The sequence below is a fragment of the Pecten maximus genome, chromosome 12 (genome assembly GCF_902652985.1).
Source record: "Pecten maximus chromosome 12, xPecMax1.1, whole genome shotgun sequence".
NCBI lineage: Eukaryota > Metazoa > Mollusca > Bivalvia > Pectinida > Pectinidae > Pecten > Pecten maximus.
Window position 1 is genome coordinate 19,860,712 of NC_047026.1, and position 72,089 is coordinate 19,932,800.

The window sequence follows — 72,089 nt, forward strand, 5'->3', positions numbered from 1 at the left end:
CCATCTATCTGTTTACCATACAGAGCCATCTGTAAATATGATCCATCATCATTGGTATGTTTTATCTCAAAAACATATTGGGGGCCTCCCTTATGCTCCTCTATGTTATCATCATCTCTTTTCTCTTCTCTCTGCTCTTGGGTTAACACATGGCCCTCTGTCTTAACCCTTACTGGTTTAAATCAACCATATTCTGGTTTTCAGACCTCATATCTGTGTTGGGTTGTCTCCCCTGTCTAGGTTGTTGTCTTTGCCTTTTTGGTTCCTTACAGTCTCTCGTTATATGGCCTGTCTTATGACAGTTAAAACAGGTACGAGTCTCCACATTAATGCTTCTCTCTTCTATCTTTGCTATCTGGTAGTCCTGTCCTACTTGGTCTCCATAATCATCAAAATTGGTAACATATTGTTGGCGAATGCTATGACGAGCTGTACCATTCTTCCTCTGATGACTCACCATAAAGGCTTCATATTTCAGAGCTGCATTCAAAGCTGCATCAATAGTTTCTGAACTTCCCTGACATACTGACCACTCCATTTCTCTATCTGTTAGAGCTTCCCTGAAACATCTGTAAGCTAAACTCTCTCTGACCTCTACTGGTGCTGTAGGGTAACCCAATCTTACAAGGCGTTTAATATCCTGGGCCAAATCTGTCAGACTTTCATTTGGTTTCCTTGTCCTGGAGGTAATTTGAGCTCTGTACATCTCACATTTGTTTTTCGGTTCAAATCGAGCTATTAAAATGCTAACTAAGCCATCAAATGACTGCATATCCTCTGCTCTAAGATCAGAGATGACGCCTCTTGCTGTTACTGTCATGGATGCTGCCAATTTTAGAGTTTTTAGCTCACCTGGACCGAAGGTCCGGTGAGCTTATGCCATGGTGCGGCGTCCGTCGTCTGTCGTCCGTCGTCCGTCGTCCGTCAACATTTGCTTCAAATCGCTACTAGTCAAAAAGTTCTTATTGGATTTTTACCAAATTTGGTCAGAAACATCCTTGGCAGAAGGGGATCAGATTTTGCATAAATGGTGACTCTGACCCCCAAGGGGCCTGAGGGGCGGGGCCCAATAGGGGAAATTTAGGCAATTCCTTTAAATCACTACTAGTCATAAAATTATGAATGGATTTGAACCCAATTTGGTCAAAAACATTCTTGGGGGAAGGGGAACGGATTTTGCACAAATGGTGACTCTGACCCCCAAGGGGCCTGAGGGGCGGGGCCTAATGGGGAAATAGAGGTAATTCCTTCAAATCGCTACTAGTCATAAAGTTATGAATGGATTTTAACCCAATTTGGTCAGAAACATCCTTTGGGGAAGGGGAACAGATTTTGCATAAATGGCTACTCTGACCCCCAAGGGGCGAAAGGGGCGGGGCCTAATGGGGAAATAGAGGTAATTCCTTCAAATCGCTACTAGTCATAAAGTTATTAATGGATTTGAACCCAATTTGGTCAGAAGTATTCTTGGGGGAAGGGGAACAGATTTGCATAAATTGTGACTCTGACCCCCAAGGGGCCTGAGGGGCGGGGCCGAATAGGGGAAATTGAGGCAATTCCTTTAAATCGCTACTAGTCATAAAGTTATGAATGGATTTGAACCCAATTTGGTCAGAAACATCCTTCAGGGAAGGGGAACAGATTTTGCATAAATGGTTACTCTGACCCCCAAGGGGCCAAAGGGGCAGGGCCTAATGGGGAAATAGAGGTAATTCATTCAAATCGCTACTAGTCATAAAGTTATGAATGGATTTCAACCCTATTTGGTCAGAAACATTCTTGGGGGAAGGGGAACAGATTTTGCATAAATTGTGACTCTGACCCCCAAGGGGCCTGAGGGGCGGGGCCGAATAGGGGAAATTGAGGCAATTCCTTTAAATCGCTACTTGTCATAAAGTTATGAATGGATTTAAACCCAATTTAGTCAGAAGCATTCTTGGGGGAAGGGGAACAGATTTTGCTTAAATGGTGACTTTGACCCCCAAGGGGCCAAAGGGGCGGAGCCTAATGGGGAAATAAGAGGTAATTCCTTCAAATCGCTACTAGTCATAAAGTTATGAATGGATTTAAACCCAAATTGGTCAGAAACATTCTTATGTGAAGGGGAACAGATTTTGCATAAATTGTGACTCTGACCCCCGAGGGGCCAAAGAGGCGGGGCCCCATATGTGAAATAGAGGTAATTCCTTTAAATCTCTACTTGTCATAAAGTTATGAATGGATTTGAACCCAATTTGATAAGAAACGTCCTTTGGGGAAGGGGAACAGATTTGCATAAATGGTGACTCTGACCCCCGAGGGGCGAAAGGGGCGGGGCCCCACATGGAAAATAGAGGTAATTTCTTTAAATCGCTACTAGTCATAAAGTTATGAATGGATTTGAACCAAATTTAATAAGAATCATCCTTTGGGGAAGGGGAATAGATTTTGCATAAATGGTGACTCTGACCCCCAAGGGGCCAAAGGGGCGGGGCCCCATATGGGAAATAGAGGTAATTCATTTAAATCGCTACTAGTCATACATTTATGAATGGATTTGAACCCAATTTAGTAAGAAACATTCTTTGGGGAAGGGGAATAGATTTTGCATAAATGGTGACTCTGCCCCCCGAGGGGCAAAAGGGGTGGGGCCCCATATGGGAAATAGAGGTAATTCCTTTAAATCACTACTAGTCATAAAGTTATAAATGCATGTTGTAAACTCAGAGAGTCTGGACTTCATTATTTCTTTAAAGCAGTTGGGATCCCCACGCTATAACCATATATAGCATTGTTTGAGGTTAACAAACAAAAGGAATTGAACATGAACATTATTTTGACATTTGGTCAAATCCAACCAGGTGAGCGATACAGGCCCCATGGGCCTCTTGTTATTTCATCGGTCCACTGGTTCAAACGTGATATCAGTTCATAGTGAACTATATAATCAGTCCAGCTTTATTCCCCATCATAAGTATTCGGTTTCGTGAATCCGACCTTTGGTCTCCTCTCCTCATCTGGCCTCAAGTTCAAGGATATGGTGTTGTTACCTGGTAACGGTATAACAGAACTTTCCTCATCATCTATTTCCAAGATTGGTGCATTGGAACTGGTATCGTGTCCAATTGATGCTCTGCTTGCCTGTGTGGTCCTGTCCTGGGTGGGACGGTCATTGGAACCTTGGGCAACTACTTTGTCAAGACGCTCTAACACTTCTGATAGGGTTTTCCCCACAGATTTCTCTAAATTCTCACGAGATTTCACTAATTCCTCATGATATTTCTCAAATCTTTCCTGAGATTGAATCACAGTATTCTCTAAAGGCTCTAATTTACCCTCTATAACTTCCACCCTTTCTATGGTCTTTGCTAATTCTGACAACTCATCCTGTGTATCAGCCACGCCAGTATTAGCTAAACTAGCATAATCTACCCTAGCCTGTCTCCTACTCTTTGATCTAGGCGTATTTTCAACAAATTTTTATTCAACTTTAAACTAAAAAAAATGTGGTACACAATTCACTATCTTATCCTGAGACAGAAGTAACAAAAATAATTCTACACTGTTTTTTTTTTCATCCCACCGCTGCCACCAAATGTAACGGAGCCGCCTGTTACTCTTCTCGGTTAACGGTTAGTCAGCTGGTAGCGCTAGACTAACTACTAAGTCAGCTGGTAGCGCTAGACTAACTGCTAAGTCAGCTGGTAGGCCTATCGCTATTTTATATCCAGGAGTTAGCTGGTATCGCTCAACTCAAACATCGTTTTGGTAGCGTAAATTTGAGTTATTACTTATCTAGATTAACTCCCAGAACTGTGTACCACGTTAAATGTTTATTTATGACACAAATTATTCAACTGTACGACAATATAATTATCGAGCATACAAGGTTCAAATCACTAGTCAGAAGTATAAGAGGACATCGAGCAGACACAACTAAACTGGCTGAATCTAGCCTAGATAGTAAATAAATGTGTACTTTTCAGTATAAATATAACTATAATAGTAAAACACTTCATAGCAAAGAGTAATTAGTTATGAGACTTACGAAAAGAGTGAATTTTGGTTCCAGTTTTCCGAAAAGGCAATCTTGAAATGAACTTGAAGTCTGAAATCTAACAGTAAACGCTCGTCCTTTTATACCCCCATGGTGATCAATAACCAATAAAAACATCGTATATCGGCCCAAGAGTTTTAACCAATCGAATAGCGGAAAATAAACATCGGTGTTTATTTTACGAACACCGACATTCATAATTTCCCGCTATCCGTCAGGCCAAACCCCTATGCCGGAAATACGTAATACCTCTCGCTCTCCCTCACATGCGTACTCTCACAACAATGGCAGCTTCCATCACACAGCAGAAACATCACCACGACCGGACCAACTCTCTTTAACTAACGCTGAAATGCACACAACTGCTCCAACTCATACAAACATATCGATTCATACCAAACCCTTCCAACTGTAAATTCTATCCTAGCGGCGCAGCGCAATCCCAAACTGACACAAATCTCGCACAAACACCACTACCAATCGTCACACGTGAAAGTACACAAAACAATCACACTGTACAACACTCGCATCTCGCTACTTCCCTGCCATTGTCGACGACTCAAAAAATCAACGATAATAAATATGATAAAATACAATGATTTGAAATCTGCTTATTATTTACGTGATCACCATGGGACATGAAGATAAAACATATAAACAATAACAAGCTGGCTTCGTTACACAGACCAAGGGGAACTTACAAAAATGTTTGGCAAAGATCCCTTCAGTACTTTCTGAAAAATAGCTATAACAAACTTCAATTGTCAAAATCCAAGATGGCTGCCTGTCGGCCATGTTGTTTTCCGATAGGTCTCAAAATGCAATATGCATAACTAGGCACCACAGGAACCTACATATGAAATTTGAGAAAGATCCCTTCAGTACTTTCTCAGAAATAGCGATAACAAACTTCAATTGTCAAAATCCAAGATGGCTGCCTGTCGGCCATGTTGCTTTTCCGATAGGTCTCAAAATGCAATATGCATAACTAGGCACCAAGGGGAACCTACATATGAAATTTGAGAAAGATCCCTTCAGTACTTTCTCAGAAATAGCGATAACAAACTTCAATTGTCAAAATCCAAGATGGCTGCCTGTCGGCCATGTTGCTTTCCGATTGGTCTCAAAATGCAATATGCATAACTAGGCACCAAGGGGAATCTACATATGAAATTTGAGAAGGTCCCTTCAGTACTTTCTCAGAAATAGCTATAACAAACTTCAATTATCAAAATCCAAGATGGCTGCCTGTCGGCCATGTGGTTTTCCGATTGGTTTCAAAATGCAATATGCATAACTAGGCACCAAGGGGATCCTACATATGAAATTTGAGAAAGATCCCTTAAGTACTTTCACAGAAATAGCGATAACAAACTTCAATTATCAAAATCCAAGATGGCTGCCTGTCGGCCATGTTGTTTTCCGATTGGTCTCAAAATGCAATGCATAACTAGGCACCAAGGGGAACTCACATATGAAATTTGAGAAAGATTCCTTCAGTACTTTTTGAGGATTAGCGATAACAAGAATTGTTTACGGACTGACGGAGGGACTGACTGGCGGATGGAGGGACGGACGGACCACGGACCACGGACGCAGGGCGATTTGAATAGCCCACCATCTGATGATGGTGGGCTAAAAATGGTAGTTGCTGCTCCTGCTTAGCGCTCAGCATATTAGGAGTGGGACGACTGGTTCGCCCGTTGTCAGTATAATGTGACCGGGTGGGGTGTGCTGCTGGCTGCCTTCGGCAGTATGCTTCAGTGAGGTAGCACTATCAATCGGCAAAAGTTCCGGCCTATCACAAGGAGACTTAACACGAACATACCACAGCCTTCCAAAACACACATACGCACTCACCACACGCATGCATGTCGCACACACGGGAGGCCGTCCTTAAATGGCCTAAGCTGTTAATAGAACGTTCAACACAATAAACCAAACCAAACGCTCATTCTTTGTTTTAGATTTGTAAATGCTAAGGCAGCAGGATATTGTTTCGATCGGCTGCGCCGCCGCCTGGATCCGCCTATGTCTGTTTTAGCAAATTGCAAATTTTGATGCAAGTCGGATGAACGTTAAGGCACTTGGTCATCTTTTTGTGAGAAGCAGCCGACAAGTATACTGTATTCTGTCCAAGATGTAGCATCTTTAAAAATCAAAGAAGTGAAATCTTCAACTTCCACAATGTTTCTGAATTAGAAGACACAGACATAAATATTGTTAAAATTTTACTTTATTTGGTTAATAAGAGTACCTGTACTCAACATTTATATTTGACATCATAGTAATACAGGTGCACTTTCCGTGTGATACATAATTGTACAGTATATAAAAGGTAGATTCGCACAATTTTTTTTCTTAATTTCTGTTCACCGTGGAAAATCATTTTGTTTTTGTTGTATTTATTTTCCTGGATTATCTAAGTAATGAGATTTGTGTTATTCCTTAAAGTCGCTATTTAAAATAAAAATACGTTTTCTCTGGTTTTCTATGTTAACGGGTTTCGAAACTGTCATTGACCTACCACAATGTACATGTACATTCATATTTTAAACTATAAACACGAGTGTACATATTTTTTAAAAACGTATTTCATTTGAATGATGTTTCGGTTTATTCCCATTTTTATTCACCGATTTTTTTGCCCGAAATACCCTTAGAGAGTTGACAGGCCGTTAAGAATGTAATGACCCAGCATTTAACAATTTATATATATATTGGCGTGTAAGGTCGGGAAGACATCAAATTTGGTAGTTAACTGACACGTGACAAATATTATACCCGAACGCATAATCCGTTTTCCCGATCCAAACGTACAGTGTTTATACACTAACACGTGATTTGCGAGTTTCGGGGCAACAACCCTTCAACTCTTCAATTGTATTATTGTTGTTCCTAATGTTTGGACAGTTTATTAGGTTTTAGAAGGAAAACTCATTGTTTATGATACCCTTAGGGGCAAACTATAATACTTGTATTAGTCAAAACAGCGTGAATGAATCGACAATTACGGAGGGACGGTGCATGTCTATGCTTCATTTGTGAGATTGGTTGGATCAGGAAAATGCCTTTAGCATTTTGTCACGTGATTGTTTATTTATTTCAAAATATATTACTGTTTTTCTTCGATCTTACACACCAAGTAGACGTATGTAAGGCATCGTCGCTAGCCAAGGCTTCTGATTACGTTACACTCCACAATGTAACGTAATCAGAAGCCTTGGTTAACGAACTTATTCAATCCGAGATAAAGTCTACATTGTACTACTTCTACAAGTTAGCATACAAATTTGGCATTAATGTAAAGCTCATACCTTAGGCAATCCAGAAAAAAACGTTCACGGAAACAAAAATTGAATGGAAATACGGGGGAACCAGTCTTCAGTAAAAATATCACATTTACAGCAGTAAAATCATAGAATAAATAAATTGGTCTAAAACTTGAGTCAAAAGACTGCGTAGAGAGGCTGTTATTCACAGCGAAAAATAATCTTGTTTCGTTTGTGGTAATGAAATATGTATGACTGCCCAGGAGTAATAACTTAAAGCTAAAATTGTCCTATATATACAGCATAATTTTAATTACGGAATCTTCAACATCAGCAGGATTAAAGATCATACTCATAGAATTTGTAGTTACATTTCTAAGATTAGTTTCCAATGAAAGTCTCATGAACTAATTATAACAACGCTGATGAATGCCAGTCTAATTACAACCATGTCTCTCGTTTCACTTCCTTATCTTGTTACATACATATTTTTCATGTAACGAAGAACCGAAAACAAAGTGAAATGAGAAATCTTATCAAGATTGGGTAAACAGCAAGATTCCCACTGAAAGACGGTTACACCTACTGATAAATCGTTACTGAGATATTTCTTTTAATCTAACGTAAAATTTGAAGTAAACAATTGGCTACCAGTGAATTCTGTAGACAGCCCATCGTAAATGATAGGAGCTACCAAATGGCAATCAACTTTGGACATCTGAAGACTGAAAATGAATATCTTACACTAAATATTTACAATGTGCATTGCATTGGAGATAAACTTATCACACAAGTAATAATTAGTGATAGTGAGCGATATTATAGCATACATAATTAAGTGAAATTGACATTACCTACAATATGAAAGTGAGATTTTGGCAAGACGTGAGTGTCTATAATATTATCAAGTAAAAAGACAAGGCAGTTAATAAATAACAAGGTTAAGTTATTATGACATAATTATTAATTTAACATGTATATAGTGACTTGACACAAATTCCTAACCCACAGTCCATATACAATGTGTATCTGTATGGAGGGTGGATTGGGAATGACAATTAAGTCATTGGCAGTGTATATGTGTGAATGTTAAGCAGTTGGTAATATAGTGATATAATTAATTTTTCTTTGTTTTCATGGTAAATACTCAACTGTGATTGGTCGAAAAATTCTTTCCATACTTCTATGAAAGAAATTCCGAGAATGCCGCGAAAAATGTGACGTCACAATACGGTAATTGACGTTGCGTATTGATTTGAGAAAAAGAATCCCATTTAAAACCAGTAAAATTGTACATAAAACATGTTTTAAATTAAAAAAATCAATTTCAAAAATTAATTATAAGCGTTGATGTCAATTTTTTTTTAGTTTCAAAACGACATCAATGCTTAAGGATCATACACAATGTAGCATTCTCTATGCGAAGGGTTAGTCAGAAAAAGACATGTTTCTCTTTATCTTTAATTGGCACTAGTATAACTTAAAAATCATGTATTAGAGACTGACTTGGTAATATGATCAATCTAGTAGAATATTTAAGATTGAACCAGAACTGTCACCCGGATGACTTAAATTGATGTATCTCGTAGGATATACAACATTTAACCTTGGACATTACTCCCTAGTGGTTTCAGGGTATGCTACTGGTGTATCTAGTGGGATACAACATTTGACCTTGGACATTACTCCCTAGTGGTGTCCGGGTATGTAGCTGGTGTATCTAGTGGGATACAACATTTGACCTTGGACATTACTCCCTAGTGGTGTCAGGGTATGTAGCTGGTGTATCTAGTGGGATATAACATTTACACTTGAACATTTATTCTTAGTGGTGTCAGGGTAAGTAGGTTGGGTTTCTGTACATAAGGATCCCATTCAATAATGACTTTCATTTACAGAAACAGCTTCATGTACAATTGTTTGTAAAAAGTAAAAATATTACTGATACATTTGTGATTTGCGTTGTGGCATTTATCTACTACAATATTCAAATATCACTTAGTACAATTTTGAAAAAAAATTCTACCACTATAAACCATTTGTACACCTGCAAACAAGAAATCCAGATGCATCTGATGTTTTGTGTATTTGAAAGTAAGCAATTCTCTTATAAAATGTTCTGGAATACTCAAATTTTATTTTGTATCAAGTTTTTAAACTAATGCGACAGTTTGTGCACCTACTTACTACAGAAATAAGGTTTTCTTTTCTTCATAACTTTTAATTAAATTGAAAAATATCAGATTGATAGTTAAGATTCAATAATTTGCCAGGCAATGACTCTTCAGGTTTAAAGCCTATTGCTAATGCTAAATATTTCTACAATGCTGAAGTACAAAATGAAATGCTGACTTTTTATACCATAACTACCATTGATATTGCTATGGTGACAATATCTTACATATATATTGCAACAAAGGTTGGGTTCATTTCAGTTTCTGTGCATTAAAAAGCCATACTGACCGCTTCAGTGCAAATTTTGTATTTACCAATTTTTTTCTATCAGTTGTGTGAGAAAATATACTCGGACAACACAATTAATAATATAAATGAAGAAACTTAACCTCACAAATTATTCCTGAATACTGATTCATTACTCGTGAAGATTAATAATCATACAGAATGCTGAAATGGTTCTTCATTACCATAATATAATATAGGTCCTCAATGACAAAGTGAGTAGGTGATGCTTTATTACATTTCTGGACTGGTTCGTGAGAGAACTACCTGTACTTAAAACTTTCTATGAAATAAAGTACCTGGTGTATATTAAGCCATCCTCATAATTACAGGAGCTGTGTTCACTTGCAATCTAAGAGCAGGGCCAAGTTGTTCAACAGGTGATTAGGCTATAATCACAGTTTAACAACAATTTTTAAAATCCTGATCAAATCATTTCTGGTAAAACTAAATTGACAGGTGATTAAGCTTTTGAATAACTGGGCCCAGAATGTAACCCTTGGATTTCATAAGATATTAAGCATGATTTATCAATGTTACTTTATATTTATACAGAATGAAATCATGAGAGGGCCTTTTAAGTTGGAAGAACTTGTGCCCAATCCCTTTGATAAATTGTCAATAAAATATCTTTGGATCAATGATAAAATCTAAAACAGGAATGACAAAGTGACATTGTGGATCTTATGACATCACTTTACCATTATTGTGGATCTTATGATAACATCTCTTTAGCATTTAAATGACACACACATATAATGTTAGGAATTCATTTGATCTAGCATAAAACTCATTGACTTTTCTAATGTACATGTACATTTTTATAATCCTGTCGCCTTCATTCTCACTTCAATTCATTCTCACTTCAAAGTGCCTGGACATCCGGCGTTTGACATGTATCGACTAGAGTAACTATAAATGTACGAAAAACCAGAATTCTGGTGGCTGTGCAATGTGCATAAACAATGCTATAACAGGATTACCACTTTATATATTTAATGGTCTAAACCATGGTGATGAGCTTTGGTCATTGTTATTTAATGTAATATTGTTAAAATTGTAAGACATGCTTGCCGCTGTTGCTAAGCAACAATAACCACCAGAATGTCCTCCGAGATAGGACATGGTGTTATGATACTAAGGTGTAAATATGAACCAAATATGTTGAGTAGTTCTCAAGATATGACACTGTTTTGGAACGGGACAGGACGGACAGACATTGATAACTCTACATGTAAATTTGAATATATGTCCACATACAATGGCAGGGGGACAAAAAACTCCAGATGTTTTTTTTTACAAAAATGACTATCCCTATCACAGACAACATTTGTAATTCCAACTCAGGGAACACAAATCAATTTTTCATGATGAACTTAGCAGCTGATCTGTAAAGCTTTTCATGGTCTTCCTTCTTCAAACACCACTTGGTTTTTTCGAGATCACATTTTAAGCGTACATTAAGCATTGTCATAGGTGCTCCATCAACCATCAAGTTGACACGACGGTCTACACTATACTTCACAGTACTCACACCAGTTTCTCTATCCAGACGACTTGTTAACTGAAAAAATAATGATGACATAGTTTAGGTTATATTATTGAGCAGATTTGACTCATATCTATTGTAAACCTACTTACTTTTTTTATTAGTGCAGTCAAATTTTAGAGCAAACACAGAAAAATGTAAAACATGATTTATTAACATGGACATGCATTAGCGCAGTCAAGAGTGCCCATAATAGCAGGGTGGTCGTAATATTGAGATAATTATGTGAGCTTTCAATGTACATACTTTGTACATGTTCAGGTTTAAATTCCAAATTTTAGCACTGTACATATTGTACATACATCAGCACTGTACATATTGTACATACATCAGCACTGTACATATATTTTAGCGCTGCACAAACAGCATGAAAGGTGCTAAAGTTAAACTACTGCTAAAATATGTATATTTACAGTAATACTACAGACCTCCAGAGTAATCCCCAAGTCACTGCAGCATATAACATAGAGTATAACATGTTAGGGGTGATATTGCTCGATGTTTTTTTTATATTATTTCTAAGATACTACTGTGCAACAGCAATGCATATACACATGTACATTGCTTGTTTTAACAATACATAATATTTCATACATAGTATAGAAATTATCTAATCAACATCATCAAATGAAATAAATAACATCTTCCAAATATGATTGCTTATAAGACTAATAGTTATAATCCCACCAGAATTATCTGTTGAGAATGATTGATGCACACAATTGTTTAAATAGATGAATCAGTCATGAAGGTTTAACAGTTAGGTCACAGAGTACAACAGTAATAGCTTGTGTTTTCTGAATCAAAGATAAGCAACTTACAATATTGCAGCGAATTTATCCACAACTTGTACACATAAATTCTAAACAGGTTAGAATATATACCTACGCACAAGTCTGATTGCCAAATTTGCATATCCCACGACAGGTACATTAGACTATTCATACAAAATATAATTAAAGGCCTTAAAATTACAAGTTTCTATCAACAAAAACCAATATTTGTCAACATTTGGTTTAACTATTTTGTTTAATGTCCTATTAACAGCCAGAGTTATTTAAAGACATGCCTGGTTTTAGAGGTGGAGGAAAGCCGGAGTACCCAGAGAAAAACCTAGAGGTGGAGGAAAGCCGGAGTACAATGTACCCAGAGAAAAACCATCAACCTACGGTCAGTACCAGGCAACTGCCCCACATGGGTTTTGAACTTGCAACCCAGAGGTGGAGGGCTAGTGATAAAGTGTCGGGACACCTCAACCACTTCGCCCCCTTTTGTCAGTGCTGTTAGCATTTTAAATAAATGTTTGTAATATATTGTGTAAGAATATAATGTGATATTCATTTTCATTACCTTTTTCTGGCATGATGAATAATAAATCAACCATTAAATGTGAACAGAATGGCTACTAAGCTTACAAGAGCCTGAACTTACAACTGTTTGATTAAAATATCTCTTGTTGTCCCTTGTTCTCATGGCACCATGATTATGAAAAAATGTGTCTTTTCTTCCTGTTTTGAGTCCCTTTGGTCGTCTTATCTGATAGAAGTAATGAACCAAAATAAAAATAAAATATATCTGTATGTATTGTTTAATTTGTAAAACTTAAATTCAGAATCTTGATTAAATCAGAATAATACCTTAACATTGTCACATTGAGTATTACCCCAATATATAGAAAACAAAGAATTTCATTTAGAAATCTTGTTGAACATAACTAAATTACTTCTGATTGCCAGGTATTTTAGTTTTTCCAGACTTACTTTTTATGATTTTTTTTTATAAAGTACAGTAAACTTTTGTAATTAAACCAGTAAAAGATCTGTCTGGTCTTCCGTATTTTTTGTTATAATTCATAGACAACAATATAATGTATACAACTGTATTGCAAACCGTATCAAATTCAGATTGTGATATTTGAAAATTGGCGTGTTTTACCTTCCTTAATTTTTACTTTTGATTCTTCATTTCCAATGTACCTGGACTTAACATTATATTTAACAGGATCATGCTCACTGTTAATCAACGTTGTTATAAATACATACCTTGAGTCGAGCCTTTAATAATCTCACATACAGTTCATCATCTTCACGCCCCCAGCCCCAGTACCTGTTCGACATTCCATTCACCTGAAAAAAATAGCATCAGTTTATTTTATACAGTTTAGCTAAATTATTTCAGAAGTTTTCCTCCTCTTATATCTACGGAAGACAAATCCTGAGTAATTACATAGTGGAACTGTGAAAAACAGAGTAGCTGAAATCAAAGTCATTTCACATCAAAGTTTATGCATAATCTGTTTATAGACTGGTGTTTATTATTTAATGACTAATATTCTACAAGACAATTCCAGTCATAATCCAAAACTATTGCATAAGAAATGGTCAAATATTATAGGCAACAAAGTTCTTACTACGCTAGGAATAACAATTTCAAAAAGGAAATTAGACCCTTGTTTTTGACTCCCCAAAATGTGTTGTGCTTGATATCTGTCTTTTTTCACAATCTTGACATACATCTTATTATCTGAAATAGTTTTGAATCTGAAATTGCTAGATGGACGTCCATGATGAGCTGAATGCCCTGTCAAAAATAACAAATACACTTGTACTTCTAAACGTGGCATCTACCATGGCCACATAATAAAATATTGGAAAAAGAAAAACGTCAAACATAAATAGTTTTTGCCTCCTGATGCCCTTTGTCATTTGCAACAGTGACGGCTCCCTTTAAAAAACTTCAACCACATTTGTTCTGGAGCATCCATGGTGGATGAAAAGTATTCAATGTTATGTCCACAAGACAAGTATTGTAATCACATACCTGAATGAAATTGTCTTTGTTCATAAGTAATATTCCACCAACAAATTTTGAGTAGTTGTATTTAGGATGATATTCTGGAGAGGCAACATGGAAGGGTCCTTCCTCTGGGTAGCCATAATCCAAATCAGGGTTTTGCGGTAACAAGTCAACATCATGCATGGCAATATAATCACAGTCTGCTCTACTTTCTAAGAAACCAACATTTATCAAGGAAGCTCTGTTGAACCTGAACAAAAATTAGAATGTAGTTTTAGTTAAAACTTATTTCAAGTATTGACTCTATCAAAACTAAATGTTATTATAACAATCCAACGAAATTAAAATTCAGAAGTGTTATGAATTATGAAACCTATGTACATTTATGCAAATTGCAATTGGATGAATATCACTAGCAACATGATGATATTCATTATTGTTTAGTATATTTCAGTTTAAATGATAGATATTACCAACAATATTATAGAATATATACAGTACATTGAGTAATAAAATTGAGTTTGAAAGGCTTCAATTAGCATCAATTAGGCAAGACAGACTGGTGAGGAAATCTGAATTCCTTGCTTTTCTAATATTCCTCATACCAATTTCACAAAAGACTTAACATTAAAAATTAAAAATTAACTTTCATATTTGCTAAAATGATCTATATTGGAGGTTGTCTGACATTCTGAAGAGAAAGAATCTTTAAACTTACCTATAATTATCCACTTGATTTATGACATATATGCGATGAGCTATGTGCTTTTCATTAAGATAATTATGCATGTAAGGTACAAAGTGTAATAACTCCTCCAGTCTATCACGGAATGGCACTATAAGTGCCATCTTATGCTTTGGTTGACCAGCCTCATCTGGTGCAGACAGGTCGCCCCCTTGAAGGTGAGCAGGGGGAAAAACTTGGCCCAGTGCCTGAGATTCATCCACATTAACGTTGAGATTACATTTTCTCTTAGCTTCTTTACATAACATAGATAGGTCAACTGCCGGAGAAGGAATGGAACATCCAGCAATGTCTTGTAGAGGGTATAAAGAAAGTATAATGATGAATAACAGACAGCCGACAAGTCCAAGAATTAGGCATTGTCCCTTGCGGCATCTCAATCTTTGTAAATCCATCCATATAGAGAAACAAAGTCTTGAACCATTTAGCGAGGAGACAGCACTGTGTCAACCTCGAGAATCACCACCTGGAAGGAAAATAACATGAATTCATTAAAATAGTATAATTTTTTTATATATTTTCTTAAACAAAGTTTTGAACAAGACTACATATCAGTAATTTTTGCATTACATTTGATCATGAAAGTCTATCCCATTAGATCATAATAGTTACTTAACTTTTGAGAAAACTATTATGAATAAAATGTATTAAAATATATTTACCTGTTATTTTATCTAATAGTATTTAATCAACTTGTAATAGGTAAAAGCAAGCAAATATCATCAAACCTAATAAACAAACTCAAAATTAATGCTCTATTAACACATCTGTTTTGTGTCATGTAAAAATATATCAACATAATGATGATAGAATTATATAAACAGTAAGACATATTAATCAGTAGACTGGCTAACTGATCGTAAATTTTATCTCTGTTGAGGCAAACTGTTCTACTTGGTACGCTTTCCAATCCAAGTGAAAGCTATAGGAGATTTAGAAGCTGTATGTTACATATGTACAAAACCAAATGTTACAGCTAGTGCTAGGATATCACTTTCACCAAGAGAAAGCCAAGGGTGTCGTTCTGAGAATATATCACTGTCACCTACATGTACATAGTAATGAACTACTTCATCTATTTGAAGATCATGTCATGTGATAGTGGCCTGGGCGCTAGAAGAGCAGATGAAAGATATTGTAGTAAAAAGGTTTATTCATAAAGTAGGCCTGGAGGCAATTGCAAGCTATTTCAGCCGAAGAGTTATTTTTGTTTTACATGAGAGCTTATGATATGTATTCATATCTTGTGTGGAGGATTGAGGTACGAGTTGGTCTTGTCCTGTTTTTATGTAGTGTTTTGTTTGTAAGTCATACAGGACTCTCGTTCTTTCAAGTGAATCTCTGATTGCCAGTTAAGATGTTGAAGCCTGCCACAAACACTGGGTGTGTTTCTATTTGTTGGTGACTAATCTTGCTTCTCTATGCTAGTGCACCATTTGTATTTTGCTAATCTATTTAAAGTACATATGTAGAAGGGTCCCAAACAGAGCATACATATTAATTCTCATGGTGCAAAGCTGATTGTGACAGTGCTTTAGTGTCAATCTGTTGGTATAGTGGAAGTAGTGTGGTAAGCTTAAATATAGCTAGATATTCAACAATTACTAATCAAAGTTAGAAATTGTTATAATAGTACAAAATTATAGCCAACAGAATGAACAGATCTGGGCATCTAGATATTATATAGTTGATCCTTGATTATGAGCAATATTCAGTATTCTTCTTCATAATCATGTGCATCATTCATGAGAATGTTGTTGCAGAGTTTGCGCATGGTGGAAGGTAAAAAGCTATTCACAATAGCCACTGTAGTGTAATTAAAATTAAAACAAGGTTCAAAACAGATTTATCATATTCTGTCTATAGAACATGCTGATTTGGAAGGCTTCAGTACGTAGATGTCACAACTGATGATGGTAGTTGATTATATGTCCTCACTGCAGATTGAAAGAATTAGTACTGGTACATCTGTGATCCTGATGTAGTTTGGATGAACCTGTTGTTATATTACATACAGAAGGGATGTTTCTGCATAGGTAGATGTCAATAAGTTAAGGCCATGGACGATATTATATAGTATCATCTCTAGATCTGATTCTGTAGGGTTAATCTGGAAGAGTTCTGATGTTAATCTCACTTTATAGCTACCTTGCGACAATTTATATTGCATCTGCATAGCAAGATTGTCAGAAAATTTGAACCATTGTAGGCTGTGCCAGCCGAGGGTTCGCTGAAATTGGCTTTTGCTGTACTTCTACTTCTAATACCAAGTAATAAAAGACTTCAACTAGTTGAAGGTTATGTCATGTATGAAATGGTTGTGACAAGAAATGGAGAGAACAGAGTTAATGTTTGAAGATGAGATTGCAGTTGTGAAGGAGGATACCTTGTCTGCATCCTGATGAAATTTCACGCTGTTGTGAGTTTCAATAAGTGATTGTCTGGAGAAAGAATTATTCTTTCCTCACAGACATTGCACGTTAGATGATGCTTGTTCTAGCTTGCTGATGCATGTTGGAATGATTTGGTGGACTCCAGATGACAGATACATACTTGATGATGGGGCGTACCATGGTCGTGTATCTGGCTGCCTTCATATTAGCTAGACATGTCTTCAGTGTCCTCTATACAGAAGCATTGGTGGAAGTGACTTTCTTACTGGTACTGTAGCGTTGATGTGTTTGTTCCAAGAGAGGTTATTTTGAAGGCGGATTACTTAATGCTTGGTCGACGCCTGGCATTACTGTTTCTTAATCTTAATCATGGACTCCTCTTCTGGGTTATATTATCCGGTACTCCAGTAATATTAGAGGTTAACACGACAGGAAACTTTTGACAGGCTGCCATATCACGGTGTTAGATGTTCCAGTGGTACAGGTAAATTCTATCATTTGTGGAGTGCGCTGATGTGTAACGTTTCACGTAACATTGAATTTCCTCACTTACATTGAAAACGCTCACTTCACATTGAATTTCCTCAATTACACTGAATATGTTCACGCGACATTTAAAACGCTCATTTACATTAGAAAATTCAAATTGGCGTGAGGAAATTCAATGTTTTGGGGTTACCAGTGCATGTAACCTCTAATTACCATCGCACGTAGGACCTGTTGCTGTGACACCTCTAATCAAAGTCGTTTAAAAAGTTATGATAACTCACATTTTACATGACGTACGTGACTAATTATTCTATTAAGCTATGATAAATAAACAAAGTTACAATATTGTGTCCATATCTATATCCAAAATCAGTGATCATTAGCCTTTCTTGTCGTTTAAGCGTAGGTCCCATTGATATATACCACCATACTTGTTTTGATTGTGACCTCTTGGGGTTATTTCTGGTTTATTCAAATTTGGAGTTGAAATAGACAAAACAAACAAAACGCTGTGAAAATATTGCGTTACTCTATCTGTTTCATATGTGTTCTGTATTTTATAATAACCGGAAACACAAAGTTGTTTTAGTGACCCAATATTGCAACACAGAAGGTTGCAAGTGAATTATAGTGGATTTAATTATATTGAAGAGGTGTCCATCAACAGTTTGTCCATAAATGGAATAATACTTTAATTATCAACAAGTAAGTGTATGCATAAATGTAGTTGTTAACATGAATTATCGTTTTAGATGGTTTATGACACTTTTTCTTTGTTGCGCCCAAGAATCTGGGCGCTGGCAGCTTCAAGAAACACACGCTGATGGGATACGAGGTCATTATATACACCAATGTAATCAGGTGAATAAGACCTCATATACATATATATACAGTTGGGAGCAAACTAAACTTGGTACCAAGTGCACTTCGTAGTGCACACGTAGTGAACAACGTAGTGCACTAGACTAAACATCGTAGTGAACTTGAGTTCACTACGATGTTAACTCCAGTGCACTACAATGTTAACTCCAGTGCACTACGATGTTAACTCCAGTGCACTACAATGTTAACCCAAGTGCACTATGATGTGCACTTCAGTTCTTGGGTAAATGTTGTTATGAGCTATATGATTTGATGTGTTGTATATTATGTGTGCAAGTCAAGTTTTGAAGGTATAGCTACCCATGTTCGTGTATGTAGCACAATTAAACCTTCTGACTCAGTACTAATTTAGACTTGCTGACAGAGAGATTTCTTATTTAGACTTAAATATAATATATTCTGTCAAAATGTCAGTCTTAACGTATAAAGGCCAGAGGAATTCGATCCATGCTAGATGCAGGAAATGTGCATTTTTAATACTATGCTAAAACAATATGAAATATTTAAGTTCCATCTTCAGACATTCTAGTGGTTTCATTTTATATTTATTTCATGTTTGTAAATGATGTATTAATGAAACCTGACTACAGGTACATTCATCTTGTCAATTATTACATGTAACTTACATATTATGAGAGGATACCTATAGTTAGATAAGGTATCGGTATAATGCCTGCTATAAATGGACCCCCTTGGAGTTAATTGGGGAAACTGGCCTGATCAGGTGTGACCTACACCACACAAGGTAATTAATATGTAACAGGTATGAATGGCAGTGGTCTAGGGGCCCCAAGGGCACTGGACTGGTATCAGTCTCTTGCAGTTAAGATTTTATTAGGATTTAGTGGCACTATATAATTCATTGTGTGTAAAAGTATGTAGCTTCCCCTCAACTTATGTTAATTATTTGTTTTATATTGAATAAGCAGACAAATTTATATATTTTCCTGAAAGCTTCACATACAATGTTACAATTATAGTTATATTCATGATATATAAATGATTAATTGATTAGGGAGTATACCTATAATTATGTATACATATTAAGCACTCTCCATTAAAAGCCATTAATTACTTGTTTGATATTAGGTAAACAAACAAATTTATTTATTTTCCTGAAAGCTTCACATACAATGTTATAATTATAGTTATATTCATGAAATATAAATTATTAATTAATTAAGGAGTACCTAATTAAATATATATATAAGTAATCTCCATTGAAAGCCGTTTGTTATAAAATGAGAAATCATTTTAGATTTCATCCATATACTAATTAGCAATACTGCATTTTGGTTGTCATTTAAATAATGAAACTGAAAATTCAGTGAAAACAAAAGCAATTTTGTTTACTGCAGATACAAAATATGAAACAATTGACTAAGCACTGTTTACTATTGTATACTGTTCACAAAACTGTATTAAGTTGAATCGCGTTACATAATTATGAAAACAGTTCAAACTGAGGAACAAGTTAATCTCCATGTGGCTTCTCGGTTGTACCTTGTTGTGCCCATCTCCCCCACCAAAAAAAGAAAGTCAAAGTGAATAATCCAACTTTAAATGTAAGTATTAATAAATTTGCATTCTTATTGATCAATATACGACACCCAGCGTTTACCAGGTAAGACATTCTGAACTATGATACAGGTAAAGTATTTTCTTGGTCAGGTGAGACTACAGGTGAGAGAGTAGAACAATAGGGGATAATTACAGGTAAGGTCTAACCAACAGATACATTTTCACACCTTGGTCTTGTATGGTCATACCTGAGTGACCACCAGGTAAATTCCATGTAAAAGTGATCAGTCAAATGCAACATTTTGTAATCAAACATTTCAGCAAAATAATAATGATAAGTAATTAACCTCCCTATAGACATTTGAAAAAAAATCATTTGTTTATAATCTAATAAATATAATAATGTAATAAGTAATGAAAAAAGTAATCAAATTATAAACATATTTGTTTTACTTATTATTTTTAAGATCTAGTCGATGCAGACATTTGGTCTAGCATGACTGTAACTATAATTTTTGAAACTTGGATTCGACCCATACTCTAATACACACAGCTTGGTGACACTTATCAGAACGACAGGTAAACTCACAAGTTTTTGTTTGGATTCTGAAAACCTTTATAATATTATCTCGAAAGTCTTATTATAAAATTAAATAAAGTTGCAAACCAGTATTTTTATTTCTCGATAATAATCAATAATTTTAACGGGAAACTAATTTATACAATTATTAGGTACATACGATAAAAGTTAGATTGGGGACTGATTATATATAATTACATGAGTGTTTTGGGGAGGGGTAGCCATGCATGACTAGTACAGTACCTGTACAGGTAAACCCTTAATTAAGCTTAATGCCCTTTGGCCATGCCAGGACAGCTGGACTCCTTGTGCCAGATTCCTTGGCTGTGTTTTCACACCTTTCAACAAAATAACAACCATAATCCCATGTTGTGTGATTTACCTGGTCTGAAAAGACTATATACCTGACGGTATACAAACTATAACATTTATGTTGCATGTACAATATATGTTTCAATGAAGGCAGAATCAATATAGCTTGATGTTAATCGATTTAATTTTAGTTTCAAAACTGGTATTTTCCATGCTTTCTTAATTTTAAGTTTTTGTGTATATTCTATTTACCAATATGTGACATGTATTATACTTATATACATGTAATAAACATATCTGGAATAAAATGTACACACCATCATGAATACACACAATATACATGGACTAGTCCTTGTATATATATTTTTGAAATTTTGTTTTAATGAAACATATGTTCAAGAGATTTTGCATTGTATATCAAATACTTTGTATGTATTGACTCTAGTGCACTACGATGTTCACTCCAGTGCACTACGATGTTCCCTCCAGTGCACTACAGTGTTAACTCTAGTGCACTACGATGTGAACTCAAGTGCACTACGATGTTAACTCAGGTGCACTACGATGTTAACTGGAGTTAACTTTTGTAGTGCACTGAAGTGCACTAGACTACCAAGTTTAGTTTGCTCCCAACTGTAGGAGTAGGTTATCCGGATGAATTCACTTTTCTCTGGGTTGAAGCATCAGCAATCTATATATATAAAAATTATATATTCTTCCATTCCTATAGACTGTCCATATCTTTGTTGTAGTTGATCCGAGTCGTCACAAGTTCAGAAGACAAAGGGTTCAAACTATGTCAAGGAGATAATTATAAGTCTCTAAGTTAAATCCAAAGAGTCAAATCTCATTTTGGGGAGTCAAAAACATACTCTCAGCTGTTACAAGTACTGTAGATACTAAATACTTCAACCCCCGAACACAGGGACACGTTACAATAATAATGTATACATGAAATTATTAAAAAATGTATGTGGGCCAGTATAAACATAACACAAGAAATGTGTTGTAACGTAAACTGAGGAAGTAAACTGAGTAACGTTATCAAACCTGTTATTTTCGGAGAAAAAACAGTTGTTAAAAATAAAACAACAATAGAACTAATGTGTTACCATAAGAATGCTACACAGCTTGATTACCATTGTAAAGATATAAAGTGCCATACCCACGTAATATTATCTGCTACAGCTGCTGTTTGACACGTTCAACGAGCTGCAGATCAAAACCGGAAATGCGTGATGTGTGTGTAATGAAGGAGGTAAATCGGATAAAAGTTTACGGAATATCCATAAAGAAACAACTCTTGATTTCTTTTCCTTTATTGGTTTTTATTTTTCCAATAAGAAAAATTTTCCATGAGCGACATATTTCAAAACGGTTATGATTGAATTCAAAATAAAATACTCTATATTTTAATTAAAATTTAACGCGAAAAGTAGAACCCGGTTTCCATTCCACTAGGAATTTAGAAGACCATTAGTAACTTCCGCAATGGCAGCCTTCATGGATTTACACGTGAAACATACCGACAAAAAGTTACTGAAAGAAAAACTTTGTCAGGCAGAAAGATGTAAGTATACTGTTTTGTTCAATGAAGAAAACATACTTACATTGAAAAATTATATAATGCTAGAAAGATGACATTAATTAATTTGTCTGATGAGTTTTCTTATTCTAGATGGTGGTGTACACTTAATCTGTTGATTGTTAGTGCTAGATCTTTCAACTTTCGCTTCTAGTACATAATTTTACTGGTTCGTTGTGCAGACTGCTAGATATGGTTATGATATTTTTCCAAGTGTAAACATATATACATGTATGTAATGTACATGCTAAAGGAACCCACTTTATTTGAATTTATTTTAAAATCTGATGGTACAAATAATTAGATATGACTGCACTATCTACATTGTATGTCTATAAAATGTGTACAAATGTTTATAATTATCTATTTAAATTGCATTAAGAAGTTAAAAGTAATTGTGTGAATGTTTTATACTGAGGAAAGCTTTTACGAGGCTCCAGTCTGCATGTAGACCGCATGGAAGTTCCTTCCAGTTCTAGCTATTGTACAGTTATGTACATTACATTACATTTAGTTATATATCTCCTTACAGTGGGTTTTGATGTAGTGGCCATCAGCTGTTTTGTAGAGGAATTACAATCTACATCAAAAGGGAAGAAGAAGCAGAAAGATAACGTGAGTATAAATACCATACATACATTTGTGTATAATAAGAATAGTTGTTTTAATTATATATAAATGCAGTTGAAGTTTGACTCTTACAGACAGCGATTCCAATTTGTTTCATTATTTTCAAGATGAACTGTTAGATTATTATATAAGGATATGGACTTTTCCAGACTGAGTGAAGAGGTAACATTATATTGGAAATATAGGTTTTATTCATCTACATACATGTACATTGACAATATAAAAATAAATGTATCTTAGTGTTTTTTTTAAAATATTTATAAGCTAACATACACCTCTATTTCAATTGCAGTCAATAGTCCATGATATTTTAAAATTATCAGTGGAGAACTGCTATCAATTAAAATCTGAAATCTCCGTAGACACTACACGGTCACTGCTTATTGTTCGAGTAGTGCACCTTTTACTGTATAAAACATTTTCAGTAATATATTTTATATTTTGGCCTGTAAGAGTGATTTCATATTCATGTCTTTAAATGTAAATTTAATGACCTTAGCTGTTGATAGAACATTAAATTAAACCAAACCAAACGTTCTGAAATAAGCAGTGACCCATTTTGGAGATGTTCTATGCTGAAAACATTCTGCTAAAATTGATAATTGCAGTTTCTGATTAATTTTTTCTATGGCAAGTCAATTCATTATTGTGCTAATCAGTATAAATTTTAATATCGGCTCACATTTGAGTGTGCAGCCAAACTATGAACATTTACAGAACAATGCAATGACAGTGCTTTGGGAATACATGTGTTTACATGTACATTATACAATCCCATTCTTTTTGTTATAAGAGTTGTGTCCCTTTATGCATGTGACTTGCTGTTTGTTAATGTTCATAGAATTAACAATGTTATAAATGGTATTTGAATTAAAAAGGAATAAAATGCAGAACAATATGAAATAACTTGGTTTAAATTCACCATGTTCTAACTTAAAAATGAGACAATAACTTCATGGCTAGACCCCATATATACATTATGATTTTTAATATTTTCAGCAACCTAACATCCCATTGCCAGAGAAAGTGATACTTAGCGAGGATGACCTAAAAGATATAAATGTAAGTATGTATCTAACCTGCCATGAACAATTCAGATAGGAAATTGTTGAATAGTGCAAGGGGGAAATTTGGGGAGGTAGACGGGCCCTAAGTTTTTGTAAAGTTATCAGACATCCTAGAGACCAGAATTATAAAGCTCAAGTTTACTTATAATTTTGATATTCTAGAGACAGAGGTCAGTCTAGTGGGGATGACCTTATTGACCTGTGACTAAGGCCTTTTTAGTTTGTTTTTTAAATTGATGGATTACCTCTTGAAATGAAAGATATACAAATGCTATTAATATATTAATTTGTAAAAGTTTCTTTTCGTTTCAAAGAGAAATGACTCAAAATTCACAAAACCTGAAAAGTTCATAATTATATAATACATGTATCTCTCAAAATGGAAAATACAACTATGATACACTTTATCCAAATATTGATAATTGAACTACTAGATATGTAATACATGTATAGCATCAATTTTTGTTATGTCTAAATTACAGTGGACAAGAAAAGCACCTCGGCAGTTGTCCAGAATCTCAACTGTGATCAACGATGCTTCACAGACACACAAATTGGTAAGTATATATATATATACATGTATAGTGTTGATACCAGGGGCATATATTAGGGGGTGATATTTTGTTTTTGTTCACTGAACCCTACATATATATCATAGAGACTTGGCACTAATTTCCATCCCACAATCTAAACAGGTGTATATGTATTAAAGTATCAAGGGTATGATTCATATGTGGAGAGGAAATTTGGTTGAAATCAACAAGCCATGTATATATTTGATTTAAATTCATAGGCCATGCTGACTTATTTCCAATTTTGCGGTGTGATCTGTTCAGTTAAATATAATTGTACCCTTTTCAAATTTATGGACCTACAGTATCTTAGTTTTACGATATGATTCCTATAGTGAAATTACCTGTTCAAATTTAGAATTACATTAGCAACATTCTATTTGCAAAACTTCATATTTTACCTATCAAAATAACAGTTTTTAAAAGTCTGACCACATAACTGAAAGAGAAAGCCAACATGCAGTGGAAGTCAAAAATATACATGGCTTGTTGATTTCAATCAAATTTCTGGACCACAGATGGGTCATAACAATATCTTATTAAGATAGATGAACTCAGATTTGTATATTTACTGGCACTACCAAGCATCAGATCTATGTATATGCCTTTGATAATCAGCTTTGAAATTTTCATTGTTGAAGTTCATTCAAATTCAATTTTGGAGTAAAAATGATAGTTTTTGCAGTTTCTGCCATAGAAATATCGGGTTTTTGAAATCAGTTGAAAAAATATCAATAATTGAAAGAAAAGTAGGTCACAGTGACATACATTCAATGTAGTGAAGTTAAGCATCTGGTTTATTTTGATATCAAATGTCTTTGACTTAAAAAAAAAAAAACCTGAAAAGTTCCATTAATCATTCTTGTAATAACTTGGCAACAAGGTTAATCACTGTATGAGGATGCTAATCATTTGCATGATGTGGACTTATTAAGTTGCTATTTGATATTATTTTTACTCCAATATTGAATTTATATGAACCTTAACAGTGAAATTTCATTTTTCACCCTCTAACATTTGATCCCCGAAATTTATATGAGCATACAAAACATCTGATTTTTTGAAAAGCATACCATATGCAGCTATTAACCTTAAGTATCTTCCTGCAGAAAAATATGCTTATCGCTGAGAGGTCGCAAAATGGCCCAAATAAATGGCAACCCTCCCTTGATCCAATTACAGTGTATACCAGTGATATATATCATTTTTAAGTGTTGTAATTTAGGGTCAGTAACTTAATATACTTTCATGTATCATATTTGTATTTATTCCAAAAAGAAAGAATGATTGAAAACAGGAAATCTGTCCAACAACCTATCACCAACCTCCTATACACACACTCATTCAGCATGCAGGCAGAGGACAAGCAAATGTTTCATGCACCTCTACAAAAAATGTCCACCAACAGAATCCATGGACACCAATTTCTCTTACCCTGGACAGGGATATCTGCAGTTTTACAGATGTTCTTATCTCACCCTAGGGAAAAGACAAGCTACACATGCTCTTTTCACATTCTCAACACTTGTATTACGTCACGTCAACAATACCATGACGTCACGGCAACAGTACAATCATGTCACATCAACAATTCAATCATGTCACGTCAACATTTCCTTGCATTGATGTAACCTCAATATTAGATACAGAAGAGGGTAAACAGGGTAAGAGAAAAATAATCATTCACCCCACCCCATGGAAGTGAGACAGGAGAATCCCACACCCAATGGGGTGAACGGTTCCAATTATCCTTCTTCTTATACACTCCCCAGACTATGACACAATACAACCTCAGCTGTTTGCATATACTCACTTATGCAAGTATCCATATGACTATTTATGTTCCTATATATGATATACACGTCAAAACACTTTTAATTGATAAAGTACCAATCAAAGCACAAAAAACTTGAACAAAACATACCTGGGATGGCATGTATTGTTGGATATATACATATTCAAGCAAATAGTGTGAAATAAATATAAATAAATTTGATGTATCACTTTTGTAATGTTGTTCTTTTCATTGAGTGCAAGTATGTGAATGAAAAACTTACAACAGAGTTTTCGGAAAATGCAAGTTGATGAAGATCATTGGAAAATTTTGTGGTCAACATCATGATTTTATATATATTGGGAAATGTGCCTAGTGGTTTCGTTGTCTTTACCTTTATTCTTGTTTTTAAGAATTAGATAATGCCTGGATTTAAATGACAATTGATAAAGCAGATTATCCTTCCTAAACACCTGGTCTTATTCTCCTTGTACATTATAAAATAATACCCCAAGAAACTACAATTTTTTTTATTGTTTTGCCCATGCGTTATAGGTTTTGCTTTAAAATTACAGTTTTGTTTGCAAGAAGTATTTATTCTCCTGTGGTTTGTAACAGTGCAAATGGAAAATAACCTGTTAAATGCAGTGTGGCTATATTTATTAATAATTCCACACAAAAACAAAGTCTGTTTTAATACAACTATATAATTTGTAATGCAACTATATAATTTGTAATAAAAAAGTGAGAAACTTACTTTTCCCTTGAATGTTTGGTGAGAAATGCTATTTTGTATGTTGAAAATCGGTAGGTAATTATCATCAGTATGATAATAATGAGTTAGATCAATCATCAATATATCTAACTACGGTTTTAACATTGAAGAGAAAACGATATAAGGTATTTTTTTTAAATTCCTTTAGTTTTGTTTGGAATTCTGATATAATTTAACTTTGAGAATTGCAATTGAAATTAAAAAAAAAAAAAACTCAAAAAAACTCACTTTTAACAAAATTGGAACAGAATTTAAAATATCACAGAAACAAATATTTAAAGTTGTTCCATTGTTATTTTTGTGTCACTCGGTACTTGTTTTGAAAAGTACACCTCTGAACACAGCCAATGACACTGAAACGTTCAAACTTCTTTTTGTTAACATTACCGTCGGGGCCATTAATGTTTGCATCTTGTTTGCATCTTGTTTGCATATTGTCTCATCTGTCGGTCACAACGAAGACAGGATGCGATTAAAATGGCCCCTGCCCCGGCCTGTGGTATCGTCTGTGTCTTCTTTGCCCTGGGACATCAAATATGTGTGGCAATTGACCTGCTGGCTAATGGCAACATTCAGGCTGTGCCCTGCAGGTAGGGCGTAAAATTGTACCTGCTGCCCCCATTGCATGATCGTAAGAGGCGACTTAATTCGAGAGCTTGTCTATTCTCTTCTTTTTAGCATCTTTATTCTTCCTAAAGTATCCCTTTCACACTGCAATTTAGCGTTCGCCCTTGTGAGGAAGACTTTGGGTTCTGTCTCCTGCCGAGACATACCAGAGTCTATCAAAATGGTAATTTCTATTCCTACTTGGCGCTCATAATGTTTTGGAGTGGGGCGACTGGTTCGCCCTTTGTCAGTATGATGTGACCGGGTGAGTTGTCCTGCTAGGTGTCGTCGTCAACATGCTTAAGTATATAGTAACACTTTATTTCTATGCTTTGTTTTCATCGTTGATGTCTTCTTGAAACCCGCCCTCATTCCTCGAGTCCCCATAAGAATCTAGCCGTAGGTGTCTTCTTGACACCCGTCCTCACATCCTCATGAGACCTTGGCAGTTGATGTCCCCCCTTACACCCGTCCTCACGTCTGCCTTAGACCCTGGCTGTTGGTGTCCCATTGACACCTGTCCTCGACCCTGGCTGTTGGTCTCTCCTCAACACACGTTCTCACGTCTGTATAAAACCCTGACTGTTGAAGTGTCTTTGACGCCTATCGTGTATGACTCACCTGCTGCGAAGTGTCACCATAAAACAAATATTTCGTCTATGTTCCTTGTCCTGTCGCTGATTGTATAAACTGCCAAAGATTGTAAATGTTCAATTTACGTATTTTCTTCATTGACTACATTGAAATAAAATCTAATTTTAACCCCAATTATGTTCAAAGTTCTTAGTAAATGTCAATAGATTCCAGTGAGGGTTACCCCACTTATTGTGTTCGCTTCATATACGTTTCTGTATTTGTGTAATGTGACCTTTATTTTAAATCCACTGTTACGTTTGTCAATATTTTTGCATACTACTCCATATTAAGACAAGGATACATGTACAAACACAAAAGAAAAATATTAAGATTCAAACGAAACCGCAATTCTATGTCAGAATCGACACAATAGTGACAAAATACCAACAAAATGCGGATTTGCATAATCGGGGATTTATTGAAGAGACCAAAATAGATCTTCTGCCCCCTTTGCAACCTTTGGAATCTTAAATATTTCCTTTCTTTCCTCACTACTTCGTCTTTCTATACTTAGGTTTCCTCTGTAGTTGTCTCCTTGGCACCCGTCCTCATAAGACCATGGCAGTTGCGAGGATGTTAAACCCCTAAAAACAAACATTGACACTCAAAAACACTAAAGTATTTTTTGGCGCATACAAATTTTCGCGCATGACTGAATTAAAAAAGAAGATTAGCATTATGATAAATTGGCATATTCACAATACATGACGTAGAAGGTACTATGCAGAAAGTACAATTAGGGCAATTATAAATTAGCGGAATGATTGAAATGTGAAAATACTAAAATAAGATTACCGCTTAAATCTCTTACGTTTACAGTACTTACACGTAACCGGTAGATTTGGGTCTGCATTGTTGGGTAATAAAGAAAAAAGAATCGAAGGCAGATAAACGTGTACCAGCAGTGTCGTAGCTAATGAATCAGGGAAATACTCTTGAACCCTTGTCGATCTTCGAAGGAGACAAGATCAAGGACAATACTTCTCTACAGTTCACAAGTAGTCAATCTTCCGATCAGCAGAAGACTGACATGTGTTGTATTTAATTCATTTTAGGCTCAAGTGGATATTCAGAGGTTTGATTTGGTGGCCGTCCAACCTACTTCAGAGAAAACATTCCATGTGAGTTATTTGTTGTGGATGTAATGAGCATGTCCCTATAATGATTTCGATCCACTGAACCCTGCAAGTATATAGTGCAGCTATTATTCTAGAAGCCATTCGGCAGACCAACAAGGGTGATTAATATAGGTGGATACAGCGTGTTCATAATTGCTTTAAAAGTAAATGACTTGATTGACATTCTGTATTGATACAGAAAAATGAAATTAAATGAATTCACTATTAATCTACAAATATACATTTGCCTATGAAGGTTATAGAAAATAAAGAAAAGGGTTTACTCAACCCATCTCATATTGGAGGTTCTTGCCAGTTATCACATAAAAAAATCTATTACATGCATTTCCTATCGTTATTACCAGACCTCTACTACACTTTCATAATAATTTCCTGTCAATAATAACAGACGACTACCACACTTTCATAATTATATTCTATCGATATTATCTGACTTCTACCACACTTTCATGCCTTGTCATTTTAACAATGAATTTACTACTTCCAATCACAATATGTAATATTCTATGTCAAGATGAGATTTCCCTTTTTAACGTTTTTAGCTAGCTTGCATGACCCTCGACATTGACATCATAATTATCGATGTGACACAGAAACTGCCATACTTTATCAAACGTCCTTCAGTGAACACGGTAAGCTTGTTTTATTATGTGTTCTCTACAAATTAACTCTTCTAATGCTATTGTCCTTGAATGGTCAAAAGCAAGATAAATACAATGGGACTAATTAAATTTTCCCGTGTAGTGTCATCCTCTTCTCCTTCAATTCCTATGAAGGCCGTGTCGTTCGGATAATGGTACAAATCCTTTATAGGTTTCCACGTTCCGTCGAAATTTTCAAAGGTGAGAAGAGATAAGATGTTTAATTGAATTACATGTCATGTCTATATAAAGTACGCTCATTCTCAACAAGGACGAAGTAGTGATGTAGAAACAGTGTTTTCAACATGCAAATAAATCAATACATTTATGTAAAGGATAATTATTGTTAGACCATGCTTCAACTATTCAGAGTTCGGCTTGGACACCATGCTTTCTGATGAAGTTATGTGAAACTGATGTTGAAGTGTGTATTACAAATTATTCTAAAGTGTAATTTGTAGCTCAGTGATTTGACAATAACATCAAATCAAATGAACAACATCTAATAATTTTTTATAGATACTTCATTTGCTAGACCATACCGATAAATTGACATGCTCCAAGGTTTTCTTGATGACAGCTGATGTTAGCATTTGAAGTCAAATTCACTGCGTAAAGGATCTGGATTCTGTAGCATACCACCCCCTTGATGCAATAAGAGGTGTTATGAAGATACGAATTAATGACTGTAGTATGAACCAGATAGAATAGAGAATATAAACATTGCTGCAGGTGGTGTTATGGTTTGGTATTTTCTTCTGTATAGAGGCATTCAAAATTGCAGCTGACGCTTTGATTATTAATTATCAATAATTTCATATTAAATGTTTCCGTATAGAATTAGATGATTGGCAAGGGCCTACTTTGCACTTCTACTCTTTGATAGAATGTTTTACCATATTATAGAGAAGAGAGATATATTAGGGTAAGCGGAAAATAGCAATGTTAAAACGGACCCCTATTAACAATGATTTTCTTGTATTTACTAGGCCATTGAAAGAGGTGTACACTTTGAGATACAGTACAGCCCTGCCGTCATTGATACGAGTGCAAGGGTGGACATGATCCACAATACACAATCATTGGTGTCTGTTTGTAAAGGCAAGGTACGTTAAGACTTAAGCGGGGATAAATCTGGATCATTTATATCATGTAAGGATTTCGTGGTTTTTGAATAAATTGGGTTGGGATTTTGCTATATAAATAGCGCATAATTATTATTTTATTTGTTTTTTTCCCAGCACAGTCGTGTGTAAAAATCCAAAAATTCTCGCTCCGAGATATCAGTTTGCCGAATGATCAGCGTACGCAAATGCAAGGTTGAAGTGACCAGAATACTATTATCATCGCTGATATTTTTTCGTCTTCACCGTTTTGTAGATGTAGATGAAGTAAAGATTCTGATACAAAAAAGTCGAGGAAAACTCCTAGTTCAAGCAGATAATTAAGGGAGATCCTCTGCTCAAAAAATGATAAATGATATTGATAAAAGTATATGATCCTGAAGTACATATTATACTTCCTCAATATGAGGTAGTAGATGGTAATTAGTTAATGCCATTAATGTTTTTAAATGCATACAAATCGTGTGAAATATGCTTATCGACAATCAAGTATAGACTCCTTTACAGTTTTTCCCCAATTTTATCTCGGACAGTTAGAGACACCGTAAGTGTATAAATGTTGTTGATTTTGTATTCATTCAGACCGTCTCCAAATATTCCATACTAAATAGTCCAAATATTCAATTTTAAGAAACAAATAAAAACAAACATTCTTTTCCTGGAAAAACAATATTGGATTGATAGTAAATATATTCTGATGTGAAGTCTATATCGACCTTTAACAATTATTAAAATTAAATTTTTCTTATTTTCAGAATGTTATCTTTTCAAGTGGATGCGAACAGGTATGGTTTTGATGCAACATGTTTGATGTATCACTGACGTTTTTATATCCTATCGTAAGACAAAAGTGATGATTCAAATGTCAATTATTATATCTGTCCTATTGTTAATATTTTGTTATCTTGTTGGTGTTGAAACATTCTGACCAACTTAAATATTAAGATATTTTATGATCAGATGTAATCTTGATATCTCGGTTGTCGAAAAGATGCAGTGAAATATTTTGTATTGAATTCAATTCAACTGTAGCATGAGTAATTTAATTCGATTACATAAGTGCAGGTACAAAAGTCTGTCTCATGAGCTATTTTGAATATCATTGGAGTAGCTTTTGAGCTGATTGATAACTATAGTAAGAAACATATATGTAACTTTATGAAGGGTGTTTTAGTACAGATATGGCAATATTTTCACGTCATGATATTAACCTGTGCGGAGATTAACATCAATCAATATTTGATTGTATTCGCAGGCTTCTTCCATCCGAGGACCATATGACGTTGCCAACCTGTATCCTTCATCAAATTAAGATATCAAAATTAAATTACAATAATTGGAAAAAGTTTGATAATCAAATCATGTTAAATTATATGATTTTTTCCGGCTAACACCTATTAATCTTTTCTGGTGGGTGACATTTGAAGTTAAATGATATTAATGATTGTATTGTGTGATACTGACTACTAAGGACTGGTGATCTCGTTGGTTCATTGTCGGTGTTCTGTTCAGTAGTGTTTCTGCACACAATCTTGCATGACATTTCAAGATGTTAATCTAACGGAATCACACTTAATTGGATTAATTCCACTTTAAACGTAATTTATTTTAACAACTTCATGCTTTTGCGATGTTTTGTACGATCTATAATGTTATATGCATTCTACCCAAGTCCACTATATCTTGCCCACATGCAATGGCACGTGTGGGATACCTTAGTTCAACAAAATAGATAAGATGATCGTAAATTGGTTCTGATTCACTTTTTGTTTCTAAACGATTTGAAATCAGTTCAATCACGGTAGTCACATGCTGGTTACCATTGTTTATTTAGTTATATTGCTGCTGACGTCATTAACTTGTTTCACTTTTACTGCGAATATTACTTTATGCTATGATATTGCTGAAGACATTATTTTGTTACATTGTTGCAGCCGACATAATTTTGCTACATTGTTGCTGATTACATAATTTTGTTACACTTACTGCCAACATTTTTTTTGTTACATTATTCCTGCCTAGATTTTGTTACGTTGTGTGGGATTTGAAGAGAGCCGTTATGACATATCTTGTTTGGCTGGACATGCTAATTTTTTCAGGTAGATGTATTTATTTTTGTTGGAAAGCCATTTTTATGAAATTTATTCGACAACTATTTATTGTACATCTTTATATCCCGTATGCATGTAGCTAATATTGGTTAATATGATACAGCCCCTTTCATCAATATGGATAACAAATTACTGTCAACACACAATTATGCACCATTGATGTCAACGTTCATGTTCAATACTACATGAATTAGCATGATTGATCCCTTGTCAAAGCAGAAATTATATTAGGATATTGATATTCTTAGCGATTTTTGGAAGAGATACGTTGTTTTATTATGGATATTCTGTGTTGAAAATGAGTACAATGACATTTTCCCCATCATCAGTTTTAGTAATATATGTGCCCTGATTTAGAGATATGTTCAATTTCCTCATTGTCAAATAAACAATCCGTAAACCTCCGAACGCTCACCGGGTTTAACGATTGATCCTGAAACCATCTTGAACAAATCTGCCGACTAAACGGTTTCATGTCTGTCATTCCTCAATGTATCATTCGACCAATCATGTTGATGGGATATAATGATTTATCCGATATATTCTCTTGATAAGGCGTTACCGGATAGAATCTCGTTTTTTTCCTGACAACTCACTAACAGCGTATTGTAGCTTTTATTTACTGCTACATTCTCGAATCATCTCACTGTACTGAACGAAAATACATAGGCCTTAAATGGTGATTCGCAACTACAATACTTTATCATTAGGCCAATAAATATTGATAAGAAAAGACTTTTTCGTTTCCAAAATTCCTAAAACACATTTTCGGTACAAAATTAGAATTTTCGGACTGGTACAATGTAAATATGAAAAGCGTTACAAAATCCGTCTCTTATGTTTTACGTCTGTATCGCGATTTTTTTTCGGAAAGTCGCCATCCGCATTATCATCACACGTCCCTGTACTTAATGTATTTTATTAGGTATTGAAATGTTTTGTTCAAAATAGGAAAGTTAGGGATTAGCCATTTTATTGATTTGCAACAAAGACACCTGACCAGTCCCTAGGTTGATATCTGCGCCTTGAGTTTTGTATAGGTGATATAGGTCAACAGAAAACTAATGCCTCACGTTTTGTTATAATATGTTGTTTAATCTATGTTTCGATATTTCTTTTGCTCTCACGGACAACTGCAGTATACATATTCCTAAAGATTTACTTTTTTTCCCTGTTGGTAAGTTTCCTTTAGTTCTTTTATGCTGCTGTATCTCACTTGAAATTATTTTATTTTCGTGTGTACACTGATTTACTTCCCTGCAGTAAAAAGAGTATAAATAACCCTTGTCATGCACATATTATGAATTCTCATTTTTTTAATGCCTGTATTCGCGATCGTTCTAAATGATTTTAAACGAACAAAAATTCTGACGGCATTGTTCAAAAGACGCCTCAGTAACTTTACGTTTTATGGCATATAAGTGACATTTTTGTAGAATTTCTACCAAAGAAATGATCTGGTATAAACTATAAAAGATGATGTTGTGTTCTTGAGCTCTGAGTATAAACCAGTGGCTTAATGTGACAATTGGTGAGTATGGATACAGTTTGTTTGTTGGGTTTATCACCCCTTGAACAGCTACAAAAAATGTAGGATCATTTTAAGGCGGAGTCTCCTTGTAGTATTTGGTGACCACCTTTATGTACAACAAACGAAAGGCCCGTCGCATGCCATCCAGAGCAATGAGTAAAGTGTCTTGTCCAATGACACACAACAGCACAGACCGATCCGTTTCTCAGATTTCTCCTAAACACAAACTGCTGAAATTATGGAGTGTCGAACAACACACCTTGGATCTTCATCTGGGGTTAGGAAGGCCATTGGTCTATTGCGGTCCCTTACCCGGATACAGGCACATCAATAAGGCAGATCAGCCTAAGAATTGTTTTAAAAACGTCTTTCTACCACAATACCCTGTGTTATTCAACTCTCAGACCATCAGTTAATCATTACAGCTGTTGATTAACAATCTGTTTATACCACACGTGGTATAAACTCTGTACGCATTTCGATTGGCTAACACGGTGAATTTTGACCCAAGCTGCAATTGTTATTGACGTCATCAATAATCTAATGACGTCACATCATCGGGTCCCGGACGTCACCGGTACACTTTATTTGCATACGCGAAATTATACTTGGCCACGTTTCCCTTTGATTCAAGCCGATATTATTGTGGTAGAAACAGGTCACACGACTCGAAATTGTTGGATATGGAATTTATTTCACACTCGTAAGTTATTTTTTAAAAGTTGCAAAAAACACTCGCTAAAGCTCGTGTCTTTTGTAACTTTTAAAAAATAACTTACTCGTGTGAAATAAATTCCATATCCAACAACCACTCGTTGTGTAACCTCTATTTATTCCCGAACTCGTACGATAGATACTTAGGCTTTAACTGACCTCTTAATACACGATCATCTCTGCTATATATAGTTTGGACCGTTCTTGACAATGCAGCTACATGTATTCTGCCTTAGTACATATATAAAGTTAGCCACCTTAAAGATGCTAAGCCGCCCACAGCGTATACACTTCTCGTAACATAAATGTATAAACCTGTACAACAGTATTGGTTTTTTTTTATCTAAACAGCTCCGAAAATCAAAGAAGAAGAAAAATGCAGACCTGCCAACTACTACTATTTTATAGTAATCTTTACTATTTTGTGGTGGTCGTTACTCTTTTTTCTCTCGAAATAGTAGCAAATTACTCTTTTTGATGCAATAGATTTGGCAAGAATTGTTAAGAATTACTCTTTTTTTGCTCAAAAATGGGCCAAATTACTATTTTTGAATTTGAAAGGTTGGCAGGTCTGAAAATGACACAGCAGCCATCAGAGTGTTCTCATATATATATTAGAGATGGAATTAGTAGCTCAATCTTTCGAAGGGCGATATTATATCAAAGAAATTACGATTTCATTCTGTCTGACGAGGAAAGTACGACACGAAGCGAAGTGAAAGATAATAATAAAAAAGAAATGAAATAATTATTACAAAAATGTAGAAAATGATGATAATGAAATATGTGTATCGTTACTTTAGACCAGATGTTACTAGATATATTATGATCATTTAAAAAGCTCACAATGCTATAACTGTCGTCCTTATCTTTGATACATACCACGCTAATTTGTGTTTGGTTATCAGTAAAATAAGTTCTGTACATAACGGGGGTTGTGTGTGGGATGGTGATTCCATTAGAGTAATGAAAACTCATATTTCAGTCTGCTGTCTTTCATACACATAGAGCTCCTTTTAAACCATTGGAAATCACTCACATGCTGAACATGTACAATACTGATCATTACAACTGTGACGTGATGACATTTCTGGTGTGAGTTGAGCAAGGTCTTGTTAAAGTTTATCTATCCAAAGGAGATGTGCACTGTTGGGTAATAATATAGCATTGATTATCGAACAGCAGTCATGACTGATGCAGAAAATGGGAAGGCGGACGAAAACCTTTTCATTCAAGCCGTTCCTTGAATCACATCAAGGATGACGGGTTCAACGTGAAAATTGGTTATGTTTTATTCTCCACATTCATCAGCTTATATGGTATCTGGGATGTTAAATAATACGGAGTTTACTATCTTTGACGCACAATAACATATATTCTTGTTTTTACAACCGAGCGTTCGTTATAACGCTTTTAGCAAAGCAAATTCTTTTCACTGTGTGAAGTCTTTTTTGTGTATTCTGTGTAAGTTAGACATACGGAACGCATTTTGCGAGTATCTCATTTTCTTTGTATATGAATGATGTTTAATATATATCTGTTATATAACAATACTTGCAAATTAGTTATGCAGTTATACTGTACTAACTTATATTAATCACTAATGAGAAAACACTGAAGCCTGCTGACAAAGTTCTCCTCCGATTGTTTGAATCTATCCAGACCGAATGTGAGGTATTTACAGTAGGCAGTGGTTAATCTTTCGCTCTTTCGTTCAATGGACTCTATTTTAGTAAAGATCATGGAAATTAAACGGTGGGATTAGATTTCAGGTATGCGGCACCGGAACAAAAATGTAACAAATGGGCGAGGTTACTTCACACACGATATACCTATCGTAATAACGAGATAATACAAGCGATATTAGTTCTAAAATATTTCAGAAGTCCACATGAAGTGATTTTATTTAAGCCTCAATCATAATTTAGACCGATGATGGCACATGGTGTACATGTCATAGAACTAAACTATAATTATGTGCATGTGATCTACATTTGTTACTGTCCATTTCATGATCGTATGAGTTGACTCGATGTACTCTAGATTGGCAATATAAGTTCATATGTTTCTCTGCCTGTAATACATTGTAGCACAACTAATTCATATTGATCCCAACACAACCCTAAAAATATGTTTATTTCAATTTGTCTTTTGTCTGCAATAGTATACACCCTATGATATAGGACCATTGGAACAAATGCCGTGTACTCTATTTATTTTACTTTCATATTATAACGTGGACGATTTGGTAAGCTTAATGCATATATAGATACTTTTTGACGTTAATAATGACGATCTACAGTTTCCTTAACCAGACTCAGAGCTATGCTGTTCGGCATGACACAAGCCCAGGGAAAGGCAGCGGTCTGTAGGAATTGCCGAGCAGTATTATTTCATGCAGGTGAGATTGAAGATAACATATTCTTTGTTGATACTGTAAACATACAAATTTTAGCGTGGTCAATATTTCCACGCTCGACAACAAATTATGATTGAAATTTAACCGGGATAATTATTTTTAAGCCCAACACCTTACGCTTAATTATGATTGAAATTTTAATGGGATCATTATTTTCACGATCGACATCTTACGCTAAATTATAATTGCACTTTTTAATATATTTTCTGTATACTTTTTTCTATAGGAAATAATGTGGGTGTCCCAATTCATCATGGTGGTAACATGTTAAAAATATGTGTAATGAAATAAGTATGTTGGTAGTATATGCTATTTCACTAAAACACTAAAACAACAATGAAAACCAGTAGGCATACATTGATGATTAAATGATTTATGTCTTTGATAATACAAACAAGATTAAAGTTTGGAAGGTAAATTATTTAGGTAGCACGCATCCTTAATGAAAACGCAAGGTGTAAGAATAAAAAAACTCTTGTTTCAAATAGTATTACATATTGATGTAAAGAATTTGAAAATAATTTGGTTAAATCTCGCAATATCGATTCATTGCTTAATGCTTTAATGTTGATAACAGTACAGGTATATGTACGTATTATAAGTTTTCCATTATATGTTAGTCTTCCGTCTGGTGCCTGTCGTTATCATTCAAAACACTAAATTTTGTTACCGAGTTGACTTTTCATCATATTATATAAGTGGTAATATACGAACAGTTTATATGCCATGTCACTAGTTTATATAGGCGCTGTATTCATCACGTGATACTTACTCGTTGTCTCGCCTGCCACGAAGACTATGGTGTTACTTTTCCGGCGGCGAGGGCGTTAACACCGCCATCGGCTGCGTCGTTGTCAACATTTCACTTTTAAGTTTTGCGTTAAGATCTGTTGCTAAGAAAGTGCTTTGGTGCTATGGACATCTCAACACATCCTGCAGATGTTTTTATTGTTTGTTGTTGTTGTTGTTGTTTTGTTGTTGTTGTTTTTTTTTGGGGGGGGGGGGGGGGGGGGGGGGGGGGTTAAAAACTGTACATTTTGATAAATTGATATTCTATCTTTATTGCTTCTCAAGTTGATTTAAAAATTAGTATACAGTCAAATTGAAATTGATTTCATAATAAATCTGATGTATTTTTTTCTCACTTTTCAGTAAAAGTTATTTTTGGGGTAAAAAGACATTAGATGAACTTTGAGAATTAGCAATTTCGCGGAATTAAATATTTGTTTTTTCAATGCATCAATACTTACTCGTTTCTATATTTTTTTTGGAATTGGGAGATACTAAAACTTTGGAGACTTTGAGAGTTTGCGTAAAACTTACAATACTGACAAAGCGGGACAACTGTGACGTATAAGTATGTGTAATTCTCGTTGAGTTGATAACTTTAAGGAAACATCTAGCTATATTGCAAGTTCAATTATTTACAAACAACTTCAATAATCAATGTTTTGATACAAGTTCCCTTTCAACTTTCATTTTTGTAGTGGAGAATAGTGTCATTAAACCTAATCATGCTAAAAGCTGACGGATCGGAATGTCTTTTCGATTTGGAGGATGATATACTAACGCAGCTTATCATGCAATGTAGCATATGCTTAATACAATTGTGGTATCGCGACCATCATAAAAGATGTAGTTCAATCTATGTTAATAAGTAATAAGGAAATCGAATCGTTGTCTTCTGTAGTGGTTTATTTTGATGATTTTTCAGACCCGGGTTGATTTGTAAATGGATAGGTTCTGTGAGGTCCTTTTAATTCACGTCGTTAAGGAATACGTGTCAACATTTGAAATTGATATCACACCATTAGTGGTCGCCTATTACTGTGTCGAAAAGACCCGAATTAGCAAATATTAGATTTTAAAATTCGTATATAATTGGATCCAAGATCGTTCTAAGTGGAATTCCATCTCCCATAACTTGATAAAATGCCAGTGTCTTTCATGGCTTTCTTATGACTGTTTAAAGATCCAAAGGTCACACCTTTCTTATGACTGTTTAAAGATCCAAAGGTCACACCTTTCTTATGATTGTTTTAAGGTCCAAAGGTCACACCTTTCAAATGATTGTTTTAAGGTCCAAAGATCCTACTATTTATCTGTAAACTTGGTTCCTCCTAGTGATATCCGATGCTGTGAGCCTCAGTACTACATGTTACTCCGGCTATACAAATTGTTAGTCTGCATAAGGGACGTATAAAGGTATTGGGTCTCCTCTCCGGCCACGTGGGTTTTCCCCTTTTACTCCGGTTTCCTCCCACAGAAAAACGCATCGAGCGCTTTCCAGTCGGCTAAACAAGTGTGATAAATATAGGTTAATATAACTTGCAATTGTTTTAAAATGAATGAAGTTTACTTTTACAAGGGGTGTTATATAAGTACCGTTGAAATGAAGGGAAAAGAACGAGACCTCGTCATAACAGTGGAACTCGAAATATTAGAGTTTTCAATAATGTAGGTAATTTGAAATAAGAGGAGGTGGGTATTACACCAGGTGTGTTGAATTAGAACATCATTTCCACACCCAGGAAGTAAATGATATCGACAGCAATGACACTTTATGTTCTGGTCTTTATTGATGGCGTAGTACTGTCTCAAATGGGAAACTAGCATACGTCACTTGTCATTTTCTGTTTTACGGCACGTTTATTTATAACTTAGGTTCGTGTTTGGTGACATTGTATCACTGCCGATGAAAGTCCCTGTGGTATATCGGTGTATGTGTTGTTCTAGTTATCTCGTTTGTTCTTTCATAGATGTTGACGTTCGTTACTTTACTGAAGTCCCCTAAGCTCCCGAGAAATGTTTATTGCCTGACTATGTCGACTATCATATCATCATTAGGATACTCGTGTACGCGTTCATATATATTGCAATTTGCATACTCAAGTATTGATCGTACGACATCGTCTAAAGATAAAAATGAAAGAAGAGAACATTAACATGTAAACAAAACCGTAATTCTTACTCGGGAGTCGGTAAAACAACGGTAAAATATTAACAAAATATGTATTTATGAGACCTGAATACGATCAAGGCCCGGAAAGGTAAGCGTTTTATCTAGATCTTCTTCTTCGACGACACCTGCAACATCATTCTAGGTCAAATCCGAATTATTTCGCAATCTCAAAATGCGACCAAGGATAATGACAATTGAACGACGTCTTATGCCATATCGGCCAATTGAATACAATGTTTTCAACGAGACCATGATGTATACCATGGACTATTTCCAAAGTCTTCATCAAACTACATCTTTCGGAAATCTTGTGTTGTAAGTTTTACCTGCAGTCGGCATCAGCAATTTTTACTGTTTGTCAAAGGATTGACATGCTTGTTAGAAGAATTACACTCCCTTTTATTGTACCAAAATCGGATTATCTTTTCTTGAATTAGAGGAATTAATTCTACAAAAAGTTGATATTTCGTAACCATAATGTGTTCGTTTACTACAATCCAATCAGACAACTCTCTGTTTTAATGAGTGCACTGACAGCAATCCCCTAAATAGTAATTAATTGTCGGGCACTTAATTTCAATACGTGTGCCAGTATGCATGTCAATAAGACGTGCTGCACCGAGGAAAGCCTATCGACAGCACCCTGTATATCAGATTTCCATCCGGTATATTTCATATACAATTTTCAAGTTCTTACCATTCCGATAGCAATGATTGATGATCCTTTCCTGTCTACACCGTGGGAGTTTACTTTATGACCTCAAAGTCACTATCAATAATAACGCATTGACATACTGTATATATGGTATATATCCATGTCGGCGTCATTGATAGAAAAGGAAATTCAAATATCGACTTCCATATCTCAGATTGTTTTTACTCCTCCTAAATGGCCTCCTTAGTCAAAACTTATTATATGTCCGATTTTTATAAAAATTGGTATGTAGGTGATTCAGGATACTATAAATACAAATGTACATCTGTGACTTCCATTTCTAGATTCAAGAAAATGGTCGCCTTTTTGCTGTCTTCTGATTTGTAGAAATTTGGATGTTAAATTCCGATGAATTATGGCGTTTGAAGATATCGTAACATAAGAAACAATATTGTGGTTTTTTTTCAGCTTCGTTTTGGGGACTTTTGTAAGGGTCTATTACAAATAACACTTTGGTTTAGAGATACCTTTGCAAAATGTTCTGAAATTCATGATTATGTTATATGCTTTATCTAATGATAACGAGCCTGGGTTTGTTTTCAGTGTCAATTGGTTGATATTAAAGGTATTGCCATATGTTTACTTTAGTATGACAATGATTGATACATAGGAATATATTTGTATCAGGCAGACATCTTAGCGACCTGTATGATATATGAACCTAGTTAAATTGAATCTCCGCTAATGTCAGTAGTTTGCTTTATAAAAATAAAGCCGCGAATGTAAAGGGCTATTCCGATAGTATAAATCATATAAAGGCACCTTCAAAAATGATTATGTTTGATAGCCTGCTTTATCGAAATGATAAAATGTATCTGACAGTGGTTTGATTTTCTAATTAGTTTGACACTGTGAACTTGAAAGTGGAAAGGAACGTACATGAGGTTAATGAATACTTCATTTACACGTGAAATCTATATAAGTGTCTGTTGACAGCGAACGCTTGTCTTATAGGGGTTACCAGTTATATAGGTTTCAAATAAACCTGAAACCCTTTTCATGTCTGCTTTTGTCTCTCTTAATACACCTACACTGACTAACTATAGTGTAACATTGTAGGTACATTGTATGTACATATACACTGACTTACTACAGTGTGACCTTGTACGTACATCTACACTGACTTACTACAGTGTGACCTTGTAGGTACACCTACACTGACTTAATACAGTGTGACCTTGTATGTACATCTACACTGACTTACTACAGTGTGACCTTGTATGTACACCTACACTGACTTACTACAATGTGACCTTGTAAGTACATCTACACTGACTTACTACAGTGTGGCCTTGTAGGTACACCTACACTGACTTACTACAGTGTGACCTTGTAGGTACACCTACACTGACTTACTACAGTGTGACCTTGTATGTACATCTACACTGACTTACTACAGTGTGACCTTGTAGGTACACCTACACTGACTTACTACAGTGTGACATTGTATGTACATCTACACTGACTTACTACAGTGTGACCTTGTAGGTACACCTACACTGACTTACTACAGTGTGACCTTGTATGTACACCTACACTGACTTACTACGGTGTGACCTTGTAGGTACAACGACACTGACTTACTACAGTGTGACCTTGTATGTACACCTACACTGACTTACTACAGTGTGACCTTGTAGGTACACCTACACTGACTTACTACAGTGTGACCTTGTATGTACACCTACACTGACTTACTACATATGACAGTGTAGGTACACCGACACTGACATACTACAGTGTGACCTTGTAGGTACACCTACACTGACTTACTACAGTGTGACCTTGTATGTACATCTACACTGACTTACTACAGTGTTACCTTGTAGGTACATCTACACTGACTTACTACAGGATGACCTTGTAGGTACATCTACACTGACGTCCTACAGTGTGACATTGTAGGTACACCTACACTGACTTACTACAGTATGACCTTGTAGGTACATATACACTGACTTACTACAGTGTGGCCTTGTAGGTACACCTACACTGACTTACTACAGTGTGACCTTGTATGTACACCTACACTGACTTACTACAGTATGACCTTGTAGGTACACCGACACTGACTTACTACGGTGTGACCTTGTAGGTACATCTACACTGACTTACTACAGTGTGACCTTGTATGTACACCTACACTGACTTACTACAGTGTTACCTTGTAGGTACACCTACACTGACTTACTACAGTGTGACCTTATATGTACATCTACAATGACTTACTAGAGTGTGATCTTGTACACCTACACAGACTTACTACATATGACAGTGTAGATACACCTACACTGACTTAGTACAGTGTGACCTTGTAGGTACACCTACACTGACTTACTACAGTGTTACCTTGTAGGTACATCTACACTGACTTACTGCAGTGTGACCTTGTAGGTACACATACACTGACTTACTACAGTGTGACCTTGTAGGTACACCGACACCGACTTACTTCAGTGTGACCTTGTAGGTACACCTACACTGACTTACTACAGTGTGACCTTGTATGTACATCTACACTGACTTACTACAGGATGACCTTGTAGGTACATCTACACTGACTTACTACAGGATGACCTTGTAGGTACATCTACACTGACTTACTACAGGATGACCTTGTAGGTACATCTTCACTGACGTCTTACAGTGTGACATTGTAGGTACACCTACACTGACTTACTACAGTATGACCTTGTAGGTACATATACACTGACTTACTACAGTGTGGCCTTGTAGGTACACCTACACTGACTTACTACAGTGTGACCTTGTATGTACACCTACACTGACTTACTACACTATGACATTGTAGGTACACCGACACTGATTTACTACAGTGTGACCTTGTAGGTACATCTACACTGACTTACTACAGTGTGACCTTGTATGTACACCTACACTGACTTACTACAGTGTTACCTTGTAGGTACACCTACACTGACTTACTAGTGTGACCTTATAGGTACATCTACAATGACTTACTACAGTGTGACCTTGTACACCTACACAGACTTACTACATATGACAGTGTAGATACACCTACACTGACTTACTACAGTGTGACCTTGTATGTACACCTACACTGACTTACTACAGTATGACCTTGTAGGTACATCTACACTGACTTACTACAGTGTGACCTTGTATGTACACCTACACTGACTTACTACAGTATGACCTTGTATGTACATCTACACTGACTTACTACAGTATGAACTTGTAGCTACACCTACACTGACTTACTACAGTGTGACCTTGTAGGTACAACGACACTGACTTACTACAGTGTGACATTGTATGTACATCTACACTGACTTACTACAGTGTGACCTTGTAGGTACATCTACACTGACGTCCTACAGTGTGACCTTGTAGGTACATTGTAGATACATCTATACTGACTTACTACAGTATGACCTTGTAGGTACACCTACACTGACTTACTACAGTGTGACATTGTATGTACACCTACACTGACTTACTACAGTGTGACCTTGTAAGTACATCTACACTGACTTACTACAGTGTGCCTTGTAGGTACACCTACACTGACTTCACTACAGTGTGCCCTTGTAGGTACACCTACACTGACTTACTACAGTGTGACCTTGTAGGTACATCTACACTGACTTACTACAGTGTGACCTTGTATATACATCTACACTGACTTACTACAGTGTGACCTTGTAGGTACACCTACACTGACTTACTACAGTGTGACCTTGTAGGTACACCTACACTGACTTACTACAGTGTGACCTTGTAGGTACATCTACACTGACTTACTATAGCATGACCTTGTAGGTACACCTACACTGACTTACTACAGTGTGACCTTGTAGGTACACCTACACTGACTTACTACAGTGTGACCTTGTAGGTACACCTACACTGACTTATTACAGTGTGACCTTGTAGGTACACCTACACTGACTTACTACAGTGTGACCTTGTAGGTACACCTACACTGACTTACTACAGTATGAACGTGTAGGTAAACATTCATTATTTACTACAATGTGACCTTCAAAATATAAATATATAGATTTACATGAAGGCTAATGACAAAGTACAATGATAATAAAACCACGTGTTCTAGAAGATTAAGCGTCTTCTACTTCACACGACTCTCGTCATACGAATTTATATCAAATGCGGGTTAAATCACAATCTCAGAAAGTTAGAATGGTGACAAGGGGATCACTAGCATCAAACACGTCTGACGCCATAGGACATAAAGAAATAGAGCATTTTCAACTGTGGTCATGATGTCGACCATACAACTTTCCATTTGCCTTCATCAATCTGCAATCTCGACATATTGCTAATTTTATTAATCGACACACGTGCCCTTGTATAAACCTATTATGTCACTAATGCAATGTGACAGTGTATACACTATTGCCTTTCTGTTTTTCGTTATCCAGCTCATTGCTGATTGGAAACATTTTTTAAATCCGTAACAGAAATACGTTCCATATTGATAGAGGAAATATTGATCATTTGTGAAATATACGCTAATTTGTCATCTGTAACATTTCTTTTCGATTTGCGAAATTATGTTAACGGTCATGCTAAAATCTCTTAAAACATCCGGACTATTATATTTGTGAGTATGGACTTCTATATTAAACAAAACCTTTTAAAACTTTTTAAAAGCATTACGTAATCATCTTGATAAAAGTCTGTCCACACATTGCAAGTCTGTCAAAATTGTAGCTTCTACCCAGCATTTTGGAAGCGCGATAACTAGTTTACCCGTTGTCAGTAAACTGTGACCTGGTGAGTGTACAGCAGGGTGTCTTCAGCAGTATGTCGGTTATCACATGGAGACAGAATCGAACATACCGGAGTCTTCCAAAACACGCACGTATTCACCCCACGCATGCATCTCGCACATGGGAGAAGCCGTCCTTAAATTACTTCAGCTATTAATAGGATGTTAAACAATACTAAACCAAACCAAACCACACATTGCATTTTGGGATTACAATGAAACATTTCATATCAATTTGATGAATATTAAGTAGAAAACGTGTGGCTAATTGATATTTATTATATTTATTGCAGAGTCAAGGCGTGCTTGTAAATCCACCATGAGTGCTGAGCCAGTAGCGATAGTTACAACGACCCCTCAGCCGGTCGTTACCGAGTGCGAAGAAAAAAAATCTTCTGAAAAGGCACTGACAAGCGACGAACATTCTATCTTAGCAACTTCAGATAATACAGTTGTTATATCAGAAAATGTCAAAAGAAGAAATGGCCTTGTGGACGATGGTCCACCTGGGAAAAAGCTGAAAACGTGACTCGAGTTTTTGTTCAAGAATTCAAAAAGGATCAACAAATTTTATAGTATTTGTGTTCCAATATACTGTATTATATCTAAATAAATACCAGTCTTTCCAATTGAACTTTCCAACTGTAAATAGTCTATCTATGCATACAACATATTAAATATCAATTGGAAAACATTCAAAAGGTGTATATTCGATTTATTCTCGGAGTAATGTTATAACGTATAAAGCATTTTCCTAAAACCTCTTGTTATTACGCTCATATTACCCATATTTGTTAAAAAGGTAATTTATAACAAATTATTAAGTATAAGCAGGTTCAAGCATTTTCAAGTAACATAATTATATCGGATCGGGTCTCGAGAGTTATGATTTATTTTACTCTCAACTGGTCGGATATCATAAGAATTTGTCCTGGCTTATCCTCGGATGGCGTCAATTTGTGTCTTTTCACGATATTTCCTTCTCGATTAAAACGTCAATCTTAATCTTAAAAATATCATTCATATACACATGTTTTATTCAAGCTAAGTGGATGGACATACCGAGATAAGCTTCATTTACCCATAAAACACAAGCCAACATGGGTCAGGAGCGTCGAACCACCCACTTCGCTTCACCTGCGGTTACGTTTGGCGACACTCTAATCGTCAGAGTAAATAACGGCCCCTTTTTAGTAGACAGTGAACTAACGTATTGCTGACCTATTATTTTTACTGATTCATCACTTCTTCTTCCCAACGACATTACAAAAGAGTAACACTAACAGTGCGTCTGTTCCAACAAACATTCTTATTTTTGGTTTCACTATTCTTTTCGACTGTTGTGTATACGCAAATGATTGAGTACATGTATTTATGATGATTATGCTATAGCATCCCGTGCTAATATATTTTTTTCGCTGGAGTTATGGCTCATTTGCACTTAAATTCTTATAATTGTTTTCCGTAATTCTTAAGAAAACTGCTTGCCATATCAATTTCTAGCTTTGTATTTGACTTAATCATAATGGATTTCGAGTTCGAGTTGAGATTCTGTATCCATATTCTTATTTATTCTGGAGTTAATTCTTTTCACATAGGACATTCTTATAATTAAGTACAATATATTGCTAACACTGGTCACATCAATATGTTACTTGATACAGCACTTTTTCAAACGAATGAAGGATTTTTCAGTTCGATTTTTATACTTGTGTCAAATTCCATCTATTGCTGGAGTAATATCACACACAGTGGAACCATACAGTTATGATTACATATAAATATGTCCTCAGATGTTGAGTGGACGTTAAATTCCATCAACCAGCCATCTAGCAGCAGAAAGCATGATGCTTTTACACATGGTGACCATGAAATGTTCAAAATACACCCTTTCAATTAACCTGCCGTAGGCAACAAACCCACTTATACGGAATTGTTACGGAATTACGGAATATTGTAAAAGTGGAAATATTCGCGGTGTGGAAATTTTCGCTTATTTCGCTATCAGTAAATCTCCGCGAAAATTTCCACACGCGAATATTTTTTTATATTTGTTTTATTTTTAAAGACATTTTTAATACATAAATATAAGAACCACACACACACAAACACACATCAATTCCAATTGGTATGGTTTGCCTGTCATCACAATCATAATCGTATCATACTAATCATCATCATAACCTCATCATCATCATAGTAATCATCATCATCATAATCATCGTCATCATCATCATCATCATCGTCATCTCATCATCATCATCATCATAGTAATCATCAAAAATCTCATCATCATCATCATCATCGTCATAATATCATCATCTTCATCATCATCATCATCATTGTAATCTTATCATCGTACTCAACATCATACTAATCATCATCATCATCATCATCATCATCGTCATATCATCATCATCATACTAATCATCAAAAATCTCATCATCATCGTCATAATATCATCATCTTCATCATCATCATCATCATCATCATCATCATCATTATAATCATCATTGTAATCTTATCATCATGCTAATCATCATCAGCTCATCATAACCATAATCTCATCATCATACTCATCATCATTGTAATCTTATCATTATACTCAACATCATACTAATCATCATCATCATCATACATAAAAAAAACCATACATACTCCTATACTTGTATATATATTCTGATAAACATACATCCATCCCACACACACATACATATTCAGTTTCCTGGTAGCCTGATCAATCCTGTCAAGGGCCCAGCTTCTGTGTTGAATATTGTAAAAGTGGAAATATTCGCGGTGTGGAAATTTTCGCTTATTTCGCTATCAGTAAATCTCCGCGAAAATTTCCACACGCGAATATATTAACACATAAAAATACTAAATATAAAAGATACAAGTTAGCGCAAAAATATCTTTACGGCGCGAAAATATCCACACCGCGAACACTTTGGAAGCTGGCTAAGCGAAAATTTCCACACGCGAAAATATCCACTTTTACAGTATTGCACATTAATACACAACACAACAAACAGTATGAAAGGTCAAAAATTTATTGAATAGAACCAAAAACTTGTACAGGCTCATTTATTTTTTTTTGGCATTCTTAGGGGCTGCTGATTCTTACAACTAAATTACATCACTACAACTTACAAAATTACATAATTAAATTTGACTCACTACTACTATACTATTGAATCGCCTAAGTACAGAAGGACTAAATTGATACAAGAAGTGGTCTCCTTCATACCAATGTTGTACGGGGCACCACGAGATAAATTGGGAAAATACTATGCGAAATTTATCAGGACACGTCTATGATGTGAGTAATAAAGAGTGCATTCAATTTCGAACAGTTAGATTTTGTCCCTCGATAGTCTAGTCGGAAAGCTTATTCGTAACCATAAAAATATCTATTGTACAGCCATTCCTATACGGGATCGCAGTTTCCGAAAATTGCCACTAGAATGAAACTTTATTGTGTCGTAATGGAGACATGATTTAAGTTATGTTTTGAAGAAACAAATGCATATCAGTTAGAGCCTATTTCGGCAGCATTGCTCTGTATATTGTGTTTTAACAAGTGGACTTGTTCGATCAATATAACGAGTTGATATTGACAATACATGGACAATGGCCAGAGACAAAAAAAATCATGAAATCCCTAGGCGCCAAGCCAAATTGTTTCTGTAGTTAATATTTGTTTAAGTTTCAGTCGTATATCAATCAGAGAATGTGTTTTTCAACACTTTAAATTTTACCCAAAAAATGCTTTAATTGATGAAACGACATATTATGACTATTTCAACTACTTTTTTTATGCCATGAATTATATCTGTCATTGTTCCACAGGGACTCACCCGTTATATTTACTACCATAATGACAGGTAATGGTGTTTATTGCATATATATATACATAGTTATGGAAAAACGTTAATTGGTTCGCAACACCTCCTTTAAGGCACTTGAGACAGCTGATTACGTTTCCTTGTAAAAGAGAGCTCACTATCTTACTATCTTGTCTGAAAGCAGGGTTGTGACACGCAATTTAAGTAATACACGTCAGACACTACCAAAAATCCGGATGAAAGGAGCATAAGCAATTCTCAAAACACCAGAGGCGAAACAGTTCCATATGTATCAGTTAAAGAGTAATTCGTCGCCCGCCTCGTGCATTGCGTTTTAGTAAGTTAGGTACTTGTCAGTACATGTATACAACCATTACCGTAATACTTGGTTTGTGTAGACCCACTGCCACCAGTTTTTTTGGGTCACGACTGCGGAGATTATGGCAGGTGAACGGTGTCAAGGTTCAAATGGACTTGAAAACTATTCTGTTAAAAGGAAGAGACACGTGCAAAATTGCCAAAATCATTGAAGAGATGGTATAAAGATGTTACACGGTTCACGTAAAACATTTGCACAAATATTTTAGCCATTTTAACTTCTCAGAAGATCTTATTAAGTGGAACTGGTAATAAACAATTGACAACTAGCATACTGAAACAATATATGCTTACTTGTTGAATATATATCAATAGTTACTTAACAATACTATAAGACTCTTTCATATGTGTATATGTAGGATAGGGACATTCCACCCGAGGGGTCACAAAATGTGGTGAAACCCGAGGCTTGCCGAGGGTTTTACCACATTTTGTGATCCCGAGGGTGGAATATCCCTATCCTACATACACACATAATGAAAGAGTCTTTTTCTCTCATATCATTACCGAATTTCTGGCGAAAGTGTCCCTCAGCCATCCATTTTCTTCAATTTTTTAATTTCTTTATTTGACGTTTTTACTAAATATACTTGTGATATTCTGAAAGATCATACCCTATTTTTGGCAAACAGTGTTTGCACACAAATTTCGTTCATTTTGTGGTTAAGTGATGAACGAATGAACAATTCGCCGATAAAAATTACCGTAACTTGACCGACTTTTACGTGGCCGTGATCAAATTGTCAACATCCGAGAAAAAGAAGTTCTATCAACAATACTGAAAGCCAACGCTGAAATGAGTTTCCCAACTTCACATATAATTTGATTTGCACCTCAACATATTTAATCATTTCACAGAACACACTGTACTTTTAAATGTCAAGTCAAATTTTTTTTTTATAAAATACTACGTCACTGCATGACGTCACGACTGTCATTGGAATTCCATTCATAGTTCAATGAGAGTGATGTCGATCTCGATCGCCATGACGCGGCGATGTTTCGTGGCTGGTAATTTTAAATTCACTGTGATTTTGGCAACTTTGTGTGTGAACCAGCGAACAGTGACTCTATACTAGTATTCGATCTTTTCTGTGACATAGGATTATATGTGTTTAACCGGTTGTCTTGATGGAATGACGAAGGTAGGTCAGTCGATAGGCTAACGATGAAAGGCTAGGATGGCAGTTAGTTTTCATGGTTACTCTACACAAATATAGACTCTGAGTCAATTGAAATAAATATTTTTTATATGAACATCGAGGGGTGTCATTTTTACCGAATGTTCGTTCATTTAAGAACCAATTCCCAACTTCCAAATACACAGGTTACTGAGTAGGCCTAACAGTTACTGACAGTACCGTAGAGTAAACAAATTCCAGGGCCCCCTGCTGACGCAAACGGAACCATTTCATAGGTTGTGACGTTTGACATTTTCTTTTTTTATATTTTTTTATGTATGGCTTTTATTTTACTTCCTGTCATTGCCAGGTGATTGTGTGTGTTTACATGTTTTTAATGACAAATGACAAATCTGTCGGGTAGGCAAGTCTGTATTGTACTGTAACTGTTACAACAGGCCTGTAGGCGTAGTCTAACTGTTTGTTACAGTAACGGAGTTATATGTTCGCTCAGATGAAATGTCTAATCGTTTAACCGTGTAGCCCTATTGATTTACTGCTGATATGATATATATTTATCTAAGAATGTATGTATTTTTATAGTTAAGTCCAACGTTTCAAAACCGACACCGACGATAAGGACTGTCGGATGTGAACACAAGCAGACGACGTTGTGAGAGTTGTCCCCCTTGAACGCAGATTAATCCGCGCGCGTGAAATGCTATGTAAGATTATAAGACTCTTTCATATGTGTATATGTAGGATAGGGACATTCCACCCGAGGGGTCACAAAATGTGGTGAAACCCGAGGCTTGCCGAGGGTTTTACCACATTTTGTGATCCCGAGGGTGGAATATCCCTATCCTACATACACACATAATGAAAGAGTCTTTTTCTCTCATATCATTACCGAATTTCTGGCGAAAGTGTCCCTCAGCCATCCATTTTCTTCAATTTTTTAATTTCTTTATTTGACGTTTTTACTAAATATACTTGTGATATTCTGAAAGATCATACCCTATTTTTGGCAAACAGTGTTTGCACACAAATTTCTTTCATTTTGTGGTTAAGTGATGAACGAATGAACAATTCGCCGATAAAAAAATTACCGTAACTTGACCGACTTTTACGTGGCCGTGATCAAATTGTCAACATCCGAGAAAAAGAAGTTCTATCAACAATACTGAAAGCCAACGCTGAAATGAGTTTCCCAACTTCACATATAATTTGATTTGCACCTCAACATATTTAATCATTTCACAGAACACACTGTACTTTTAAATGTCAAGTCAAATTTTTTTTTTATAAAATACTACGTCACTGCATGACGTCACGACTGTCATTGGAATTCCATTCATAGTTCAATGAGAGTGATGTCGATCTCGATCGCCATGACGCGGCGATGTTTCGTGGCTGGTAATTTTAAATTCACTGTGATTTTGGCAACTTTGTGTGTGAACCAGCGAACAGTGACTCTATACTAGTATTCGATCTTTTCTGTGACATAGGATTATATGTGTTTAACCGGTTGTCTTGATGGAATGACGAAGGTAGGTCAGTCGATAGGCTAACGATGAAAGGCTAGGATGGCAGTTAGTTTTCATGGTTACTCTACACAAATATAGACTCTGAGTCAATTGAAATAAATATTTTTTATATGAACATCGAGGGGTGTCATTTTTACCGAATGTTCGTTCATTTAAGAACCAATTCCCAACTTCCAAATACACAGGTTACTGAGTAGGCCTAACAGTTACTGACAGTACCGTAGAGTAAACAAATTCCAGGGCCCCCTGCTGACGCAAACGGAACCATTTCATAGGTTGTGACGTTTGACATTTTCTTTTTTATATTTTTTTATGTATGGCTTTTATTTTACTTCCTGTCATTGCCAGGTGATTGTGTGTGTTTACATGTTTTTAATGACAAATGACAAATCTGTCGGGTAGGCAAGTCTGTATTGTACTGTAACTGTTACAACAGGCCTGTAGGCGTAGTCTAACTGTTTGTTACAGTAACGGAGTTATATGTTCGCTCAGATGAAATGTCTAATCGTTTAACCGTGTAGCCCTATTGATTTACTGCTGATATGATATATATTTATCTAAGAATGTATGTATTTTTATAGTTAAGTCCAACGTTTCAAAACCGACACCGACGATAAGGACTGTCGGATGTGAACACAAGCAGACGACGTTGTGAGAGTTGTCCCCCTTGAACGCAGATTAATCCGCGCGCGTGAAATGCTATGTAAGATTATAAGACTCTTTCATATGTGTATATGTAGGATAGGGACATTCCACCCGAGGGGTCACAAAATGTGGTGAAACCCGAGGCTTGCCGAGGGTTTTACCACATTTTGTGATCCCGAGGGTGGAATATCCCTATCCTACATACACACATAATGAAAGAGTCTTTTTCTCTCATATCATTACCGAATTTCTGGCGAAAGTGTCCCTCAGCCATCCATTTTCTTCAATTTTTTAATTTCTTTATTTGACGTTTTTACTAAATATACTTGTGATATTCTGAAAGATCATACCCTATTTTTGGCAAACAGTGTTTGCACACAAATTTCTTTCATTTTGTGGTTAAGTGATGAACGAATGAACAATTCGCCGATAAAAAAAAATTACCGTAACTTGACCGACTTTTACGTGGCCGTGATCAAATTGTCAACATCCGAGAAAAAGAAGTTCTATCAACAATACTGAAAGCCAACGCTGAAATGAGTTTCCCAACTTCACATATAATTTGATTTGCACCTCAACATATTTAATCATTTCACAGAACACACTGTACTTTTAAATGTCAAGTCAAATTTTTTTTTTATAAAATACTACGTCACTGCATGACGTCACGACTGTCATTGGAATTCCATTCATAGTTCAATGAGAGTGATGTCGATCTCGATCGCCATGACGCGGCGATGTTTCGTGGCTGGTAATTTTAAATTCACTGTGATTTTGGCAACTTTGTGTGTGAACCAGCGAACAGTGACTCTATACTAGTATTCGATCTTTTCTGTGACATAGGATTATATGTGTTTAACCGGTTGTCTTGATGGAATGACGAAGGTAGGTCAGTCGATAGGCTAACGATGAAAGGCTAGGATGGCAGTTAGTTTTCATGGTTACTCTACACAAATATAGACTCTGAGTCAATTGAAATAAATATTTTTTATATGAACATCGAGGGGTGTCATTTTTACCGAATGTTCGTTCATTTAAGAACCAATTCCCAACTTCCAAATACACAGGTTACTGAGTAGGCCTAACAGTTACTGACAGTACCGTAGAGTAAACAAATTCCAGGGCCCCCTGCTGACGCAAACGGAACCATTTCATAGGTTGTGACGTTTGACATTTTCTTTTTTATATTTTTTTATGTATGGCTTTTATTTTACTTCCTGTCATTGCCAGGTGATTGTGTGTGTTTACATGTTTTTAATGACAAATGACAAATCTGTCGGGTAGGCAAGTCTGTATTGTACTGTAACTGTTACAACAGGCCTGTAGGCGTAGTCTAACTGTTTGTTACAGTAACGGAGTTATATGTTCGCTCAGATGAAATGTCTAATCGTTTAACCGTGTAGCCCTATTGATTTACTGCTGATATGATATATATTTATCTAAGAATGTATGTATTTTTATAGTTAAGTCCAACGTTTCAAAACCGACACCGACGATAAGGACTGCCGGATGTGAACACAAGCAGACGACGTTGTGAGAGTTGTCCCCCTTGAACGCAGATTAATCCGCGCGCGTGAAATGCTATGTAAGATAGATTTATCTTACATAGCTATCTTACATGGGCAAACTCTATCCAACATGGCGAGATATGAGAGAAAGATTTATCTTACATAGCTATCTTACATGGGCAAACTCTATCCAACATGGCGAGATATGAGAGAAAGTCGTATTCTTATCAGCTGTTCATTTCCTGCGTTTTGAAAATATTGCTGTCGCATTGAAATTTTAGCATTTAGTGATGTAACTAGTTGTCTTAATTGATCAAATATGATTTTTACGGAGAGGAAACGCACAAAATTAAAAAAATGTTTTAACACTAAAACAATGAGTTGGATCCCCTTCCCCTCCCCCTGAAATGCCGAAGCTTAATTTACAACTATGGACAATGGTATCTCAGTTAAGTACGTTACCCCTAGGTAGGTAATTTTGTTACGTTAGTGAAAACGACTTGCAGAGAACCTACAACGAGAGAATGCAAAATATGATGTATGTTCATATCATTCAAGTTGACAAGGTTGTATACATATAACATATATGGTTTCAAAATAGCAGTAAATATATACACTAGACTTTTAATCGATTTTCAAATCCACATAATTCGTAATAATGACGAATCAATTATGTGGTTATGGTTCATTTTCATGCCTTTACAAATTGTAAAAAAAATAAATAAAATAAATTGAATTGTTGACCCCACCTTTGAGACAATTTTAATTGATTTTGACCTTTAAATTCCTATACCAAAAGTAGGGATTACTGTAACTGTTATCTCGTAAAATTTGTGCGATGAACCTTTCCCATGAAATGTACTATGAATTTCCAGCCACTCTCTTTACCTCGTTCGTCTATCGACTGTCATTACAAGAGTGATATATGATAATGTTTTAACTATTTATAGATACCTACTACAGCTTCAAATTAATTCTGGAATATTGTTTTGGTCACATATTTGATAAATTCGTTACTTTGTTGATGGGGATAGTACTATAAAGCTCAAAATTCAGCGGGAGACCATTTTTGTACAGGATCCTAATTTTTTTTACTATACAAAGACATGTATACAACCGCCTGTTTCAAAATAGAGAAATCAATACTGCTATAAACGGAACTATTTTTGCTGTCCCGTGTACGTATGAATTTACAATAGTATGACATCCATTGTTCTTTATCTCATATACTTCTTATCAACTAAAAGGAATTCAACGGTAGTTCAACGGCATCTGTCTTGCTGACGTTATTCATTTTAACTCCATCTACTTACGCTTACGTTTTCCTTTCCAAAATGAAAAAAAATATGGGCGGCATAGATGGCAGTTCGGGGTGAAGAACAATTTTAATCAAATAGTGAGTATCTATACTATACTGGGATCCTACTGTTTGTGTAACTAATAAAAAGAGCAACAGCGAAAAACAAGCTAGGTCTATTTTTTTTTTTTTTTTACAAATAAAGTACTTTGTAAGCTGATGGAGATTGTTATCCAGAGAATAATTTTCGTAATGCAATTGCAAAATCGTCTTTTTATTTGCCAGCTTTGTTATCACTTTCTTGCTTACAGCTTTTATTGGTTAGATAACCGAAGGTTACGGTGCTGGTGGCATTGAAAAGTAAAGATAAAGATGCTTACCCTCCAAAACGCCTGGTCCAATTTTTGATGGCTCACTTGTAATCTTACATGTTTGTCGGATTTCATGAATTGTTAGTTTTAAATATGTCATACATATTGTGTTGGTAGTGTGTAGGCAATGGAATATAAGAAATTGAATTACATGTTTCGTTGTTAATTTTAACGAGCTTCGCTAAAAATGTTACGATTCCCTAACATCTTTATTGTTTTGTTATGAAATAACAAACCAGTATTATATTATTTAAAATAATTATTTGACAACAAAATTCATATGACATCATTTGTCTATTGGGACAATTTTATGAAGCTCTACTGTTAATTTAGATGAGAGCAAACTAACTATGTTGGTCAGAAATATCAGAGGGAAGAAGGCTGAAGTCCCAAAGGAAAGCACATAACAGTTATTGCAAAACTGATATTAGTTATCAAGGCCTTGCTATGACATATTTGTAAGCCCTTTGTGAGCAATAACAGAAATACTCATCGATATTCAAGAGAAACGGACATTAATCCAGAGCAAGAAACTTTAATCACTCAAACAAAATCCTCGTTACTATCATGAACGATTTAAGTTTGACAAATGAATGTCGTTGCATTTTTTTTTATTGTTATTATTTTGCTCAATAGTCATAGAGATTTAATAAAATATTTTGGGTGACAAACGGCTGTCAAAACACATTTTACTTGTAATGCTGTGAGTCCTGTTGTAAATAGCCGAACAGAATCAAAACGATATTCAAGCCTCAGTAAACATTCAGCGCATTTTATTTGAACATTTCTCGTCATTCCTTATTGCAAAGACATCTCTTTATCGCATTCAACTTAAAAAACTGAAACATTGGTGGCTTTCGCTTCTGTCAATTCTGGTCATGATGTTTCTTGGTTATCATTTCATAAGAGGGGCCGCGATGGTCGAGTGGTTAAGGTGTCCCGACAGTTTATCACTAGCCCTCAACCTCTGGGTTGCGAGTTCGAACACATGTGGGGCAGTTGCCTTGCCTAGTTGTGCCTTTTGCTATTGCGGACCTTCCATTTTCGGTATTTTTTCTGTCACCATGGAAACTTGGTCAAAAATACCAAATTACTGTTTCCTTTGTTTCCGGGCTATAACTCAAAAACCGTTCAGCGCAGCTCCTTGAAACTTTCTGTATGGATCAGACTAGTACTCTAGTCGTGCCTTTTGCTATTGCAGACCTTCCTTTTTCGGTATTTCTTCTGTTTTAATGAAAAAATTGTCAAAAACAACAAATTGCTAATGTTTCCTTTTGTTTGTAGTATCCTAGTTGTGTCCTATCTGTCCATTTGACATACTTTTCTGGGCTACAGCTGCAAAACAGTTCACCAAAACTTTATGTATTAGATTAATGCCCTAGTTGTGCCTCTTTGGTTTTCATACCAACTGCGGTGCGCGGTGGATAATGCCAAGCTTTGCGGCTCCTTGTTATCCTTTGATGACGTCTTTTTATGTGAATTTAATGTGCTCCTTTCAGACCGCTTACGCAAAGCTTATCTCATAGAAAGGTAGTTGAAAGGTAGGAAATGGAAAACAAATAATGAGAAGAAGACGGGCATTTTTTTACTTTAAGCATATCTATGGTGAACCATTTTAATACCAAACATTAATTCTTTACTACCTTTTTTTCTTCCTCTGTTTGCTAAAGGAACAGTTTGTTGTATTTGCATGTACTATTGATTTATAATATAATGCAATTATAAAAATATATATTATCGGAAAAAGGTAGCACGTATTTCAATGGCTCACTCAGACACATGTAATGTTTTTTGTTATATGTGTATGCTACATCTACTACTATAACAGTGCCTTGTGTCGACACATTGGAAATTCACTGTATTTTTAATACAAAGGTCGTTTATTATGGGGAGCCAGTATGTTTACTCGTGACACAAATTCTACCTTCATATACGGCCAGAAATCCGAGATAACATTATATTTCGGGGGACTAACAGTAAAAGTAAACTAAAGCTTGATGATACGCGGTATATAATTGGTCCCATTTCTGTAAGTTTGCCAATCCAACCATTATGCTTCCAACGCGAGGACTCCGCACTATAACAAGGTGTAACATCTCAAAAGCTTTATCAGATAGTACATAGACTTGCGTCTTAGTATGCTAGTGCCGAGTTAACGGAGCAATATAACACTACTCAACTGAACATCTCCCCATTTGTATGGGAAACGAACAAAATGTACATTTGTGAGTTTGAACAAGTGGAATCACGATGACAGACAAAAAAAGATTCGATTGGTCTACAAGTGATACTGTCCGCTCTGTTGTATTGATTTTAAAAACATTGACAACTACAACGGAACGGAAAGCAACACTACAAATATCTACACAAATCGGACAATGTGCAACGTCCGAGGATATGCCATGATCAGATGACGATGGGTTTTTAGGGAGCCGCCAATCTAAAAAAACAAAAACAAAATTGGAGTAAACGGAGTAAAAGAGAAAGGACAGGATAATGATTCAGAATATTGCAATGCGGGTAGCCGATTAATTTGTTCACTTCGAGGAGTACACCGGCCCTGATACAAAAGTCGCTTTAAACGAAATTAACAAAAACTACAAGCTTTCAGAACACCATGAACTACAGATATAAACAAAGTAACAAAACAATACCGCCGTAACACAAAATGGAAACGAAAGTTCCTTGAATAAAGGGAATATTTATATGGAAATCCTTAATTGCATAGAGAATCAGACACTCCAGAGGAGTAGGCGTCTTTTCCATCATCGACGACATTGTCCATGTTAATCCGAGTCGTATTCAGGTAATGTTATAGTAACCAAGTTACTTGGAATGAAACCAACATGCAAACTAACGAGATTTGAACATGAATGTAGTATTCCCATAGATATCATAATGATTGCGGTTAACCCGCACCTCATGATACCATGAGCTGTACGGTTCTCGATCAGTAGCAGCTATTTATATTGATCTATGACGTTGTATTATTCAACATACGATGCACAAACACCAAATGGAAACTAGGTATGTTACAATTGAGAAATGGAAACTTCTCATTAAGGAATTTTGAATGATAACACTTATTCTACAGGAAGTGCTGAATTGTCCCTGTTTAGTTGTAATAGAGCAACATCAGTTGTAACTTAAGAAGTATACCAGTACCAACTGTGTTACTACATTAACATAACAACTTCACATGTAACTACATTTGTACAGTTGTTTAACAACTCAAGGTGTGTAGCTAAATTATAGTGAAAGCATTAACTATATTTAGCAACATAGCTGTTACAACATCAACAAAATGGTATCTTCGTTGATGTGTTGGTATAACTTGTATCTAAAATATCAGCAGTTGTGTTACTAAATCAAAGTAATATTATCGAATGTATAAAGCTACATGCATGTTACAACAGCAACCGTGTAGCTGCATTGATGTGTCAGCATCATTTGTGTACCTAAATTATGGATAATTAAATGTGTAGCAACAACAATAAAAAGAATCAACAACCGTGCAACCGCATTAATGTATATCAGCCTGAACTTTGTAGCTACATAATAGCATCATCTGTCTGTATATGTCAATGCAACATTGATAACCAGTGTGGCATTGCTCTCTGAAAAATAATTACAGTTATTGATCATTGTGACAGCCCACATGAAAAATATCGTATGCACGTTTCTATCAAGTTGATGTATGTGATAACAAATAAAATGAAGGACCAGTTGTAGAGTTACTCCGGCGACTGAGTAAACTAGCGTAACCACCATCTCTTTCAAATGTATTTAAAAGAGCTGATGTGAAACGTATCATGTCAAAACAAAACAAAAGAGTTCAATTTCATCAGTCAGCTATTCTATTCATTCACTCACTCAGGTAGACGTCCAAACACCTTCATCTTTTTGTATCACTTTCCTCTTCATGTTGAATTGTCATAGGGATCTGGTGATCACGTATTCACACGCAACTCTGAGTTGACGAACGTAAAGGCAGACGAGTGTGTTTATGGCATTAATTAGATATTTTCTGGTGTACTTTACTTAGGAAACTCATTTAATGATGTTGATAGAATTTTGCCAACATCAGCGTCATTTTCAACATTGAAATTTCAGTAGCGATGTTTCAGAAATGTTCCGATGGGTATTGAGTCAGCTATTGACTGATCATATCAATGGGTATGGGACACATGGAATTTATAAGTAATGCTTGAGCCATCCAATTTAAGGAAGAAAAAAATACCCCTACATAATGCAATCTAGTTCATATGGCGTTTTAGATGTGTGCACTATGGCAATATATGCCAAGTTGATGAAACGACGCAGGCTATCACAATTTGACCTTTGTAAAACAATCTTGTTAGCGTTGAATGTTTTTTTACTAAGGTGTATTTCATTTTATCAAATTTGTTTCCATCCCCCCTTTTTGGGGAGGGGTGTAGATATCATGTGTTTCCAGTCCATATCAAGCACGAACATCCTTTTTGGTGAAGTTTTATACTTATGTTTCGGTATTTGTAACTCTAGATTTATATTAACAAGAGAGCATACTTGTGTCTCAGGTCAATGCTATTGTTGTTTTGTTTGTTTTTGTTTTTGTTATGGAAATGATTGCTCTTATCAATTATCAATTGATGGAGGGCAAGTGTTAAAATCGGTTAATTACCAGCGCGCGCGCGCGCACACACACACACACACACACATATATATATGCATATCATTGTTTCATTGAACATTCAAAAGCCTATCCTTTGTATAATCTATGATGCATATCATATATACTTTATCAACAATGCTATCTGCAATCATAAATGAGAATTGTAATATACGACACTCCGCTAAAGGAAGTGTGAGGACATTTCATCAGCTGTCCTTCATGAAATCAGTAAAAATGGGAGATCTCTAGGTTATAGTCATATCGACATGCTATTTTTAGCAAAGTCAAACCCGTTGTCACTTTTGATTAGAATAATCTTAATATTAATGATTTGAGACCTTTTCATTGACAGAAATGATCACAGCGGGGGAGTGTTCGCCTACGCCAGAACAGAGATGGCCCTGTACAACAAGGGAGAAGTCGGAAATGTTAAACACTAAACCAATTGCAAATGTAGCGTTGATATGCGACAATGGGCCAACTGCAATGCCCACAAACATGCTGGTCTCCGTTATGAAGTCTCTGTGGGTTTTGCTGAAAAAAAGTCATTAAGTCCAATGGTAGTGTAAAGCCTGATATTAGTCAACATCCGAGACAGGGTTAGCCTGTGTGTTAGTTCTATGATGCGTTTTTTCTGTAATCAATTTAATTTGTTACCAACAATCAATCTGTTTTAAGCTTCCAGTGTGCGCCCTTCATCAGGGAGTATATTGTTCCTATCCTAGGTAACATCTGTATTCCAAGCTTTCAGGATTAGTCCTTCACCAAATATTATTGATCTATACCAAGGTAACATCTCTGTTCCAAGTTTTCAATCTTATTCCTTACTCAGGGTTTATATGGTCCTAACCAAGGTACATGTAACATCCATCTTTGACAGAAAACTAACCATGTGCTATTTTATCGTATTCGGATCAGAACAATCCAGGTTATCCCAGTTTCTATGTCCTTAATTAGGTAATCCTTTGCACAATATGCCAGTAAAATATCTTTAATATTGCTATTTAAATACACTTAACTTATACACAGAAACATAAAACGGAAATTCACAAAACAAATATACATGTACAATAAAAAAAATGTATGTGTCAGAAATGAAGAAAGGTGTTACTAATACACTAGAATAAAGGATGTTTAGATGAGACATAATTCATATCAATTATGTATTCTTTTATGAGTATGACATTAAAAAAACAAAAGGAATTTGGTGCAGTGGAAAGATTTTTGATTTGATTTGTATTGTTAAAGGACGGCTTCTGTGTGCGAGATGTATGCGTGTAGTGAATGTGTGTTTTTGGAAGTCTGCGGTATATTCGTTTCTGTCTCCTTGTGAAAGCACTGATGTCGACTATTACTATAGTGCTATCTCACTGAAGCATGCTGCCGAAGACATTCAACATGACATCTCACCTGGTCACATTGTATTGACAACGGATCAATAAATCGTCCACTCCCGAAATGCTGGAAAGAGAAGGAAAAGAGTTATACGGTGTAGTACAGTAACTAGCCATTAGGAAGTTTGAAGTGGAATTCGAAATTTGATTTGCGTTCATGTTATGCTACATTCTCATTAATTTTGAAATGTTATTGTCCTATTCTTCTATGTAGTTTTATTGTCTTACTTTCTTCGTTAGACAACGTATTATCAAATCGTTTGACATTCGGATTAGAAGACTGTTCGAAAAGGATAATGATGAATGCATGCATACATTGATAAGTAGTGTATAATAAAAAAAAAAAATAACACTATTGACGAAATGTTAAATCCTGCATTCTTGAAATTGTACATTGAAAAGAAAATGTCCTAGGTATGATTGCAATTATAAGCGGATAGTCAATTACTGCATTTGCAATCAACACCGTCATCACGTTTGACTTGACTAGATGTAAATGAGTCGATGGCATCTGTCAACCCCATAATGACGCCATTGACCTAGGGAACACGAAAGAAATTAATTAGATCGCAGGTGTCCACAAGAAAATGACCTCGGGTCTTTTCTCTGGCGTAAACACGCTAGTAGAATTATAGCCGCTTAATACACAATTCCAAAGAGGTCATTTGATATGGATAAATTTCCGCTTTACAGATAAGATATCAAGTTATTGATATTACCTTTTCATTGATATATTTATAGTAATATGAGTAATCAATGTAAATAATTTAACATGTACATAATTTTACGAAGTGTGCGTTTTATCACTCTCTCAACGGATTCCTTCTGCAAACTACTAAGAGGACCGCAGTGCTCACTGAGAACACGCAGAACAGATTTGTCGGCATTTTAACAGTTTATTAAGTATTTAGTCGTTTTGACACGTGCCTTATGAAAAATGTAATGTAATGAACTATATAAACTTGATGCACTTTGAATGGTACGTCTTTGTCTATACCTATACAATATTAACAATTCACACGATTTATCACAACTTGGAGCGTACAATTATGATCATGAAGACATTTGCATCATTTGAGTGTGAATTATGTGTTTCGATGACGAATAAAAGAAATAAAACGTCATATGTGTGAAATTTCATGTTTGTCCATTAAATAACACATTAGAACTCAGAGTAATATTTTCTCAGAAAAATATTTAGTTAAATGTTCTGAATAATAGATATTTTCTTTCAGCAAATCGTGAGCTTTTTTACTTGTTGTGACCTTAATTGTAGATTATATCAATGATTGCCCGGAAATTTTACTGGTGGTGTTATTTGTAAAAAAGTAAAATGTATCAAAATCTGAAATCAAAAACACTAGGTAACATAATAATAGGAATACAACGTAGTAGGGGACCTCCACAAAATGTATATTTAAAGACGAGGGGGCGAGACTGTGCGTTGTGGTCAACATAATAATATATTAGGACGATGTTTATACATTATTTGTAGCATTAAGACGAAGTCTAACTACAGCGGTACAAATGGACACATGTGCTAAATTAGTATGAATTGTCAGACGAGTAACTAGTAGGTCTAGTATGTGTTGTGCAGAATTAAGACTGCCTGTTTCATCGTTTAAGGATTTTCAGGTAGCAGTATTGGGTTGAGTGTGTTGTTCCATTATAGATGAAGCCGTAGTGTGAAAATGAGAGAGATTATCTGCAGTGATAATGTTTGTCATTTCCCTTTGGGTTGATGCCTATCAGAACATTGCAAAGTGGGAGTATAGAAGACACCACTAAGAAAGGTCAACGACTCAAGCGTCGCTTGGCTTATGATTCTAATCAAAGGGCCTTAAACGCTTTGATTAAAAAAATCCATTGTAAAGAAATCTATTGTAATGTGCTGAAGGCAGAGGTCATATAACTGTTGATTGGTTATTCCGCTTGGTAAGTTGTTTCCAGCCTCAGTAGAGATCAGATCATCCTTGCAACACACTTTTATTTCATGATTGCAAAAGATATCTTTAAACAATGATGATTGTAGTTAAAAACAAACCTAGTTTATCAAGTCTGATAACATTTCTAGGAAAGCACGTCCTGCTTTTTCTGACCTTCTTGTGTTTGAAGCTAGCATCACTGAAGAGTTATAGAAGGAAAACACAGTCGCTTGATGCTTTTGTATAGAATTTTAGCATAATCTTGATAAATCAATGTTTAAAGGTATTCATGAAATTGCTGGATAGTAAGTCTTTTGAAAAATAATAATCATAGTCTCTTTGATTTGAGGTTAAGATTATAAGACTCTATCATATGTGGTCATGTAGGATAGGGATATTCCACCCGAGGGGTCACAAAATGTGGTAAAACCCGAGGCTCCGCCGAACGTTGTTTCAGCAGCCCTGTCATTGCAAGCGAAGCCAAATCACTTGATGTCGGCCAAGCTAGTGTGTCCTTTCGCGTGGAAATATAGTTCCATGTTTTTTTTACATAATTTATATCATAAATAAAAAACAATATTATCTGATTACATAACATGGAGCAGACGATGTGTTTACAAATCTATAGATAGATCTACTTTCGGTTCGGCGACCTGCTTTTGTATCATTGCGCGCGCGTGGCTATCCTACACCGGAAGCGAGGTAATACACACAAAGCATGCATGGGTGTATTTACCTGGACAGACCAGTATGATACCGGTAGGGATGAGAGAATAAACATGTAATAACATTGCAATTGGAAGGAGTTTTCTGTAATCTAACTCATATTAATTTTGTTTGTTTTAATTACAAATAATGCGGATGGCAACTGGCATCGGAGTTCATGAGTGAATTGTTATTGGATCAACCGGAACTCATCGGTCATTCTTTCAAAGGCGATGCCATATGGTACATATCGGCCGTCCATAGGATCACGTGACTTCTTTGTTTATGTTCACCGGCGGAGACAAAATTTTTTAACTTGATCTTGTTCTACTTTGGTGCTAGAAATCGCACCTGGCCATACGGTCTTTGCACAAACAAAACTCACAGCTGCCTGCCAAGCAAACAAAGCCAGATGAACGTTCAATGATACGTCAGATATTGTAAGTGCGACTCGAACTCTCGCTGTCCCACCATTCTACACAAAGACTATGGTTTTTACTGCTATTATTTTGGGTCACTCTTTCGTGAATATACTTTGTACTTTCGCATCGATGCATAGAGATGTTCGGATAAATAATAACTTTAATTTATCCCCCGAGGAAGTCCGTGTATCCTTCGTAGGCTACAGTGGGGGCAAGATTTCAAACATATATTCCAAGGGGAGAGCTATCATTGACGAGAAATCCCCGGAGATCGTAGTACTCCAAACAGCGTCGAACGACTTGTGTGACGATAACAAATCTGTGGAGGACATTTTTCGCGAACTATATCAGCTCGTGATCACTCTTTTGTTCTCTCATGGTGTTAAGAAAGTGATTGTTAATCAAGTTCTGTATCGGCAACCACCATCACGTCGCATTCGCTATAGTGTAGACACAGTCTGGTTTAACAGGCGTGTCGATGAACTTAACCGCCGTTTAAATGCTTATTTAGAGGACGTTGATGGGGCTACATTCTTCCGACTTCACAGACTCTGGTCCAAGGAAAGTCAATCATGTGTTTTCGACACCGATGGGGTCCATTTGAATGACATCGGCAACCAGAAATTATACAACAATTTCAGGGGTTCCCTTATTACGTCGTTGAAACAGCTGAAAACTGGTGGGTTGTGTATATCATAACTATCAGGTCTACATCTATATATCAGAATAGCATCCTGATATTTACAGGTGCCAAACCAAAGATAAATTGTGGGTTATTTTAATAATACATATATGCTTAGGCAATATGAGAATAACCTGGAGTTGGATATTTGAACAGTAATATTTATACATTGTATAACCAATTCATTATATGCCTACTAATATGTGTTAAATGTACATCATAACATAGAGAGTTCGGTACATATAAACTAAACAATGTTTTTACTTGAAGTTTTGTAGTACAGGACCTACTGAGCTACCAGTGGGTACTTCATTGTGTATTATTGTTTTATCACATAGCCCATATATACAAGTCGGGTGATAAACATGTCCTTTGATTAATCCAACCATACCTGTTGGAGTAAACAACATGGTAATGTAATTCATGGTCCTGCCCCTGTCGGGGGTCATCAGTCACTGATTGTATTATACAGCCCCTACCAGTCGGGGTCACTAGTCACTGATTGAATTACACAGCCCAACCAGTCGGGGTCATCAGTCACTGATTGTATTATACAGCCCCTACCAGTCGGGGTCATCAGTCACTGATTTTATTATACAGCCCCTACCAGTCAGGGTCACTAGTCACTGATTGTATTATACAGCCCCTACCAGTCGGGGTCACTATTCACTGATTGTATTATACAGCCCCTACCAGTCGGGGTCACTAGTCACTGATTGTATTATACAGCCCCTACCAGTCGGGGTCACTAGTCACTGATTGTATTATACAGCCCCTACCAGTCGGGGTCACTAGTCACTGATTGTATTATACAGCCCCTACCAGTCGGGGTCACTAGTCACTGATTGTATTATACAGCCCCTACCAGTCGGGGTCACTAGTCAATGATTTTATCATACAGCCCCTACCAGTCGGGGTCATCAGTCACTGATCGTATTAAACAGCCCCTACCAGTCGGGGTCACTAGTCAATGATTTTATCATACAGCCCCCACCAGTCGGGGTGATCATGACCAGCATTCGCTCATTTTATCATACAGCCCCTACCAGTCGGGGTAACCAGTCAGTAATATAATTATACAGCCCCTACCAGTCGGGGTGACCAGTCAATGATTTTATCGTACAGCCCCTAACAGTCGGGGTAACCAGTCAATGATTTTATCATACAGCCCCTACCAGTTAGCATATACCTATCATTATATAAATATAACCAGCATGCAAATTTACGTTATAAATCTTACCTGCTGGGGTAAACATATGCTATTTTGATTTTTGTGGATCATTGTTATAAGAAATCAAGGGTTTTAGTGTGTCTAAGTAAAAAAAAAAAAAAATTTATCATGCATGTATTAATTATTATTTTGATGGGCAGAACAGACACCCAGGTGGCCAGCAGTAGCCAAGCGCATACAAATACGACTGTGTCTAATAAGGGCAAACGGACAAGAAAGTCATCGGCACCAAGCCAGTCAACATCTCTCCAGCCTGAGGTTCCAGCTGCTGACAATGCAGGAACACAGCAGTTGGTGGCATCAATAACAAAGCAAGTACTGGACCAATTGGAATCCAGAAATATATGACAAAGACAACACAGTCCTGACATCGTCTGAGGATGAGGACACTCATCACAGTGGGGGAACCAGAGGGAGGCAAAGAAAGCGTTCAAAAAACAAGTTAAGGAGGAAGAAACGAAGACACAGGTCTCCCCGAGGTAGGAGGTCTGGGACAGACAATGGCTCTAGTGATAGCTCTAGTAGCAGTACTAGAGATTCTAGTATGAGTAGTTCTAGCAGCTCCAGTGAGACAAATGATGAAAGTTCTTCTGGCAGCCGTATCTCCAGCACAATTGCAAGTCAAATTGATCAAAAAATAAAAAACAAAATTTGGCAGAAAAAATATGTAAATTTTGCCAAATTGCTCCCACAATACAAGGACATCAGTACGTCTGGTGATTCGATTCAATTCCAAAGTATAGGGAATGCACAATTTCGGCTGCTCAAAAAGAAATCAGCCCCCACCATTAAAACAATTGATCAATGGACAAGTGCTTTCATGAGATTTGTGGCTATATATGCAGAAAAATTTCCCAAAGAGATCCCTCATGTTATTAAACATGGAGAAATTGTTCGGGATTTGGCTGCCAGAAAAACCGGTGATGCATGGTTTATTTATGACCAGCGTGTAAGGACAGAAATGGAAGTAACAGACTTCCCTTGGGGCCAATTACATCATGAATATTGGGTCATGGCCAATACTCCATATCAGCACTACTATAATAGTGGTCAGTCCTTTCGTGGTAGAGGGGCAGGGGAGGTTCGTAGAGGTTCAAACAGATTTCCACGATCAGGTTCAGAAAAAGTCCCACAAGGTTTCTGCTACTCATTACATAAACATGGTAAATGTCCTTCTCACCCTGGATCCTGCCCATACAAACATTGGTGTTTCCAATGTAAAAAGCCCCACTCAGTGCTGTCCTGTCAGGGAAACGAGGCATATACCAACATTGGTCAAACAAATCAAACCCAAACAAGTAAAAAGTAACGACATCACCACCCCAGTTAAAGCTACAGTGTTGGAAGATTTTTTGAAAGGTTATGACAAAGGTTTGTCAGAAAATCTGTTGCTGGGTTTCAGAACAGGTTTTCGGCTTAATTTTGAAGGTCAGCGCAATTTTAGAACATGTAAAAACTTAGTTTCAGCTTATCAAAAGGGAAATGTAGTTTTAAGCAAATTAAACAAAGAACTTGCTTTAGGCAGAATAGCAGGCCCATTTGAAATACCACCTTTTACAACATTACAATGTTCTCCTATTGGGGTAGTACCAAAAAAAGAGCCGGGCGAATTTAGAATGATCCACCATCTTTCTTATCCGGAGGGCCAATCTATCAATGATTTCATCCCAGATGGGTGTTATTCAGTAACCTACAGTACAGTGGATGACGCAGTGGCTCTAATTAAAAAACTTGGAACGGGATGTCTTTTGGCTAAAACAAATATAGCATCAGCCTTTAGGATAGTTCCCATTCACCCTTCTGACCATGATCTGTTGGGGATATATTTTCAAGGTTTGTACTACTATGACAGATGTTTGCCGATGGACAGTTCTATTTCCTGTGCAATATTCGAAGCATTTAGCACGGCATTACAGTGGGTAGCTATGACTTAACTGGGTGTTCCAGGCATGGTCAATGTTTTGGATGATTTCCTCTTTTTAGGTCCTAAAAACTCCTCGATTTGTGCATTGAGCCTCCAGCAATTTATTTCGCTATGTGGCGTGTTGGGGGTCCTAATAAAAGAGGAAAAGACGGAAGGTCCTAGTTCAGTTTTGACATTTTTGGGTATTGAGCTAGATACAATCCAGATGGAAGCCCGTTTACCACTCGAAAAGGTTACCAAAGTTAGAAAACTTCTATCCTCCAGTAAGAATCGTAAGAAAGTCGCCTTAAGGGAGTTACAGTCCCTGTTAGGACTGCTAAATTTTTGTTGTCAGGTGATTGTTCCTGGTCGTGCCTTTTTACGACGCCTTACAAACCTCACGAAGGGAAAATCTAAGCCACATCACCCAATACGGTTAAATAAAGCTGCTCGGCTATATATGCAAGCTTGGGCAGCGTTTATTGACAGTTTCAATGGCAAATCTATATTTTTAGATGACAAATGGCAGGATTCTGATAAGTTACATCTTTTCACTGATGCTTCAGGGTCATTTGGTTATGGTGCAGCTTTTGGCCGATTGTGGTTTTACGGTATGTGGAAGGATTGCGGTATGCAGAATTTTCACATCACTATCAAAGAGCTGTTTCCTATCGTACTAGCTGTAGAGATATGGGGAGAGCATTTGCAAAATCAGTCAATCTGGTTCCATTCAGACAATAGAGCAGTTGTGGATATCATTAACAAAACATCATCCAAAGATTCCTACATCATGAGATTGGTGCGTAGACTGGTGTTGGTCTGTCTGCGTTACAATATTTTGTTTCAGGCCAAACATATTCCTGGCAAACAAAATGTCTTACCTGACTTGCTTTCACGGTTACATGTCAGTCGATTCAGGAATCTGGCAAAAAGCATGGACCCCAGCCCAACCAAGATTCCAACCCAGCTACTACATCTTTGAACAACACTGCAGTTAAACTGTTTGATGCAGCGTTTTCTTCAAATACACATGTTTCCTATCGCACAGCGATTAATTCATACAATAAATTTCACCTCCATTTGACGGGAATGTCTTCAACTTTTCCTGTTTCAGTAGCGAAAGTGGTTCAGTATATATCCTGGTTATACCAGAATGGCAAGTCAGCAAACACCATTCATACATATCTTGCAGGGTTGGCCTCTCAGCATAAGATGAAAGGCTTTGAGGATCCAACTCAGTGTTTTCTAATTAAGAAGATATTGAAAGGGGTGCAAAATTTATCTGCGGGCCCAGACATGCGACTTCCGATTACACCATCAATTTTGGAGCAGTTGATTTCAGCCTTACAGCACACGTCTCCCAACGATTACGACAGAAAGCTTTTACGAGCTATGTTTACTCTCAGTTTCTTTGGATTTTTGCGAGTAGGGGAAATAACAATCTCAGGTAAACATTCTACTCGAAATATAATTCAATTTTCAAATGTAGTCATGGATGCTATGCATAAAAACCTGCAGACATGGTGTTGTCACTTCGTTCTTCACATAGGCCAGTCCATCTTAAGATATTTTGTCAAAACTGTAAAAGCATTTGTCCAGTTGCAGCCATGAAATCTTATCTTAAAGTAAGAAGGAGTACTCAAGGGCC

General features: G+C 36.0%; 2 protein-coding genes across 3 annotated transcripts; one reads left to right on the plus strand and one right to left on the minus strand.

Moving 5' to 3' along the window:
- Positions 1-10,496: 10,496 nt before the first annotated feature.
- Positions 10,497-22,282, minus strand: LOC117339302 (beta-1,4-galactosyltransferase 7-like). 2 transcript variants are annotated; one of them, XM_033900812.1, is made up of 6 exons: positions 22,201-22,282; positions 14,832-15,324; positions 14,138-14,363; positions 13,360-13,443; positions 12,749-12,853; positions 10,497-11,332 (listed from the first exon to the last, which is right to left on the minus strand). In XM_033900812.1, exons 2-6 carry the CDS (start codon positions 15,251-15,253, stop codon positions 11,126-11,128), a joined length of 1,044 nt encoding a protein of 347 aa, XP_033756703.1. In that variant the 5' UTR covers positions 15,254-15,324; positions 22,201-22,282; the 3' UTR covers positions 10,497-11,125. The 2 variants fall into 2 exon arrangements, with proteins under 2 accessions (XP_033756703.1, XP_033756704.1); XM_033900813.1 differs by having other exon boundaries at positions 22,205-22,262.
- A 224-nt stretch (positions 22,283-22,506) lies between these two features.
- LOC117339855 (ribonuclease P protein subunit p30-like) lies at positions 22,507-48,737 on the plus strand. Its single transcript, XM_033901563.1, has 11 exons — positions 22,507-22,605; positions 23,153-23,235; positions 24,250-24,312; positions 24,800-24,874; positions 29,736-29,801; positions 30,362-30,451; positions 31,450-31,566; positions 32,340-32,369; positions 32,840-32,877; positions 38,262-38,341; positions 47,107-48,737. The coding sequence occupies exons 1-11, from the start codon at positions 22,527-22,529 to the stop codon at positions 47,340-47,342; spliced, it is 957 nt and encodes a 318-aa protein (XP_033757454.1). The 5' UTR covers positions 22,507-22,526; the 3' UTR covers positions 47,343-48,737.
- The last annotated feature ends 23,352 nt before the right edge of the window (positions 48,738-72,089 follow it).

Bases quoted from the DNA above. Each gene is read 5' to 3' on its own strand.
- LOC117339855 (XM_033901563.1), top strand. From the start codon at position 22,527: ATGGCAGCCTTCATGGATTTACACGTGAAACATACCGACAAAAAGTTA. The intron at 23,236-24,249 runs GTGAGTATAAAT...TAATATTTTCAG, and splicing joins AGAAGAAGCAGAAAGATAAC to CAACCTAACATCCCATTGCC. The intron at 31,567-32,339 runs GTACGTTAAGAC...TCTTATTTTCAG, and splicing joins TGTCTGTTTGTAAAGGCAAG to AATGTTATCTTTTCAAGTGG.
- LOC117339302 (XM_033900812.1), bottom strand. From the start codon at position 15,253: ATGGATTTACAAAGATTGAGATGCCGCAAGGGACAATGCCTAATTCTT. The intron at 13,444-14,137 runs GTATGTGATTAC...TATTTTTTTCAG, and splicing joins ACAAAGACAATTTCATTCAG to GTGAATGGAATGTCGAACAG. The intron at 11,333-12,748 runs GTAAGTTCAGGC...TTATTTTTTCAG, and splicing joins GATATTTTAATCAAACAGTT to TTAACAAGTCGTCTGGATAG.